At 36.2% G+C, this 54,421-nt stretch overlaps 2 non-coding genes across 2 annotated transcripts; one reads left to right on the top strand and one right to left on the bottom strand.

The window, feature by feature from the left end:
• Nucleotides 1–13,894: 13,894 nt before the first annotated feature.
• On the bottom strand, nt 13,895–14,001 carry LOC141710284 (small nucleolar RNA R71). The gene has a single exon (XR_012570812.1). It is a non-coding gene; the product is annotated as a small nucleolar RNA R71 (small nucleolar RNA).
• Nucleotides 14,002–20,995: 6,994 nt separating this feature from the next.
• On the top strand, nt 20,996–21,102 carry LOC141710306 (small nucleolar RNA R71). Its single transcript, XR_012570833.1, has one exon. It is a non-coding gene; the product is annotated as a small nucleolar RNA R71 (small nucleolar RNA).
• The last annotated feature ends 33,319 nt before the right edge of the window (nt 21,103–54,421 follow it).

Genomic DNA, 54,421 nt, shown 5'->3' with positions numbered 1-54,421 from the left:
TGTTATAGCAACTCTAGTCCAAGTATTTCACGTTTGCTGACTTCATCTCAATATACTGGTGATCGACATTTGCGTTCATAAAGTGCTTTGTAGAGAGGCATTACGATACCGGCATGATAACAGTTATTGTAAGCAAATTCCACTTAGGGCAAATGCTCGTCTTAATTTACTTTGAAATCAATGGCACAAACACGTAACATATCTTCAATTGTTTGGATCATTTTCTCGCTCTTGGCCGTCAGTCTGCGGACGATAAACTGTACTCATATTTGACTTGGTGCCTAACATTCTGGAAAACTTTTGCAAAATCCTGAATTGAATCGTGGATCCTGACTTTATACAATAGATGCAGGGACCCCATGACAAATTACTATTTCCTTCAAATACATGCGAACCAACTTATCCAGTGAATATCTTTCATTAATGGGCAAGAAATGAGCTGATTTAGCCAACTCGTTCACCATAACTCAATTAGCATCGCGGTTTGCTTTCGGTCTTGGTAATCGAACTATAAAATCTAGAGTAATATACTCCTATTTCCATTCTGTATTTCTAATGGTTGCAATAATCCACTAGGCCTCTGACACTTGCCTTACTTATTTAAGATGCCTATCACCTCCTGATCCGTTGTGAAATTTCCTTTTCGTATTCGGCTATCAATATTCTTCTTTAAACTTCTGTATATTTTGGTATTTCTTGAACGGATAAATACTTAGGATTGTAAATTCCCTTTAGGATCTCATTCCTTAATTCTGCCACTCGTAGCATCCAAGTTCTGAATGAAAATCTGAGGATACCGTGATCATTCTATTAAGTGCATAAATTTCCTCTCATATAACTGTTAATATCGTGATCCATTATCTCCTCTTGCTAACTGTTAACATCCTGATCCATCATCTTCTTTTGATATATTTTTGTCTTCTCTTAACAACTTCGACTGAAAGATCATACTATCCATCCTTGCTCCTTTTGGATTATGAATTCTGACTTCCAATTCCAACTTCTAAAATTCCATAGATAATTCTTCGGGTGCGGTCTCTATGTTCATTCTCTCCTTTTTGCTTATCTCTAGCCACTACATTTGCTCTTCCTCGTGAATACATACTTCAAACTCTTATGGTCCGTATAGATCCCACATCTTTCTCCATACATATAATGTTTTCCAATCCTTCAAAGTGGATATTATTACTGCTAGTTCCAGGTTATAGGTAGGATACTTCTGTTCATAAGGTTTCAGTTGTCCAGATGCATATACAATAACTTTATTGTGCTGCATCAACACACATCCTATTCTCTTATGATAAGTATCATTATAGACTACCAAAACTTCTTAATCCTCTCAAAGTGATAAAACAGGTATTGTGACCACTCTCTCCTTTAATTCCGTAAAACTTTCTTTACACTTTCCCATTTCATATAAACTTCTCGTTATTCCTAGTAAGCTTCATCAAAGGTGTTGTAATTTTCAAGAACTCTTGAACAAATTTCCGATAATAACCGGCCAATAAGAAAACTTCTTACTTTTGTTGATGCTTTTGGTCTTTCTTTATTCATAGTAACTTTAATCTCTGCTGGATCCCCTTTGGTCTCCTCCTCACTGACTATTTATGCTAAGAATTATACTTCCTACCATTAAAGCTTTCACCTTGAAAATTTTTCACACAACTTCTTTCTTCTTCGACTTCCCAGCTATCATTAAATACTTTGCATGGTTCTCCTTTGACTTTAAGTAACATAAATACAACTTATTCGGATCTTCCTTCAAGATTCTGGTCATCAAGTCTAAATATTACTAGTATATCGGTTAATCCAAATGACAATACTAGAATTTTATAACAACAGTACCTAGTTCTGAAAATTATCTTGATATGTCCATAGGTTAAATCTTCAATTGATAATACCCAAATCTTAAATCAGTCTTAGAAAATACTTTGCTTCTTTCATCTGATCAAACAAATCATTAGTTCGAGATAACGGATACTTGCTCTTGATCGTAAACTTGTTGAGCTTTCACTAGTCGACACATAATCTCCTACTTCCATCTTTCTTATTAACAAATAATACCGATATACCATATGGGGTACACTAGGTCTAATCGCTCATTCTTCTAACATCTCTTGCATTTTCTTTGCTAACTCCTTCATTTTAACTGGCGCCATTCAGTGCGGGGCCTTGGACACTTGTTTCATTTCAGTTACTAAGTCAATCACGAACTTAATGTCTCTATCTGGAGGAAATGTTGGTAACTCATCTGGAAACATATCTTGAAACTCATTAATTACTATAAAATCTTCAAATTCTGTTTACTCCTGACTTCTATTCATAATCACCGTAGTGCTTACCTCTTGGTCACCGTAACCTTTTAGATTAAATCATTGTTAACAAATTCTTTACCTCCCTTCATCTTCTAAACCTCATCATACTCTCATTTGGCATCTTCAGAACTATCTTTCACCCCGACGGTCTATATGAGCATCACGCTTGAATATTTAGTCCATTTTTTAGAATAATGTCAAATTCTCCTATCTTAAATGATATCAAATTCTCACAACTTATTGCCAGAAATCTTAATAACACCATTGGTATTGACTTATTTAACAATTACACGTTCTTGATTTGTTAGTCCTTTAGTCATAATCTTATCAATTCAACAGGGTAATTCATCTTATCAACAAAACCTTGAGAGATAAAAAATTAAGTTGCTCTCACATCTTTTAATACTTTAACGCGTAAGGTATTCACAATAATCATTCACGTCATCACGTCCGTATTCTGAATAACATATTTCACAGACAAATTGTAAACTCTCGTCCTTGGAGACGTATTTCTTATCGGAGTAGCTTCCCTTGACTCTTAGTACATCCCTGACCGGGGCTGGTGATTTTACAATCCTAGCCATGTGCCATTGTTTTCTTTCCATGCGTGAGAGGTAGATGGAACTTTTCCCCCTTGGTTCATGATACGTTGATTTTTGTTTGAAAAACTTCTGCAAAGAACGATAGTACAAAGAAACAACTAGAAGAATTCACAATTTAATAAACTTAGAGTTGAAAAGAAAGAAGAAGTAATGATTTAAATATGAATGAGACAACCACATTGGTACTTAAGATGGCCAGTCTTTCGTATCATATGGCATACATCACATGATTAAGTGGCGTCCCACCCGACTCTTCGTTGTCCCGACAAAGCGTCTTACCATAATACTGCTCGTCCCAATCAGAGAACAAAACTTGAGGGGAAGATTAAATTTGAAAGGAATGCAATATCCTCCTTTTCGATATCATCGTAAAAATGTATTAAGAAAAAAAGTTCATACATATTTAGGAATCAAAAAGGAATATACGCTATAATATTGGAGAAAATAATGATATCACTGGTCACCATCCACATTTCATATTTATTCATCTTTTCGAGCTTGTTCGATCACATCCCATTTGTATCATATAACAATTTCAGAAAGTCCGCTGAAATGTCTTCACAATTAAGCACTATGGTAGATTCTTGCTTGTTAAATCTTGCGTCTTTAGCATCGCACCTACACATATAATACTTTAACAATTCTTATCATAATTGTGTTCTTACTGGATAACTTCAAGTTTTATCTATGCCACTTAGAATGACGATTCTTTTGTTAATAATGTTCCTCCTTTAGAAAAATCTGGGAATTTGCTCACCCTCCTTCAATCATGCTCATGCTTCTTTTAAGTCAATGAATCCTTTAATCTTTAATGATCTTGGAATTTAAACAAATAGTTTCTCCGTACTCTGGTTCTGTTGTTCATCAAACAATATTCACACTCTTCTTGTTAGGACTAATCAAAACTTCTTCATAATAGCGGGTCCACTTGGGCCTCGAAATCAACCGTACTAATTCCTGGAACACGTATTTTCTAAATAATCTGGTCTTATAACAAACAAGAAACTCAAGTAGCAACTTGACAACCAATTTTTAAAACTTATTTTAATCAAAAAGGCTTTTAGAAATTTTGTAAGGGAAAATCTTTTTCGAAAACTTGTTTAAAAATTTTGAAAATCGTACATCTGGTCGTCATTACTATATGAGTTGGTTGTTGTCCTTTCTATCTATAACAAGGTACCAAGTTAAAGAAACGATCACTCAAAAGTCCATTCACTTCAATTTAACTCCTCTCCTTTATTAGGTCCATTTATCTTTCTTAATCGATAATAACTCTGGTTGTCACTGCACATTATCTTATTCGTAGCTTCATATCAAAGCTTCAATACTAGTAATACTCTTGTCATCATCTTTACAGTTGTTAAGTAGAACATGTTATCCAATAGTCAACAAGTCGGATGATGTCACCTCACATTGTTACTATAAATATCACATTCAGAACACCTTCATCTAATACCAAGAAAACTCAGATCTATATTCTTCTCTAATTCTTTCAAAATTGACCTAGTCCATCCCACAAACTAATCATGGGTGGCCTAGTCACTAATGGCTTCTTTTAACCTGTTAGCAGCTATCCTCCGAAATACTTAAATCTTCTTTATAAACTTCTTCTCACATTTATTTATATCTCAGATACTCACCATTTACTGTAGCTCTCGAATTCATCCTCGTAGGTATTGTTGCTTCATAGGACGAGTATTAAACTGGGGGTATAGAGCAGGGTGTAAAGTAAACTGAAAAGATACACTCCCAGCTGAATGTCCAGTAAAACAAGAATAATTAGATGGATATTCTTAAATAGATAGTCTCATATCAAGAGGTGGGAAAATAACGTAGAATAGCTTGAAGGGGTGCAGCTGTTATAACAGAAGGTTAATACCATTAATACTGATGGAAGAACAAGGTGCGAATCAAATCTGGGAGAAGATGACGATCCTCGAACGGAAGGCTCTGAATGATCAGATGATACAGGGAAAACAGGATCTGCTATTGCCGTTATCTGGAAATCACGTCGCAAGCTAAGAATCCCGAATCGCAACATGAACCGTGCCGGAGACCTACTATATAGTCGCACTCAACCTCACGACGTCTTATCTTTCTATTTCCTATTCCTAATCCTAACCCTCTACCCAATCCCGACAATCTAGGCTTGTTTCAGTGACTTATAACCTGTATCTCTGATACCAATCTGTGGCGCCCTTCAAACCCAGGTCAGAAGTTTGGGGTCCATAAAATATAGACAATATATAAACATGTATATGAAATATTATTTACAATGATCCTGCTTTACATAACCACGGATCGCAACAGGTTAAAGTATGAAAACAAGCCACAACCTTAACTTTTATTACAATGTACCAAATCCCAAATAATTTAACTTACAACTGATAATGAAATTATTCTTACAATCTTACTATCTCACTACCATAATAAGCTCCTGCTAGCTCGATCCAACTCAATCTGGAATCCTAGCTCGTACATTAAACTGGGAAACCTCGCTATCAACTGTATCCTTCTTAACTGTAGAATACATAAAAAGATTCACAAGAGTGAGCTAACTAGCTCAGCAAGTTATAATAACAATAACTGAGGTTAAATAATGATCAAGCGAGATGATTCAGAGGAATCAAGTTTCTTGTTAAATAATCATTAGAATTGGATATTCATTTTAAAATTTAAAACTAAGGTTAGGCTGCTGATCAGTCACGCACTAACCCCGAGCAAGGCACACAACTCTGCTCTATAAACTGGATCCAAGGCACACATTGGCCTAATTCGACCACGAATCTGGAGCTTGTGTTTTGGAAATAGGATACATAATGTCTTTCTAATGAGCATTCCAGAGATTATCAGAATAATCATTTTCTTTTGTAGCATCTAACTCTTTTAGTTTCTATTGTCTCATATGTATATGCATATCTTTAGGGAAGAAAAGACCATCCTTAGAATCTATAATATCATTGGAAACAGTAGCTTCTTCACCATCATTAGATTGATCAACAGTAAACGGATTTTGTGCAGTTTTTAATCCAGTTGCTTCAGAAGCTTCCACAACTTCAGAAGTTAACTCCGCGTCTTCAAGTATTGTAGATAAATGAATTGGATCTTCTATATTAATTTCCAGATTTCAGTTCCTGTAAGCTGTGGTGATCTAAAATGAATTAAACTTTATGAATGGACTGTTGTGCTACTACATCTTCAGCAACAATAGAGATTTCCTCCGATGATGGTAAAGTAGAATAAATGGATTGTTTTTCAATAAAAACAGGGATTGTACTATGTAGTGGAATAGTAGAATGTATGGACTGCAAGAAAGTATCAGTACTTAGACTTGCAGGGAGATTAATAGTCTTTGGTACATTAGAGTTTTCTTGATGTTTAACAGACTGTTATTTAGTCTGTGTGTTTAGGACTCTAAGCACCTGCAAACATATAGCATATAAACCTTAATCTCTCTATTCTTTTAAAGTAGTCTCACTACTCCTTACACCACACATCTCATGACTTTTAATAGTCAGAGCTTCCTCACAAGGATTACTGAATCCTATCTCTCATCTACCTCTCCTTTTTCAAGGAAGGATCCTGCCTCTCTTAAATTCTGTTTTCTCTCAATCTTTTCACACATCTCACAGAATTAGGCTCAGAAATATTGTACTACAAAAATAAGAGGTGGCTAAAGAAGGGTGATCTATGATCATACAACTAGAGGAAGTCCTTAAATAAGGTCTAGAAGTAATCATGTCAACATGATTTATATCATGAAAAAATATATAATAAATGCTGAAAGTACTAAATCAGTATTTAAAATAAATGTTGATAAAAGTAATAACAGTATTTATACCTTGTGAATTCACAATTTTGCTCACAGTAGATACTGTGGTTATGACAGTTGTTGTTCATTAGTAATGAGAACCTCCATTTGAATTGGAGAGGATTTGATCAGGTTACTGTCATGTACCATGATCTCAAACCTTGTTCTTCTTGCAAAGAACTAACACTTGAATGTGTTTATTGAAAGCTATAACAGAGTCTTCAGTAAAAACTGATGAAACCTCTACGTCTATGTTAGTATCATTAAGATCTACCTCAGCAAATAGTCTCTAACCAACTAAATATTGTTTATGAGTGGTGAACATAATTCAAGAATTATGCCACTTGATTTCTGGAAACATTTGAGAAAAGAATTCAAGTATTTCAGTTGTGAGTAGAAATTTAAGATGTAAGATATATAACTTTAAGAATTGAGTGTGAGCAACTTTCTTGAATAGAAAAAGAAAGTGTCAAAAGTATGATTTGAAAAGACATGTTTGGATAGTTAAGTACACTCAAAGATAATAATCCCCATTGACTAAGAATTAAATCTTCCATAAACTTATTCTTTAACAACAGTTATTTCCTGTAGTGCTTAATCTGTACTGAAGTGGTCACATGAAATTAAACAAAGATTAGTTTATTCACATGCACTATTAAGATTATATGAAGTTTAGCTTGCAGTACTGATTTGGATATAACATTTAAAAGCATTCAAGCACACACAGAAGAAAGTGAACAAGTAATCACTTAAGATATCAAAGAAGCTTAAAGATTTTCATTAATAATGAGGAAGATGAATACAAAACAGACTCATAAAATAGTCCTAACACAAGATAGAAACTATTCCTAGAAACTATCCCATCTTCAACTTCTTCAGAGCTTCTTTCTTCTTCATGGCTCGGCGATGATAAATTCCCGATATAGTCTTTGCGAGAGAGATAATGTTCTCCTGCAACTCAAGTCTCTGTTGCTCAGCCTCTTCGGCTAAGCGTTCATCCTCAAGAGTAATTTCTAACTGAAATAGTTGAAGATCGACTCGTTGATCACTTGACAACTCTTCGTAGATTGAGGATGGTACATCATGAGAACTAAAGATTTGATTTTAAATAATCGCAAAAGTCAAACTGCAACCGCAAACTGCTATATTTATATAATATAATATATGATATATATCATTAAACACAAAAACAGCCATCAATAAAAATTAAAAGATAAAGTGTTTGGGGCTTTGAGATATAATATATATCATCAAACGCAGAAACAACCATATATAATTTGCAGTAACCACTTGTACTCTTGTAGTATATTTTATTTTTACAGATTTCTAAAATTTGATAAGTATAATTGTAATAAACTATTTTTATTTATTATTTATCGTACAAGTCGATGGTTGAACCGCAAGTCGATCCGCACCAACCGCAACCACACGGTTTAAAAAGTCGCGATTAACCGCAACCGCAAATGTGACTAAGGTTGGATATTTAAGAAAACTGATATATGTGGTTTGATGCAATTTTGATCTCCCAACCGTACCAAACCTAACCGCGTACACCCCTAGCTAAGGGGGAGGGAAAACCATAACTGAAAGTTGACATCCTTGTCAGCCCGTAGCAAGAGTTTCTTTGAAGCCAAAGACCATATATGCAGCAAAATAATAAACTGGGGCGGAGTCGGTTTCCCAACCTCAAAGTTCCTTATGGAGAACGTTTTCACCTTTTTTCCCCTCAAAGCCTCGGAGAGAGCTTGGGTAATGAAAAGATGATGACGTTCCGCTTCAGATGAAGGAGGCTCTAATCCTGTGTTCTCAAGAGCAATAAAATTGAGAGCCTCCATCAATTTAGTTCTGCATAACCTAACCTCTTGTCTAGTCATGCCAGCGAGTTCCTCGAGGTCATGATAAGATGTACCTATATTCAGTTCCTCTACATCCTTACCAAGTGCTTTCAAATATTTTATCACCTTTTTAACTTGTTGTATTTCAGGTGGGCTACAATTAGCTTTCTTAAAAACCCTATAGACTCCATCATGGCATAAATATCCAACATAGTACAAATCAAACGGTATAATGAGTATACCACAATAAAGCTCTCCATCTCTATGAACGGGGAAAACCAATATAGCTGGGGTTTTCTTAGTCGGAGCTACATCCTCTTGAGTCCAGTTAAGAACATTATGAAAGGTTTCGAGCACATAAACGCAACGGAAATAGTAATTAAAAATGTGAACAACCAGAATTTTCAAAACCCACCGCAGGATCCATGCGAAAAACATATATTTAATTCATAGATCAGATTGTTTACCTTAAGAAGATTTACAAATTGGTTGAATAATGGAGATCCAAAGATTGTTCAATCACCACGCATCCCGCTCTCGCGATCTACGCTCTATCGGTATCCACCCGAATGCTTGAACTCAAGGATTGGATGTGTACTAGCACACACCCGTTTCTTGTTTCTCTCTCCATCTTCTCTCTTGGTGGCTAGGGTTTTAGTAAAAGTCTTGCCCACAAAATCAGCCACACAAGAGATATTACATAGAGAGTAGAAAAAGAATTATAACTCTTAACTAATTAGGAGTTATTATTAATTCGAAATTCCTATTTGTATAATAATTAAGTCATACTTAATTATTTAACAACTAAATTTCATAATTGATATTAGTAAATTCGAATATCATTATTTATCTAATTAATTAAGTCATACTTAATTAATATTATAAATAATTCAAACTACTTTAATTTAATTTAAATCCAATTTAAATTAAATAATCCTTCAAGCATTCTTTGTGTGTGACCCTATAGGTTATTATTAAGTTGGCTACGAATTTTAAATCTATTATAAAATCGTAAACAATGAGCGGCATCTAGTAATACATCATTGCTACCCAAAAAATAATTATTGAATCGGTTATCAATTAAACCTTTCATGAATAATGTACAATGTAATATAATCCCTTTAACCAAATATTATAGATTAAACTAGAGGCATGTAATATATCATCATCAACATAGTTTAATCCAAGTTTTCTTGATCAATGAGTAGACTATCATATCAAATCAACATTTGAGCGTGACCACACATTTCATAGTCTAGCTCACACAAGAGGCCAATAATATCACTCCCAAAATAGGAGGGTTAAATCCCATCTAGATCATTCATATTTCTTATACGATTCATAATATACCCAATGTCCACTTTTATCATTACCCGGTCAAGGATAACTTTTAATGGAATCAATGTATATTAATCCTTGCATAGAAATATAATGACTTCAGGTCTAAGGGCCATTACATCATTATCACTGTGACAATTACTTATGACACAACAGACATGTAGAATCTCACATCGGGTTTGTCCTGGCATTGAACTTGCAGTTGTAAAAATGCGACCCCTCATCACTGATTATGACTCTTGGAGTCCCAAACCTTGTGAATATCTGCTTGTGAAGAAAATTAAGCACCACTTTCGCATCGTTCGTTGGCAACGCCTTAACTTCAACCCATTTTGACACATAATCAACTGCCAACAGGATATATTGATTGTTGCAAGATGAGACAAATGGCCCCATGAAGTCAATTCCCCAAACATCGAAGACCTCAACCTCGAGAAGCACATTAAGAGGCATCTCATCCTTCTTAGACATATTACCCACCCGTTGACATCGATCATATTTCAAAACGAACTGAAGAGCATCTTTAAACCAGTTGGCCAAAAGAACCCTGCTTGAAGAACACGAACTGCTGTCTTTTCTCCACCATAATGTCCTCCATAAGCCGTTGAGTGACAATCTCGCAAGATCCCCCGCGTTTCGCTGTAAGGAATACATCTCTTGATAATTTGGTCAGCTCCTTGGCGAAAAAGAAACGGCTCATCCCACATATACCACATCACTTCATGAAGAAACTTCTTCCTTAAAGCATAAGATAAGTTGGGAGGCATGATGTTACTCACAAGGTAGTTCACAATGTCTGCAAAACGTGGCTCTTCTTCTTGCACTCCAAACAACTGCTCGTCGGGAAAAGACTCATTTATCAAGGTCTTATCCAATGAAGTAGCAGTAGAATTCTCTAAACATGAGAGATGATCAGCAACTTAATTTTCAGTTCCTTTTCTGTCCTTGATCTCTAGTTCAAATTCTTGGAGTAAAAGAACCCATCTAATCAATCTAGGCTTTGAGTCCTTCTTCGAGACGAGATATCGAATTACAGCGTGATCAGTGAAAACTGTCACCTTAGTCCCAAGTAGATAAGATCGAAATTTCTCAAAACCGTAGACAATAGCCAAAAGTTCTTTCTCCGTAGTAGTATAATTCAGTTGAGCATCGTTGAGTGTCTTACTAGCATAGTAGACCACATGAAATATGTTGTTCTTCCTCTTCCCAAGAACTGCTCCAACTGCTTAATCACTTGCATTACACATCATCTCAAAAGGCTTATTCCAATCATGTGCGGTTATGACGGGTACCGTGATTAAACTCTTCTTCAATGTCTCAAAAGCTACAAGGCACTCATCATCAAATTTAAAAGGAACATCTTTCTCTAACAGACTGCACAAAGGCTTTAAAATTTTTGAGAAGTCCTTGATGAAACGCCTGTAGAAACCCGCATGACCAAGAAAACTGCGAATTCCCTTAACAGAAATAGGTGGAGAAATATTCTCTATGACCCCCACCTTGGCCTCGTCCACCTCTAGACCCTTTTTAGAAACCTTGGTGCCCGAGAATAATGCCCTGACGCACCATAAAATGACATTTCTCCCAATTGAGAACCAGGTTGGTCTCAACACACCTCTTGAGAACATGTCCAAGATTTTACAAGCGTTCATCAAAAGAATCGCCAAAGACTGAGAAGTCATCCATGAACACCTACACATTTTGACCAATCATGTCAGAAAAGATGGCCATCATACATCTCTAAAATGTGGCTGGTGCACCACACAGACCAAAAGAAACTCGTCTGAAGGTGGAAGTACCAAATGGACAAGTGAAGGTAGTCTTCTCCTGATCTTCTGGGGCACTCCAAATATGATTGTAACCCGAATAGCCATCCAGAAGAAAATAATACTCATGACTAGCTAACCTATCAAGCATCTGATCGATAAAGGGAAATGGAAAGTGGTCCTTCCTAGTGGCTTTGTTCAGCTTCCGATAGTCCATGCAGACTCTCCACCCCATGACTGTCCGTGTAGGGATAAGCTCATTCTTCTCATTTTCCACTGATAAGTGGCATTTTCTACCACTTATAGCGTCTCATAATAGCTTGAATTGGTGTCTTTGACTCAAGTATTTTGTGTATTTGACGTGTTTTCTAGTGTTTTTACATTTCAGGGTATAACTTGCTTAGATAGGTGGTTTTCATCAAATAAAGCTTAAGGAGGTACTTGGAATCAGTCTAGGGGTGATGAGCAAAGAAATCAGCACAAATAGGAGCAAAATGAAGAATTTTCCAGAAGGGTAACACGCGACCGCGCGCTAGGAGCACGCGACCGCATGCCAGCAGGCGACCACGTGGAGGGAGCATGCGACCGCGTGCGTGCAGAATTTCAGATTCTGGTTTTATTTGTTTTCAATACTGTTTGGGCTTCTGTTGGCGCGGTGACTCCTGGACTCTTATATAAACCTTATGGGAAGACGTTTTCTTTAACAGGAGTGAAGTCAAGAAGATTGAGAAGACCGTTTTAGTACACAACAATGAAGAAGAGGGAGCATTAGTTTATCTCTTGATTCTTTTAATTCGTTGTAACAGTGGATGCTAGTTTTCTCTATGCTTTGAACCTTAATACTCTCCTGACGTACTTCACTATTTATTAAGTATTTTTTCAGCCTTATATAGTTGTGTTATTAACAAGTTTTCATATGAACCCATGGTGACGGTGAGTTCTATTACGGGCTAATCGTTATCATGGGGTTCTAACGGATTTACTTATGGATTTCTATAGTTAATTTGTTCCGATACCTTAGTGTGTGGTGATTGATTGATATCCTGGTATTGGTTGTGCTTATTCGTCTTATATGTGTAGCTAACATATAAGATAGCGTGTTAATCTCTATTGAAGCGACAGTGAATATAGAGGTTTAGAACTTTCCATGCTAGCATAGGTTCATGTATTTGTTATGCATGATTCGTAGGTAATTTTAACCATCTTACTTGCCCTATGTAATCACGATAGATAACGTGCAAATTAAACTATTATTTTTTCAATTCTTATAGACATATAAGGACTAAGCATAATTGGTGTGTATTCAACTTCTATCTCTTTTACGGATGCTTGGTAGTAGGGTATTCGTACAGTGAAAGTTGGCGTTTACTAGTTTCGTGTTATCTGATTAGTGTCATCACCATCACATGCTAAGGTTAAGAACAATGACTTGGAATGAAGTTAGAATTCCATGTTTGTCATATATAGTAATTCAACCTCAATTCTCTTAGTTAATGTTATTTAGTATAATCTCTTTCTTTAATAAAAACCCAATTTGTTATTTGTCTTGACATTGAGCGATAACCATACATTGTTGCATAGGTGCATAAATTGAACTTAACCTAAACCAGTCTCTGTGGGAATGAATCTGATTTATATCTTATACTACTTACGAACGCGTATACTTGCGTGAATTATTTAGCGCATGCTTTTTGCCTAACAAGTTTTTGGTGCCGCTGCCGGGGACTCGGTGTTAATTTTTAGTTTATGTGCTTGTCATCAGTGGTCGTTAAAGTTCACTGACTCAGACTCTTTTACTCTTACGGTTTATTTGTTTGTATTTCAGGTACTCAGTACAATGGGAGATCCAGCAGCACGAACGAAAGCCTTGATGGATTTTTCTCTACCCAAGATCAATGACATTCAATCTAGCATTGTCCGGCCAGCTATCACAGTTAATACCTTTGAGATCAAGCGTGGCATAATTCAATGGGTGCAGAATTTAATCCAGTTTGGGGGTTCTCCAACTGAAGATCCCAATATGCACATTAGGGATTTCATTGAGATCTGTGACACCTTGAAGTTTAACGGTGTTTCTGAAGATGCTGTAAAGCTGAGACTGTTCCCATTCTCTCTGAGGGTTAAAGCTAAGAGCTGGTTACACTCTCTACCAGCTGGTTTGATTACTACTTAGGAAGATCTTGCTCAGAAGTTTCTTACTAAATTCTTCCCTATGGCGAAGACAACTGCACTCAGGAATGCTATTACTCAATTTACGCAGCAAACGGGAGAATCGCTATGTGAAGCTTGGGAGCGCTACAAGGAGATGCTTAGGAAGTGTCCTCATCATGGAATACCTGATTGGATGATCATCAATTATTTTTACAATGGGTTGGGTGCACAGTCCAGACCCATGCTTGATGCAGCATCAGGCGGAACATTATGGGCAAATAGCTATGAGGAAGCTTATGATCTAATTGAACTGATGGCTGCTAATGAATATCAGTATCCAACCCAGAGATGTCCACAGGGCAAGGTAGCAGGAGTTCTTGAAGTGGATACAGCTACGACTATCACTGCTCAACTAAAGGCGTTGTCTATGAAGATCGATTTTCAGGCTAACTATGGTGTTAAACAGATAATTAGTGTTTATGAGCTGTGTGCAGGTCCACATGTGACGGAGCAATGCGTTATATCTAATGACTCAGCTCAGTTTGTGAGCAACTTTCAGAGATCGCAGCAACCAGTTCCAGACACTTATCATCCTGACAACTGGAATCATCCTAACTTCAGCTGGAGCAACAATCAGAATGCGATGCAACAGCTATTCCAGCAGTTTAGAAATAAGCTATTCAACCCTCCTGGTTTTCAGCAATAAATTACACCAAAACAACAAACTCATGGTGCATGTCTATCTTCGAATGAAAAATCTGAATTGGAGGAGTTGCGGCTTATGTGCTAAAACCAGGCTCTTATATGCCAAATTCAAGCTGTTTCTATCAAGACTCTGGAGAACCAAATAGGGCAAATTGATAATGCCTTATTAAATCGACCACCAGGATCGCTTCCTAGTGATACAAAAACAAATCCAGGCAAGAGGGAAGTTGAAGAACAGGTGAACGCCATCACCTTGAGGTCTGGAAAGGTCGTAAGCCCCCAAATTCAGCAAGATGAAGAGCCTGAAAATTCTCAAGTTTCAGAAAATGCAGTTGTGGCTGAAGAAAAAGTGCAGAAGGAAGCAGAGGTGGAATCAAGGAAGACTACTGTGGAACACACTCCTCCTAAGGGTAATACAGGGGATAAATAGATCTATCCTTCACCTCCTTTTTCTAAGAGGTTGCAGAAGAAAAAGCTGGATAAGCAGTTTGAGAAGTTTTTGGAGGTGTTCAAGAAACTTCATAGCAACATACCTTTCGCTGAAGCTCTTGAACAGATGCCTAGCTATGCGAGGTTTATGAAAGGTATTCTCTCTTGGAAAGTGAAGCTCGATAACTTAGAGACCGTTGCTCTAACGGAGGAATGCAGTGCTGTACTGTAATAGAAGTTGCCTCCGAAGCTTAAAGATCCCGGAAGCTTCACTATTCCTTGTACCATCGGAAACTTGTTATCCGACAAGTGTTTAAGTGATTTAGGAGCTAACATCAATATGATTCCCTTATCTATCTTCAAGAAGCTTGGTCTGCCTGATCCGAAACCAATATACATGTCATTACAACTAGCTGACCATTCCATCGCTTATCCACGAGGTATAGTGGAGGATGTCTTGGTCAAGGTAGATAAACTCATCTTTCCTGCTGACTTTATAATTCTTGATATCGAGGAAGATAAGAAGATTCCCATTATATTGGGAAAACCATTCTTAGCTACAGGCCGAACTATGATCGATGTGCAAAAAGGAGAGCTTTCGATGAAGGTTTACGATCAAAAGGTTACTTTTAATATGTACAAGGAAATAAAGTTACCCACAGTTAAAGAGGAGTGCTTTAAAGTAAAGTGGGTTGACTCAGTAGTAAATTCAGAGCCTGAGCAATTGCCAACGTTAGATACCTTAGAGAGATCCTTAATAGGGGAATCAGTTATTGAAGATAAAGAAGGAGCAGAGCAATTGCAGGATTTGAATGCACCTCCGTGGATGAGGAAGTTGGATATGCCATTCGATTCTCTTGGGTTAGCAGAGCTGAAAATTTCTCAGGAGCGTTTTGAACCATTTATTCAAGAAGCTCCCATACTTGAGCTCAATCGAATTCCAGATCACTTGAGTTATTCATTCTTAGGTGCACCCCATGATAAGGGGTTGTGATATATTTTTGATGATGTAGAGAGTGGCTGGACGGATATTCCCGTGCCTATAGAGGGTTCTTCTCATATGCAACATGTAGTTGATAGGACTGGTGTTGGTGATGCACAATATAGAAGATTGACTAGGCGTATGGAGGCCATGCATGTCATCCACCGATATTTTGCTGAAAATTTGACACACGCTTTCGGTACTGTTGTTCGAGACACTGGTGGCGAGGTTGATTGGCCACCTGATCCTCCACCCGACGAGGGTGATTTTCCCGCTAATTAGGTATGCCTGAAATCTTTATTATTACCTTCAATGAGGACATTGAAAATTTTAAATTTGGGGTGATAATGTAAGGATTAGTAGTTTGTGTGTGTCTATATAGATTTATATAGATTCATATTGCATGTTTAGTTGTAGTTCATTCATATTTTTGCATGATTGTTCATTTAGGACATATTTGTTTGCATTTTTGTTTGTTATATGAGTCCATGTAGTTGCATTTTCATGCATATGTCATAATCCCTTTGTGTTGCTATACCGATTAATATGTGATACTGATGTGAGTGTAGTGATAGCGTTAGAGTGATGTTGAATCTTGTTAGGTTGACATGCATGCTAGAAATACTTGTAATATTACTAAGTCTTAGAGTATGCTTAAGGACTAGATCGTTGTCATGGTTTGATGGTTTTTGAGGTTAATTTATTGCTTATACTTAGAATGCATGCTAGGCTCTTAATGATAAAAGACATGAAAAGGTAAAAATTAGAGATAAAAAATTGGAATTCATTGCTAGTTATGGCTAGGCATCAAATGGCTAGTAGCCGGCTCATGTTGTATACGAGTAGTCTAGGGTTGAGCAAGATGGAGCGAAACACACTTGCTCAGAAAGGGAAAAAATGTATATGTGTTAAAAGAAAAAAATGGAAAAAAAGAGAAAAAAATATGGTTTAATGCACAATTGATCACGAGTGGGCTCTTTGGTATTCGAGTTATTAAGTTCTTAGGGGACTTTGTGCCTAGTGACCTAAGGCTTTTATAGTCTGGGATCCGCTAACCTAACGCTCGCTAAATGGGTACCATTGCATAAATCTTTTGTGGACCTCACTCATTGCACGATCAAATAAGCATTTGTTTTATGTGTTGAATAAAAGCTTGAATCCGTAATAAACTCCAATAATCTTGTAGTGTTAGAAGTCATTTTATGTCTAGAATATATTCTTCGTATAAGCGTGTGATTGCCTTGAGGATAATTAAGTTATGATGATTGATCTAGTTTTGAAGCATATCTGTTAAGCATTCGCACACACCACATTTCTAGTTGTATGTTAGCTTGCGTAATTTGATTGATCTTTAGTCGCCTAATTGCATTTTCTGATATATCATGTGTTGGTTGGTTTAGTCATCGCGAGGGGATCGCCGCATTCATATAGTTGCATTCATGCATGATTTATTCTGAGTTTGAGTCTGTGATGCTTGAGGACAAGCATTGATTCAAGTTTGGGGGTGTGATAAGTGACATTTTATACCAATTAGAGCGTCTCATAAAAGCTTGAATTTGTGTCTTGGACTCAAGTATTTTGTGTATTTGACGCGTTTTCTAGTGGTTTTGCATTTCAGGGTATAACTTGCTTAGATAGGTGGTTTTTATCAAATTAATCTTAAAGAAGTACTTGGAATTAGTCTAGGGGTGATGAGCAAAGAAACCGCGTGCCAGCAGGCGACCGTGTGGAGGGAGCATGCGACCGCGTGCGTGCGGAATTTCAGATTCTGGTTTTATTTGTTTTTAATTTTGTTTGGGCTTTTGTTGGCACGGTGACTCCTGGACTCTTATATAAACCTTATGGGAAGACGTTTTCTTTAACAGGAGTGAAGTCAAGAAGATTGAGAAGACCGTTTTAGTACACAACAACGAAGAAGAGGGAGCATTAGTTTATCTCTTGATTTTTTTAATTCGTTATAACAGTGGATGCTAGTTTTCTCTATGCTTTGAAACTTAATACTCTCCTGACGTACTTCACTATTTATTAAGTATTTTTTCAGCCTTATATAGTTGTGATATTAACAAGTTTTCATATGAACCCATGGTGACGGTGAGTTCTATTATGGGTTAATCGTTATCATGGGGTTCTAACGGATTTACTTATGGATTTCTATAGTTAATTTGTTCCGATACCTTAGTGTGTGGTGATTGATTGATATCCTGGTATTGGTTGTGCTTATTCGTCTTATGTGCGTAGTTAACATATAAGATAGCGTGTTAATCTCTATTGAAGTGACAGTGAATATAGAGGTTTAGAACTTGCCATGCTAGCATAGGTTAATGTATTTGTTATGCATGATTCGTAGGTAATTTTAACCATCTTACTTGCCCTATGTAATCACGATAGATAACTTGCGCATTAAACCGTTATGTTTTTAATTCTTGTAGACATACAAGGACTAAGCATAATTGGTGTCTATTCAACTTTTATCTCTTTTGTGAATGCTTGGTAGTAGGGTATTCGTACAGCAAAAGTTGGCGTTTACTAGTTTCGTGTTATATGATTAGTGTCATCACCATCACATGCTAAGGTTAAGAACAATGACTTGGAATGAAGTTAGAATTCCATGTTTGTCATATATAGTAATTCAACCTCAATTCTCTTAGTTAATGTTATTTAGTATAATCTCTTAGTTTAATAAAAACCCAATTTGTTATTTGTCTTAGCATTGAGTGATAACCATACATTGTTGCATAGGTGCATAAATTGAACTTAACCCAAACCAGTCTCTGTGGGAACGAATCTGATTTATATCTTATACTACTTGCAAACGCGTATACTTGCATGAATTATTTAGCGCATGCTTTTTGCCTAGCAGCCACCACAGTAATTCCACCTTTCTTTGGCACACATTGAACCGGGCTTACCCATGAACTGTCAGATATAGGATAGATGATCCCTGCATCTAGCCACTTCAGAATTTCCTTCTTCACTACTTCCTTCATGATTGGATTAAGTCTTCTTTGCTGCTCGACTGTAGGCTTGCTACCTTCTTCTAGCATAATTTTATGCATGCAGTAAGAAGGGCTGATTCCCTTGATATCTGCTATAGTCCATCCAATTGTTGATTTGAACTCTCTCAGAATTCTCAAAAGCTTTTCCTCATCGCTACCTGAAAGGTCAGATGCAATAATAATAGGCAGAGTAGATGCATCACCTAAAAATGCATACCTCAAATGTTCAGGTAAAGGCTTAAGCTCAAGAGTAGGAGCTTCCTCAATGAAGGCTTGAGGCGTTTAGGAGCTTTGCTCAATTCTTCCATTCCAAGAGATTCAAAAGGCATATCAATCTTCCTCTTCCAGGGAGAAGCATTCAAATATTACAATTGCTCATCACCTTCGTCATCTTCACTGTCTGAATTTCCCAATTAGGCCGCGCTAGACCTTAGCATTTGATCAAGTTCTGATGTGACCACCGAATCGACCAACTCGACTTTTAAGCACTCCTCATTATCAGTAGAAAATGTCATAGCATTGAACACATTTAAAATCACATCCTGATCCAACATTCGCATTGTAAGATCACCCTTCTGCACATCGATCAAGGTTCAACCCGTTGCCAAGAAAGGTCTTCCCAAGATTATGGGAATCTTCTTATCCTCTTCGAAATCAAGAATTACAAAATCCGCAGGAAAGATGAGTTTATCAACCTTGACCAAGACATCCTCCACAATACCTCATGGATATGTAATAGAACGGTCGGCCAACTGCAAAGTCATATACGTCGGTTTAGGATCAGGTAGATCCAACTGCTTGAAGATTGACAAAGGCATCAGATTGATGCTAGCTCCCAAGTCACGTAAGCATCTATCAAAATACACTTTTTCAATAGTACATGGAATAGTAAAGCTTCATGGATCTTTAAGCTTCAGAGGAAACTTCTACTGTAACACAGCACTGCATTCCTCCGTGAGAGCGACAATCTCTAAATCATCTAGCTTCACTTTCCGAGAGAGAATACCTTTTATAAACTTTACATAACTAGGCATATGCTTGAGAGCCTCAGCAAAAGGTATGTTGATATAAAGTTTCTTGAACACCTCCAGAAACTTCTCGAACTGCTTGTCCATCTTTTTCTTCTGCATCCGTTTAGGAAAAGGCGGTGGAGGATAGATCTATTTCTCCCTTGTATTACCCTCATGCAGAGTGTGCTCAACAGTAGTCTTCCTTGGTTCCACTTCTTCATCCTGCTGCTTTGCTTCTTTCTCAGCCCCAGCTTCTTCAGTCAACTCTTGAGTTTGTACGGGATTTGCAACCTTCCCAGACCTCAAAGTGATTGCCTTTACCTGCTCCTTAGCTTCCCTCTTTCCTGGCACTTCAGTGTCACTAGGAAATGTACCAGGTTGACGATTTAGCAAGGCATTGGCAATTTACCCAATCTGATTTTCTAAGGTCTTGATAGATACAGCTTGACTCTTGCACATAAGTTTCAACTCCTCCAATTCAGATTTTTCATTAGCTTGTTGCAGCTGGAGCTGTTGTTTTTGGTCTATACTGCGGTTGCTGAAAACCAGGGGGGTTGTACTGCTTAGCTGGATATTGCTGATAAGGCTGTTGAACCGTATTCTGAGCATTTCTCCAACTGAAATTAGGATGATTGCGGTTTTTAGGATGATAGGTGGCTGGCACAGGTTGCTGCGATTGCTGGAAGTTGCTCACGAACTGAGCTGATTCACTAGAAATTGCGCACTAATCAGTCTCATGGGCACCAACACAAAGCTCACAGACACTAGTGATTTGATTAACTCCATAATTCTCCAAGGTGTCCACCTTCATCGTCAAAGCCTTAAGTTGGGCAGCTATAACAGTTGCTACATCCAACTCCAGAATTCCTGCTACTTTTCCCTGAGTCAGTCTCTAGGAAGGATTCTGGTACTCATTAACATCCATCGGTTCAATAAGTTCATAAGCTTCATCGTAGCTCTTAGCCCACAAGGCTCCTCCTGATGCTGCATCAAGCATGGGTCTAGAAGTAGCACCCAATCCATTATAGAAATAATTGATAATCATCCAATCAGGCATGCCATGGTGTGGACACTTCCTTAACATCTCCTTATATCGATCCCAAGCCTTACACAGAGATTCTCCAGTTTGCTGCGTGAATTGGGTAAGAGCATTCCTGATTGCTGCAGTTTTCTCCATGGGGAAGAATTTAGTGAGAAATTTTTGAGTAAGATCTTCCCAAGTGGTGACAGACCCTGCTGGTAGAGAATGTAACCAGCACTTAGCTTTGTCCCTCAGAGAGAATGGGAAGAGTCGTAGCTTGATAGCATCTTCAGTCACATCATTGAACTTGAAAGTGTCGCAGATCTCGATGAAATCCCTGATGTGCATGTTGGGGTCTTCGGTAGGAGAACCCCCAAAATGAACTGAGTTCTTTATCATCTGGATCGTGCTTGACTTGATCTCAAAAGTGTTAGCCCTGATGGCTGGTCTAATGATACTAGACTGAATGTCATTAATCTTAGGCTTAGAATATTCCATCAAAGCCTTCGGATTTTCTGCTTGATCACCCATAGCTACTACAATTGGCTCTTCAACTTTCTCTTCTTCTTCTACCTTCTTTTCTTCCTCAAAAACTTCCCTACGAACTACCACAAGTTCTTCCTCGACTTTATCCAGTGTTCTCTTACGAGTACGCGAACGCGTATGCATACACCCTCGCTAGATCATCTGAAATAAAACAAGGAAACAAATGAGTAACAATGTCCGAGTCAATGAACTTTAACGACCACTGATGGAAAGCACATAAACTAATAATTAACACTGCAGTCCCCGGCAGCGGCGCCAAAAACTTGTTAGTCGCTAAACACACGCTAATATTACACGCAAGTATACGAGTTCGTAAGTAGTATAGAATCTTTTCTAGTTCGTTCCCACAGAGACGGTAATGGTTAACTATTTAATTTACGCACCTAAGCAACAATGTATGGTTATTATCCAATGCTAAGACGATAACAATTTGAGGTTCTTTATAACTAAGAATTGCGTTAACTATTATAACTACGAGAATAAGATTGACTGATTAATATATATGACAGACATGGGATTCTAACTTCATTAAGTACTTCGTTCAATAGCCTTATTGTTCTTAACCTTAGCATGCAATGGTGATGACACTAATCAGACAACACGAAACTGATAAACGCCAACTTTCATTGCACGAGTACCATTCTACCAAACATCCACAAAAGAGATAGAAACTGAATAGGCACCAATTATATTGAGACCCTATATGTCTATATAATTTTGACAACATAACGATTTAAGCACAAGTTATCTATCTTGATTACATAGGGCAAGTAAGATGGTTAAAATTACCTATGAATCATGCATAAGAATCCATGAACCTATGCTAGCATGGCAAGTTCTAAATCCTTAAATTCACTTTCGCTTTATTAAGAATTAACACACTATATTATAAGTTCGTGACGCTCACAAGATGAATACGCACAACCATAACTAGGATATCATACAATCACCACACACTAAGGTATCGAAACAAATTAACTAAAGAAATCCATAAATAAATCTGCTAGAACCCCACGATAACGATTAGCTCATTACCGAACTCATCGCCAACGTGGGTTCCAATGAAAACATGATATAACAAACATAGTCTTTATACAAATAAATAAACCAAAGTACAAACAAGAGTAAAGGTTCAGCAAAATAAGAAACAAGAATCCAAATTACAATTTAAAACAAAGATTCACAAGAATAAACTAGTTCGTCTTCCCCTTTGTTGAATTGTGCGAAAAAGGTCTCTTGTCGTCTTCTCCTTGCTTGATGTCTCTGAAAAATGACCTAAGTTATGTTTATATAGCAGTGCATGCATCCCAGGAGTCCAGCAAATCAAATTGTAGTTGAATCAGGATTTTAATATCCCGACCCAGCGCGGCCGTGCGCTTCACTTACGCGGGCGCGCTGACTTCCTGTTCTCCCTGCGCGGCCGCGCGCAACACCAGCGCGGGCGCGCCTGCCTTCTGCCAAAAAATCTTTTTTTCTTCTTCTTTATTCCTTGCAGCTTCGAGCCAGTCTTTCAAGCTTGTATCCCAGCACATCCTAAACACCATGTTAGCATCAAAACAATGCTAATTCACCTGATTCACGAAGTAAAGCCTGAAATGCAAAAACATTTGAAAACACGTTAAAACACAAATAATTTGAGTACAAATACACCAACTCAAAGCTTATTAGAGCATAAATAAGTGACATAAATGCCACTTAACATCTGTGTGTGGAGCAAGTGTGTTATTTTCAGGAAATTTAAAGCATTTTTCAATAGCATCACAATTAACACAGTGTTCATTACCTTTGAGAGTGAAGGTAATAGTTTTATCCTTAGAGTTGAATACTGCCGCAGTCCAACTTTCCTCGACAACTTTACAGTAGATGGTTGGTGACGTAAGCATGGCATAACTCAATTTGCAGTTCAGTATAAAGTCCATTATCTTGTGATAATCTTCAGATGCCGGAATTTTCTTGTTCACCAGAGCCACAAAGTTGTTCTTTACATAGACGAACCCATTTGAGGGCATGATTTTGACTACGGGTGCCATTTCTGTGATTGAAATTAGTTGCAGAAAGAGAGTATTTGCTTTAGAGAAGAAGAGAGTTATAGAGAAGAAGAGAGTTAGAGAAATTGCTTTGAGAAAGATAAAAGAAAATAATAGAATTGAAATAAGCTTTTATACTATCTCAGAAATAAACTGTCAAAAACTAAAAAGTAAAATAAAGTAATAAATCAAATTAGCCCAAAATAGCCGTTTTAAAAATAGAGAAAACTGTCAAAATTCTAAGATTATTCGTTGAAATATACATACGGGCTGTAAGTAAATTCGACGGATAATGCTCAAATTAAATGACTAAGATTGAGTGCAATTCGATGGATAATGATAAAAGTATCCAAAGTAATAATTGATACTTCGACGGATGATATAATTCAACGGATATTCATTCTCAACGGATAATGAATATTCGTCGAGATACAAATTCTGACTTAGCCAAAATTTTATCTTAGGCAAGAAATATCAACTTTTACTCTAGTTGCATTTCAATTTGCTTAGACATCAGAATAGATTAAGAGTAATTAAACATACCTAACTCGCTTACCAACCTAGTGAAGATGGATTCATCAAGTAACTTGGTAAAGATGTCTGCAATTTGTTTTTTACTTGGAACAAAATGAAGTTCCTCAGTACCATTCATAACATGCTCTTTAATGAAGTGGTACTTGATGTCAATGTGCTTGGTCCTTGAATGCTGTACTGGATTTTCAGTGATTTCAATGGCACTTGTGTTATAACAGAAAATAGGAATCTTATTCACCTATAGACCGTAGTCCAACAGTTGATTTTTCATTCATAGAATATGTGCACAACAACTAACAACAACAATATATTCAGCTTCAGCTGTAGAAGTAGAAACTGAATTTTGCTTTCTACTGAACCAAGATACTAGCTTATTTCCTAGAAATTGACAGGTTTCTGTTGTACTTTTTCTATCAATTTTATAACATGTATAATCTGCATCTGAATAATCAGTTAGATTAAAACCAGAATCTCTAGGATACCAAATGCCAAGTTTTGGTGTTTCTTTGAGATATCTGAAAATTCTCTTAATAGCTATTAAATGAGATTATCTAGGATCAGCCTGAAATCTATCACTGTTAGATATATTTGATAATGTCATGGCTAATATGTTTTATGTTTAGATTTCAGATCTTATTTGAACAGAACAAATCAGTACTTAACTGATCAGTACTTAAGGTACTGGAAGTCAGAACTTAAGGGATATCAGTACTTATGTTATCAGGAGATAGATATCAGAACTTAAGTGCTGAAGGACGATCAGATAAGGACAGTAGCTGATTAAAGTTAAGAAGATCAAGATAAACATAAGAAGAGATATGCATGAAGAAGGAATTCCGTGAAGAATGGAATACTTGGAATAGAAGATATCTGATTGATATATTTTAGGAAGCAGAATTATATTCCATATCAATTAGCGAATATCTTGTAACTGTGTAGTATATAAACACAGAAATAGAGTTTACACTAGAGGTGTTATCATTATCGAGAATATTATTTATTATAACTCTAGAAGCTCTCGTGATATTTTGTTCATCACTGAGAGATAACAGTTCCAGATTGTAACAGAGTTTATTGTTTAAATAAAGTTTGTTTTCTGTTACATAAGTTCTTGAAGTTTGATTTGATTGTAATAAACACTGTATTCACCCCCTCTACAGTGAAAGTGTGACCTAACAAGTGGTATCAGAGCTATCTGTTAACACACATACAGTTAAAGATCCAAACACAATCATGTCTGACACAGAAACTCCAACTAAGCCTACCAAAACTGAGGAATCATCAAAGATATCAACTCAGAGTCGATATGAGACTATCAGAGTTCCCATATTGAGACCATCTGAATATCCCATATGGAAGGTAAGGATGACCATGTTTCTAGAAGCAACAGATCCAGAATACCTTGATAGAATCAGGGAAGGGCCTCACAAACCTACCAAGCTCGCTGTTGTAGTTGCAGGTGAAGCAGCAATGACCGTACCAAAGGAAAAGACTGATTACACTGCTGAAGATATAGCATCTATTGCTAAGGATGCCAAGGTACGTCACTTATTGCATAGTGCCATTGATAATGTAATGTCAAACAGGGTAATCAACTGCAAGACTGCTAAGGAGATATGGGATGCACTGGAGACAAGGTGTCAAGGAACTGAAACAGTTAAGAAGAACAGGAAGACAATACTCACTCAAGAGTATGAACACTTTGACTCTAGGACTAATGAGTCATTGACTGATGTATATGATAGATTTGTCAAACTCTTGAATGACTTGTCATTAGTAAATAAGGAGTATGATCTTGAAGATACAAACCTCAAATTCCTGTTAGCTCTTCCTGAATGTTGGGATTTGAAGGCAACAACAATAAGAGACAACTACAATCTTGATGAAACAACTCTTGATGAAATCTATGGAATGCTCAAGACCCATGAACTTGAGATGGAACAAAGAAGCAAGAGAAAAGGAGGAAAGTCAAGGACAGTTGCTCTCAAGGTTGAAGAGGAATCCCCCAAACCACCTTCCTCAAAGAAAGATAAGGGTAAAGCTCTTATCATAAAATCTGATACTGAGTCATCAAGTTCTGAGAGTGATGATGACTCAGATTCTGAAAGCTTGCCTGAAACTGATGCTGATGAGGAGATGATGAAGCTGTGTGCTCTTATGGTGAAAGGAATCACAAAGATTGCATACAGGAAGTTCAGGAAGGGAAAGATGTTTTCCAGGAAAGGCATAAGTTCTGATAAGAAGAATTTCAGAAGATCTGAAGGAAAAGGAGGAAAGTCTGACAGAGGAGATTACGCTAATGTTAAATGTTATAATTGTGGTGAGAAAGGCCACATATCTCCTGATTGCAAGAAGACCAAGAATGACAAAGGCAAAGCTCTTGTCACAAAGCAGAAAAGCTGGACAGACACCTCAGACTCTGAAAGTGAGGAGAACTATGCATTGATGGCAAATGCTGATAAATCAAGTTCTGAGAGCAGTTCTGAAGCTGCTGAAACAAAGGTACCTCAGACTACTTATGCTTTTCATACTGATGATATTGATGAGTTGAGAAGATATCTTAAAACCATGTTTGTTAGTTATAGAGATCAAACTTTAACATGTGAAAGATTAACTTCTGAAAATCTTGCTTTTAAGAAAAGAAATGATTTCTTAGAAAAAGAGTTAGTCATGTTTCATCAAACTCAGCAGGATAGAGATAATGCTTTTTATATTAGGGATGAAGTGCTAAAAATGAATGAATCTCTAAAAACTGAGTTAGAAAAGGAGAGAGAGATTATCAGAACTTGGACTAACTCTGGCAAAACAACTCAAAATTTGCTAAGCAGTGGAAACTGGAAAGAGGGTTTAGGCTATGGAGTAAATGAAAAAGGAACTGTAGAAATTAAGCCTGTTGATAAGCAAAAGCCGAAGTTAAAACCTGTTAAGTTTGTAACTGAAAAATCCGAAAATGAGAAATCAGAAGTTAAAAAGGAATTAGCTTCTGACAAACTAAAACAGGAAAAGACAGCTGAAGTTAACATAGGCTTAATGACGAAGAAGCAGCTTAAGCATAAGCTGAAAGATGTTAAGGATGCAAACAAGGTAAAATCACCTAGGAAAAACAGGAATGGAAAGGAAGGTGTGAATAAAAGCAATAACTATAAATCTGTTCCTGATGCTCCTAGGAAAGCATGTCATAACTGTGGAAGTTCTAACCATCTGGCTTCTTTTTGCAGGAAGAATAAGAATATTAACTCCTTATCTACAAAGTCAGGAGTTAAGAGTCAGTCTGTTAGATACAAACCACAAAATCCTTGTTTTCATTGTGGTAGTTTATGGCATTCCATTTATACTTGTAAGGAATATCATAGTTTGTACTATGATTATTATCAAATAAAACCTTCTTTAAAGAAAGTTTCTGTTGTTCCTTCTAGTATAAGGTCTGATAAGAAAACTGTTAACATAAAATCTGATGTTAAATCCGCTGCAAATGTTAACAAACCTAAAAAGGCCAAAGGATCCAAGCAAGTCTGGGTCCTTAAAACTAATAATTAGTGGTCTTTTTGATTGCAGGGCAACAGGAAAAATATTCTAGTTCTGGACAGTGGATGTTCAGGACATATGACTGGAAATAAGGCCCTGCTATCAGACTTTGTGGAGAAAGCTGGCCCAAGTGTTTCTTATGGAGATGGCAACATTGGAAAAACTTTGGGATATGGCAATATCAATCTTGGGAATGTCATTATTAAAGATGTAGCTCTGGTCTCAGGACTTAAACACAACTTACTGAGTATAAGTCAAATCTGTGACAGAGGTTATCATGTTGATTTCTTTGCAGAACATTGTGAAATAGTTAGTAAATCTAAAGGAAAAATTGTTCTGAAGGGATTCAGGCGTGGTAACATTTATGAAGCTAAGCTTTCAACAAGTTCTGATGGTTCTGCAATCTGTTTAGTGAGTAGAGCCTCAACTGAAGAAAGCTGGAATTGGCACAAGAAACTCTCTCATTTAAACTTCAACAAGATAAATGAACTGATCAAGAAAGATCTAGTGAGAGGACTGCCAAAATCAGTGTTTGTTCCTGATAGTCTTTGTGACTCATGTCAGAAGGCTAAACAAAGAAAATCTTCGTTCAAGAGCAAGACTGAATCATCAATTCTTGAGCCTTACTATCTACTTCATGTTGATCTATTTGGTCCAGTGAATGTCATGTCTATTGCAAAGAAGAAATATGCGTTGGTCATAGTAGATGAGTTCACCAGATACACATGGGTGTATTTCTTGCACACAAAAAGTGAAACTGCATCTATCCTGATTGATCATGTCAAACATCTGGATAAATTGATCAAAGATTCTGTGAAAATTTTGAGGAGTGATAATGGCACTGAATTCAAGAATTTGATAATGGAAGAGTTCTGCAAAAATCATGGAATAAAGCAGGAATTTTCTGCTCCTGGAACTCCACAGCAAAATGGAGTTGTTGAAAGGAAGAATAGAACTCTAATTGAAGCTGCACGAACAATGCTTGAAGAAGCAAAGCTTCCAACCTATTTCTGGGCTGAAGCTGTGCAGACTGCTTGTTTTACTCAAAATGCAACACTCATTAACAAGCATGGAAAAACACCATATGAGATGGTGAAGAACAAGAAGCCAAATCTCAAATACTTTCATATATTTGGATGTAAGTGTTTTGTTCTCAAGACTCATCCTGAACAGCTATCCAAGTTTGATCTAAAAGCTGATGAGGGAATCTTTGTAGGATATCCACTTTCTACAAAAGCCTTCAGAGTCTATAATTTGAGAACAAAAGTGGTCATGGAATCTATCAATGTCTCTTTTGATGACAAGAAGATCACTGGACTTGAAGATTGCATTGATCATAATAAGCTGAGATTTGAAAATGAAGATTCATATTCTGATACCTCAAGTCCTGACAGTCTAAGTCCTGATACTGTAAATTCTGATGGATTAAACTCTGATGTTATTGAAACTGTGGTGACTACGTCAAAGGAAGATGCACCATTGCAGGGGGAGCATACTCAAGATTTTATCACATCTCAAGAAGCATCAGAACATACATCTGGCTCGTCAAATTCTGATTCGTCAAGTTCTGATAAGCCAAGTACTGACAGTGCTGAAAATCTAAATACTGAAGGATCCAACTCAGAGAGCATAGTTTCAGGGGGAGCATCAGAAAATGAAATCGAAGATAGCATGAATTATGGGGGAGCATCCAGTTCTAGAGAAAATCTTCCATCTGCAAGGAAGTGGACAAAATCACATACACCTGATTTAATAATTGGAAATCCTGAGGCAGGTGTCAGAACTAGAACAGGTACTTCGAATGAATGTCTTTACAATTCTTTTCTCTCTCAGTCTGAGCCAAAGAAAGTGGAAGAAGCTCTTCAAGATGCTGATTGGGTGCAAGCAATGCAGGAAGAGTTGAATGAATTTGAAAGAAACAAAGTCTGGACCTTAGTGCCAAGACCCAAGAATAGATCGGTTGTTGGTACAAAGTGGGTATTCAGAAACAAAACTGACAGTGATGGCATAATTGTAAGGAACAAGGCAAGGCTGGTTGCAAAAGGATATTCTCAACAGGAGGGAATTGACTATGATGAAACATTTGCTCCAGTTGCTAGGTTAGAAGCCATAAGGATATTCATGGCTTATGCTGCTCACAAAAAGTTTACTGTCTTTCAAATGGATGTGAAAAGTGCTTTTCTCAATGGAGAATTGGAAGAGGAAGTATATGTTGAACAACCTCCAGGCTTTGTAGATTCCAAACATCCAGATTATGTCTACAGGCTTGATAAAGCACTTTATGGACTTAAGCAAGCTCCTAGAGCATGGTATGAGACTTTAGCTCAGTTTCTTCTGGAAAGTGGATTCAACAGAGGAACTATTGACAAAACATTGTTCTATCTCAACCATGGCAAGGACTTACTTTTGATCCAGATTTATGTTGATGATATCATTTTTGGGTCTCCAAATGACAAACTTTGCAAAAAGTTTGCCAATCTAATGCAGTCAAGATATCAGATGAGTATGATGGGAGAACTTAGTTATTTTCTGGGCCTTCAAGTCAAGCAGAGTGAAGAAGGAACTTTTATTTGTCAATCTAAGTACACCAGAAACTTGCTAAAAAAATTTGGAATGCAAGACTGTTCAAGTGCATCCACTCCCATGGCCACTGCAACAAAACTGGATAAGAATACTGGTAATTCAGTAGATATTACTGATTACAGAGGTATGATTGGCTCACTTCTCTATCTAACTGCTAGTAGACCAGATATCATGTTTGCTACCTGTCTTTGTGCAAGATTTCAAGCAGATCCAAGAGAACCTCACTTAACAGCTGTAAAAAGAATCTTTAAGTATCTTAAAGGAACAGCTGATCTAGGATTATGGTATCCTAGAGAATCAGATTTTAAATTAATAGGTTACTCAGATGCAGATTTTGCAGGTTGCAAAATTGACAGGAAAAGCACAAGTGGAAGCTGCCAATTTCTTGGAGGCAGATTGGTTTCTTGGTATAGCAAGAAACAAAAGTCAATTTCCACATCAACTGCAGAAGCAGAGAATATTGCTGCAGGAAGCTGCTGTGCACAGATTCTCTGGATGAAGAATCAGTTACTGGATTATGGGTTAACATATTTCAAAATCCCTATTTACTGTGATAATCAAAGTGCTATTGCTATGACAGGTAATCCAGTTCAACACTCTATGACAAAGCACATCAGCATAAGGTACCATTTCATCAGGGAACATGTGGATGAAGGTACAGTGGAATTGCATTTTGTTCCCACAGATCAACAAGTAGCAGATATCTTCACAAAACCACTGTGTGAAGCTACCTTTTCAAAATTGGTAAATGAACTTGGAATGATTTCAGGTTCTTTCTGTAAATCTGCTTAAACTTGTTCTATGTTATCAGACTTTATGATCAGTATTTACAGAATTAATCTCTTTGTATATTCTGTGCATTAATTGATAAATGTCTTCAAGTACTGACTGTTGTCTGATATATGTGTCTAAACTCTGATAAGTGATATGTCTGTTTCAGTAACTCTTCTATCCTATGAGGATAACTGTGCTAGATACTGACCTACTAGTCTTCAATAAACAAATGATCCCATGAAAGAAGTAGTTATTTCTGTGGAAATCTTATGACACAAGCAAATTCTGATAACTGAGCTTAGTTAAGTTTACTTTGTATATCTTATTACTAAGTCACAAATTAGAATAATGCTACTCATCTGTTTAAGTTCTGATTCTAGTAAAACTGCTGAATGTACTAAGTGCTGATAAACCTCACTTATCAAAAGAAGAAGAACAATAATCAAAGAATAATATCAGGTACTCCTTTGAGATCTAGAGTAAAAATGTGAAAGGGACGACCCAAGTGCATTGCTGGTATTAAGTAAATATGCATTAGAAAAGCAAAATATTTTCTTGGTGACTTTTCACACTCTATGATTACTGGAGAAATACTCTGATAATAGCATAAATTCTAATAAACAGTCGTGACTCACTTACACTGAGAAGCCTCTGTAAAATAGAATTTCAAAAGATGCATAAAATTAGCACAAAAACAGTAGAGGTGAACTCATGCATGAACTCATTTATCAGTAGGTTTCAGGATAATGACAGATCTTTAGCAAAATTTTAATTATGACTTATTTCTAAGATGTACTGAAGTAGATCAGACTTTACTCTTTGTCTGTTATTTAGCTTAATGCACACACACATCACTCCATATGAATGATGAAATTTCTGTGGTGGTCTATGTTATTTTAGATAAACAGTCATTGTGTCACTTCTGCACAAATTCTGAGGACAAGTTCTAGTTACACGTTCTGATGATTAATTTCTGACGTTCATAACTAAGAACTTGTATGAGTATTTACTAAGATAGATATTCCTTGTTCGAGTTAAGACATTATGTTCTGATGACTGTTAAGTTCTGGTATAGGTCTAAGTTCTGATTTTTCAGTCTAACCCTTTACTTGACTTATCTGTAAATAAAATTTGGTAACAGTCTCAGATTAATTTCGAAATGTTGAAGTGGAAGATTAATAGTCTATGGTTAAAACATAATGGCACTTGTCCTTGAACAATTCACTCTTGTTCCATGTGCACATTCCTTTTCCAATGACTGTTATTCTTTTTCAAAGTCTAGGGAGACGAGGTAGAATTAATTCTACCTGTCTGCATTCAATATCTTTGTGTCTCTTGGCATTCTCATGCCTATATATGCAACCACTTCACATTAGTCTTCTCACCCAACTTGTATCACAAATTCAGTCTTGTTTTTCATTTACTACCACAAATGGCTGAATTTGGCTGGTTCTACAATTACGGTGATGAGACTGTGCATGTCTTTTTGAATGGAATTCCAACTCCCTACCCTATCACCAACATCCCTCACAATCTCTGGATTCAATTTCCAGAGGTTATCAAACGTGATCTGGTGGCCGTTCGAAGAGACCTTCACCTTCGTCGTATCCGTCAGCAAGAGCGAATCATTCGACTCGCCATCTTGTTTGTCGAAGATAGGAAGAGGAAGATGACTTAATCTCGTCTTCTTCCTGTTCTTCTTCATCCTCAGCTTTGTCAGGCTTCTTAGCTAGGACTAAAGCTGTTGACGTTAGGATTAGAAGCTTAGGAAAAATCTTGTATTGATGTAATTTCTATTTCATCTATGTATTGACTTGATATATTAATGAAAACTGTTTTTACTTCAAGATTTTGTCTCTGAGTTATTTTATCTTGTGTTGATAAATCCTGCTTGATATTCTGATGACCATTTAAATTTTGTCTTAAGTTCTGATTTAAGTTCTGATTCTTTGTCAGCACTTATTCATCGAAATTATCTCGGTCATTTTTAACATGATTCATTTTCAGAATATTAATGTTGCAGTGCAAAATAATCCAATCAGTGATAACGGGTTAAAATTTGAATTGTTTCCCTTGATAAATGGAACAGTTTTTCCTTGAAACTCGGCATATGGGTAAGTCATGATTACTGTTTTCTCGAGCCCAGTAATTATCCGTTATTACTGCATGTCTGACAGGTGTCCAACGGTAATATTTTTTTGTATAAGTACAGCAGAGAGAAGATTTCTTTAATCTTTTTAATTTCTTCATCTTCTATCTCTCTTCTTACTTTTACTCTCCTTCACTTTACTATTTCCGTTGTTTTCATACAGATATTATCTCAAACACCTAACAGGCATACTTGAATTTCAATATTTTTCACATGGCACCAAAGGATTTAATCATTGATGGAGCAAAGTTTGTTCCAAACAACTATGCTGCAATTCTTGATCATGCTGACGCTCCATCTGAATTGCATTTTGTGCAAGATCTTCTTGCACATAGTGAGGTTGGGTACGCCTTAACTCAGCCTGAATTATTTTCAAGTCAACAAGTTCTGCGGTTCTGGAGGACTGGAATTTTTGATGATGGTGGTAAACGAGGAACTCCCAGTATTATCTTCCAAGTGGGTGATTCTTCCTATGTAGTCACTCCTGGTACAGTACGAAGAGCATTACATCTTCCAGAAGATTGTACCTTCTCTATACCAGAGGAATCAGAACTTCGGTGGTTAATGACTGATTTGGGATATGAACAGAGTCTGACGAAACTTGGACAGTTGAAACGGGCTCATATCAGAAGAGAATGGAGTTTCTTCTTCGATTGCATCACCAAGGCTTTTGGGAACAAATGTTCTAATTATGATGCTATCCCAATTCTGAGTCAGCACATCGGGTATGCTATTATCCATCAAACTCATTTTGATTTTGCAACTGGAATAATTGGTTCTATTGGGGATAGGATGACAGAGGATCGAGATGTTGTTTATTTTGCTAGATTCTGTCAACTTATTTATACGTATTGTACTGCTGAACCCCAGTTAGTCAGCACTCAAACCCCACCTTTTAAGGTTGCAAAAAGGTACTTTAACGACCTGATAAATGCTGACACAAAGAAATCAATGGTGAGACAATTACAGATTCCTCAGTCTGTGAAACAGATTCTGGTAAATGCTGATCCAGCTACTTACAAATCTGTTTACTCAAATGTTCAACCAACTCACCATAACCAAAATCCATCAACCTCAGTCCCTACCTCTCATTCTACTCAACCTACCCTCAGAACTTATCTCAAATCATATCTCTCCACTTCACAGACTGCTCAACCTTCTTCTTCAGCACCTACTGTGAAGCCTACATCCTCTAAGCCAAAGAAAACAAAGACTGTTCCTCAAACATCTCAGAAGAAGAGGAGGATTACTTTGAGAGATGAAACAGATTCTGAAGATCAGGTTCCTTCTTCAGAACCTATGATAGATGAAGCTGAGAAGGCAACTTCTCAGAAGGATTCTGCAATTGGGGGTTCTAGGTTTCTCAAGAGGCTTAGACGTATGACTGTTCCTGCAACTCCCAAGGAATCCAAATCAACAAGGAAGTACAAGAAACAGAGGGCACAGAGGCCAGTTTCAGATGATGAGGAGGAAGCAGCTAAGGAAGGGGATCAGGAATCTCTGATCTCACAAGACAAGGAATTTGCTCCAGTCACTTCTTCTCCATCAACTCCATTTCAGGAACCTGTATCTGACAAGGCTAATTTACCTTCTTTATCTCTTGTTGATCCAGGCACAAGTGCTGAAATTGATATTCAGAACTTGGTTGTGCCTGAAATACTTTTCTTAGAAGCTCCAACAGCAAATAATCCTTCCACAATACCTGTTACTGATGCTGTTCAAACTCCTGAGTTATCACTAACACCTTCTCTGCATCAAGATGATGATCAGATTTTAGGTGAGCATCAGGATATGGCTGTTGATCAGAACTTAGTATCAGATCAGCAATTAGAGGATGTTGAAGCCTCCATTGCTACTCATACAGTTGTCTTATCAGAAGATACTGATTCTTTAAGTTCTGATGCTGCAAATGTTGGAGATACTGGTGAAGCTGCTACAACTGTAGATGCTGATGCAGCAGGTCCTTCAGGACATACTCCTCCACTGACTCTTCCTAAGTCTGAACTGCTAAAGGAGTTTGTTATCAGGGATGAACCAGTACCTTGGAGTGAAACTCCTGCAGGACAGGAGTGGACTAAGGAATGGAACTCAGTTTCATGTGTTCCAAATGCTTTACATCTTGCTGAGCACTTGACTAAAGCTGATGAAATGTTAAATTCTGATGATTTTAAAACCCAGCTTAGAGTCACTGCATTGAGTACTAAACATCTACAAGGTCTTCATTCCAACACTCATGCAGAGCTACACAAGATTCAGGAGAACTTTATTAAACAGGAACAAGTTTGGAAACTTGATAAGAAAAAGTTCTTCCAACCTACCATTGACAGGGTTGCTTATATTGAGAAAACTCAAGAGAAGCAACAAGCTCAGATTGATCAAATTCTGACAAATCAAGCTTCTCAGCAATCGCAACTTACTGAAATCCAGACCTCAGTGGAACTACTTATCTCTCTTTTATTACCTGCTGATGCCAAAAAGGGGGAGAAGGTAATTAAGTCCAAATGCAAAACCAACAAGTCACTGCAAGGAAAGGATGATGGAAAAGATGACCAAGGAAACTCTGGAATGGGTAGTGGTCATAGTCAAGGTAGAAGATTTACATCAAGACAAGCTAGTCACAGAACAAGTTCTGATACTGGAAAAAGAATAAGTTCTGCTGCTGGTAAAAGGATAAGTTCTGATGAACTTCTAGATCTTGATGAGGAAATGTCAAGACAGTTATTTCTTCAAGAAAATCCAGGGATGGACTTGGAAAGTTTAAAGGAAGAAGAAGCCAGACTTAAATCAGAGAAAGTCACATCTAAATCTGAAGCTTCTGGTAAAAAGTTACTTCCAAAACCTAAAGGCATTGTGATCAAAGAGAGGATACATACTGAAGAAACTTTGGCTAGATCACAACCACAGATAGATCCAAGATCCAAGGGTAAAGAAAAGGTTGGTGAACCTATCAAGCCTTATGTACCTCCTGAGGAAGAAGAAATTACTGATGGAAAACATAATCTTGCTCTGACTTCAAGAAAAATTCTTAAAACAACCTCTGACATGGCTCAAGTTGTTCAGAGTCAAGAAATTGTAAGTTCTGATATTCAGAAGAAGCAAGTAACCTCTGACAGTGCTCAAGTTAACTTGATATCAGAAGATAAATCTAAAACACTCCTACCAGGATTCACTAAAGCAAAACAGACTCAATCTTTGAAGACTACTTTAAGTGGTTTTGAAGCAAGAGTAGTTACTGGAAAGGAAGCTAGAGATAAAACTGGATTGGGAAGTGCTGATGAAAGAAGAGTACACAACACTACTGATGATCCAACTTCCTTGAGTGAACCAGGTATTGGAGCAACTCCTGAGAGATTGAATCAACTAGAATCTGTACAGATGGTTTACCATACCTACTTGAAAGAATACATCATGTTGTATTTCATGACAGATGGTAGGGTTTATCATATAAGACAAAATGCCATTCCATTGAAGTATTTTGAAGAATTGGAGCATGTATTATTCTTACTTCAAGTGGATGACAGAATAACAGAGACTGCTGCAAACTACTTAAAGGAACAGATTCAGAGACAGAAAAGACTTTATTCTGTTAAGTCTGACAGCAGATATGTTCCAAAGTACAGAAATCACAATGGTGATATTGTTGATATGAAGCCTAATACTGCACAGATCAGAACATATCTTGGTATTAAGGGGCTTGAATTCAATCTAGAGTCTAACAAAGCTTATGTCATAAGACTAGATCGGGAGTTGAGAAAAGCAAAGATTAATGATCTCAGAGCTGCAATATTTCAAACTGGTGAAGATACTGCAGAGCTTAAAGATGTCAAACGGAGAATGATTGATGAACTCAGATATGCTGAGAAATGTTTGTTGAAGAATTATCTCAGAACAACTCCTGACATCAGAGAGATCAGAAAATGATGAAGCCAAGTCGAAGATCTACAACTACTTAAATTCTGATATTTATACAGGTTGAAGTTGTTATCAGAAGTTGAATTGGTAAAAACTTTAAGGACTGTAAGTTGTAGTTATCTTGTCTATTTCTCATGCATTTGTACTTAATGTTTTTGACATCATCAAATATCTGCTAAACTTGTATATTTTGTTAATTTACAAGTTGGGGGAGATTGTTAGATATATTTGATAATGTCATGGCTAATATGTTTTATGTTTAGATTTCAGATCTTATTTGAACAGAACAAATCAGTACTTAACTGATCAGTACTTAAGGTACTGGAAGTCAGAACTTAAGGGATATCAGTACTTATGTTATCAGGAGATAGATATCAGAACTTAAGTGCTGAAGGACGATCAGATAAGGACAGTAGCTGATTAAAGTTAAGAAGATCAAGATAAACATAAGAAGAGATATGCATGAAGAAGGAATTCCGTGAAGAATGGAATACTTGGAATAGAAGATATCTGATTGATATATTTTAGGAAGCAGAATTATATTCCATATCAATTAGCGAATATCTTGTAACTGTGTAGTATATAAACACAGAAATAGAGTTTACACTAGAGGTGTTATCATTATCGAGAATATTATTTATTATAACTCTAGAAGCTCTCGTGATATTTTGTTCATCACTGAGAGATAACAGTTCCAGATTGTAACAGAGTTTATTGTTTAAATAAAGTTTGTTTTCTGTTACATAAGTTCTTGAAGTTTGATTTGATTGTAATAAACACTGTATTCACCCCCTCTACAGTGAAAGTGTGACCTAACAATCACAAAGACAAGTAGCAAATATTATATCTGGCCTACTGGCTGTTAAATATAAAAGTGAACCAACTATGCCTCTATAGCTTGAAATATCCACAAACTTTTCAGTAGTGTTTAATTCAAGTTTAGTTGCAGTGGCCATGGGAGTTTTTGCAGATGTACAATCCATTAAATCAAACTTCTTCAAGAGATCATAAATATATTTGGTTTGACTAATGAATATTCCATCACTAACTTGTTTAACTTGTAAACAAAGAAAGTAAGTTAGTTCTCCCATCATGCTCATTTCATATTTACTTTGCATCAATTTGGCAAACTTTTTACAAAGTTTTTCATCTATAGAGACAAATATAATATCATCTACATAAATTTGAACAAGTATACTAGAGCCATTAACATTTCTATAGAATAAGGTTTTATCAACAATACCTCTTGTGAAATGATTTTCTAAGAGGAATTTTGACAAAGTGTCATACCAGGCTCTAGGTGCTTGCTTCAGTCCATAAAGTGCCTTCAAAAGATAGTAGACATATTCTGGAAAATTTGGATCTTCAAAACCAGGAGGCTGACTGACATAGACTTCCTCCTCCAAGTCTCCATTCAGAAAGGCACTTTTGACATCCATTTGATAGACCTTGAAATTGACATGGGCTGCATAGGCTAAGAAAATTCTGATGGCTTCAAGTCTTGCAACAGGAGCAAAAGTTTCATCAAAATAAATTCCTTCTTGTTGACAATAGCCCTTAGCAACCAATCTAGCTTTGTTCCTAACTACTATGCCATTATCATCCATCTTATTTCTGAATACCCACTTGGTGTCAATAGGATTCTTTCCTTTAGGCTTGGGTAGCTTCCATACTTTATTCCTTTCAAATTGGTTTAGCTCCTTCTGAATAGCTAAAACCCAATCAGGATCCAACATAGCTTCCTCTACCTTTTTAGGCTCTTTCTGAGATAGAAAGCTGCTATATAGACATTCCTCTTGAGTTATTTTTCTTGTTTGCACTCTTGAGGATGCATCACCAATGATTAATTCAAATGGATGATCTCTAGTCCATTTTCCTAGTTGTGGTAGATTAGCTCTAGATGAAGAGGCCTCATTGTTATCTTGATGTGTGACAGAGTTTTGATTAGAAGAAACTCCCCCTAAGTTTGTGGATCTTTGTCTTTTAGTTTGGGTCCTTTATGATTGTGATATGTATTAGCCCTCAATTCCTATTGATGGTTCAACGTATGTTGAGTTTTGTTTTTTGAGGGATGATGCAGATTGTCTTTCAACGTATGATGCACTTGGTCTTTCGACGGATGTTGAATTGTGTACTTCATTACTTGTAGATTTTTCTGCATTGTCCTTAGACATTGGTTCTTGATCACTTTCATCATCACTATCATCACAAATCATCTCAACATTATCAAATTTGAGGCTTTCATGGAAATTTTCATCTTACAGTCCTTCAATCTTTTTATCATCAAACACAACATGTACAGATTCCATAACAATGTTGGTTCTGATATTGTAGACTCTGTATGCTTTTCCGACTGCATATCCAATAAAAATTCCCTCATTGTCTTTGGCATCAAACCATGTTGATCAGTTTGATTCCTTAAGATATAGTATTTACAGCCAAAGACATGAAGAAAGTTCAATGTTGGCTTCCTGTTCTTGAACAATTGGTAGGGTGTCAAGCATTTTGCTTGATTAACCAAAGAAATATTTTGAGTGTAGCATGCAGTATTTACAGCTTCTGCCCAAAAATATGTTGGTAATTTTGATTCTTCCAGCATTATTCTTACAGCTTCAATAAGAGATCTATTTTTCCTTTCCACCACTCCATTTTGTTGTGGAGTTCTTGCTGCTGAAAACTCATGCATGATCACATTCTCTTCACAAAATAAGCTCATCACATAATTCTTGAACTCAGTTTCATTGTCACTCCTGATTCTTCTTACTTTAAAATCAGGATGATTGTTAACTTGTATTATGTGATTGATGATGATTTCACTAGCTTCATCTTTGGACTTTAGAAAATATGTCCAAGAGAACTTTGAGAGGTCATCTATAATTACTAGATAGTATCTTTTCCTTGAGATGGACAATACATTGACTGGTCCAATTAAGTTCATGTGCAGTAGTTGCAAAGGCTCTTCAATTTTTGAATCAAACTTCTTTCTGAATGATGCCTTAATCTGCTTTACTTTCTAACATGCATCACACAGTCCATCATTTGAGAATTCCACTTGAGGAATACCTCTTACCAAATCTTTTCTGACCAGTTCATTCATAGTCTTGAAGTTAAGGTAGGACAACTTATTGTGTCATAGCCAACTTTCATCTTGACTTGCCTTGCTAAATAGACAAATCACAGATTCTGCATTTGATGAGTTGAAGTCAACTAAGTACACATTTCCTTTTCTTACTCCAGTAAGTACCAATTTGTTGCTTTTCTTGTTAGTCACAACACAGGCTTCAGAATTGAATGTTACTGAGTTACCCTTATCACAAAGCTAGCTGATACTCAACAAACTGTGCTTGAGTCCATCCACTAGGGCAACTTCCTCAATGATGACATTATCCTTTGAAATCAAGCCATATTCCACAGTATAACCCTTGCTGTCATCTCCAAAAGTGATACTTAGGCCAACTCTCTCCTTGAACTCATTTGACTTAGACATTTGAAGTTCATCCTTAGTCAATTACGTAGAGCCCTTAAAACCATTCGTAATTACAGAATTATCATGCATAGGCTGGTTAGCATGGAAAGGCATTTTCTGTGCAAACATGTTATTCCAGTATGGCATGCTAAATGGTATTTGTGGCATACTAAATGCAGCATAGTAAGGGTTTTGTGTAAATGACATATTAGCAAACTGTGCATTCAAATTATGTGCAGGCATAACATTCACAGGCATTGTAGGCATACTGGGAAATGAAGGAGGTGCAGACATGGAAGCAGGTATAGCAAGTTTGCAATTAACAAACAAATGATTAACACTACCAGACTTAACACGGATTTTTCTTGGAGCATATTTATCAGGTGTGTAGTTGTTATATTCGTTAATTCCTACTTTCCCATTTCTATTATTTTTCCTTTTAGACTCTGCTTTCACTTCAATTCTCTCCAAACTGTCATTTAATTGCTTAATGGACAGATGCTGTACATTGACTCTTTTGTTTAGTTTCACTTGACTTGTTTCTCCTGAAATAAATTTCTTGGAAACTGATTCATATTTTCCATTTAATTTAGCTAGCTTGGCTTTGCTGACTGGTTTACTTTCACTCAACGGATGTGGCTCATTATCTTTCGACGGATAATCCTTTTGAATATTCGACGGATAATGTTCGTCATCCGTCGAATCCACATCCGTTGAAAGTCCTTCAACCAAAGTGGAATCAAGTTTCTCCTTGCTCTTTTTCCAGGCTACATCACAGAAGGATTCTATACCTTGAACTTTAGTAATTTGAGCATGGACATCTCTAGATGATTTCCATGCCTTATTTACTTCATGTTCTCGTTCAAGCTGCTTTCTTAAAATATCCTCTTTCTTTAAGGATTTAGTCAATTCATCTTTGGCAATCGTACACTCTATTTTCAGTTTTTCAAACTATCTCGTTTTTCAAATTGAGTTTCTAACACAATGTTTCTTTCACTTAAAAATAGAATGTTCTCTTTAAGTTTAGTGTTTTCTTTAGTGAGAGACTTGAGTGTAACACACAGATGATATAATTCAGTGGACATGTCATTTATGGCATCATTACACTCAACTTTAGATAAATATGCTAGATTAGTGGTGATTACCTGATTACTTGATGAACTGACCTCTGTTTCATCTGATTTGGCCATAAGTGTTAGATTGACATAGCTTGTATCTTCATCCTCTTCTAATCCATCTGCAGCCCATTCATTTTCATGTATGATGAAAGCCCTTTCCTTTTGTTTGAGCAACTCAAATATTTCTGTTTATAGTCAACAGGCTCAAACTTCTTTTTACCAGAATCAGACTTTCTGCATTCAATAGAAAAATGACCTGCCAAGCCACACTTGAAACATTTAAATTTAGACTCATCAACCATGTTAATGTTTGACTTGGCTGCTCCAAAATTCTTCTTGAATTTGAGCTTGGCAAATCTCCTGGATAGAAAAGCAAGATGCTCATCTATGTTATCCATGTCATCTTGACTAAGATTGTCTTTGAAAGGAATATGTCCTAAGTCCAATCATGTATTAGGATTTAGGAATAACTTCATGTGTAATCTGTTTTGATTTCATTGATATTAATAAAAGACTTGTTTTGTTTTTATTACGGGCTCTATCTATTTAAGTGTTTAAATAAGATATACCATAGTTTAAAGTAAAGCTTTTTATGGATTATGATGAGATCATAATAGTGAGACCTAAAAGATGATAACTCTAAACTTAAATAGTTCCTGATCATAGGATTACTAACTGGTAATTAATAATCCGCAAAGATCGGTACATACTATGCTTGCTTCATTATGAAGGATGTCTGTTCTCATAGACATTTGTGTGGTGACACTATAGCTAGTATGTAGGTGCTTATTATAGAATAAGTTCACTGAACATGACTCGCACAGCTGAACAACTGATGGAGTTCACTCACGTGTCAGCATTTGTTCACATAGTGATAGTTGTACAAGTATCCTTAGACTTGAGGTCATCATAGTCATCTTGTGTACACTGAACTATGCTTTGGTTTAGTTCTTAGTCTCCAGGGACAATTATTAGGGCTCTACTGGGTATAGGAATTTGTACACGAAGATAGTGTATGATCAATAAAGGATCTACCCCTTCCAGTGAAGGAAGCGAATGTTCAAGGCTGATCCACTTATGCTAGTTCAGGAATCTCTGGCCAGAGTGAATGAAATTAGAAAGGAGTTTCTAATTTGCATAGAACTAAGCATAGTAAATGGTAAGCAAGTGATTAGATTAGATAGGCTTGACACGAGATCCATGCCTTGTATTTAATCGGGACATTGTAGGGTAGAAGGAGTTTATTGTACGGTAACTATTCACTGAACAGGTTCTTGGTATTCTAAGCAGTGAATTCGTATTATCCGGATCGTCGCGATATGCTGAGAAGTATCCCTCACGATGTAGAATAAATGTGATTAATTAATTAATCATATTTAATAAATTAGAGAATTTATATAAATAATGATAAAATAGTTTTATTATTATTTATTTCTACTACCGGCTTAATATTGAACCTACAGGGTCACACCATAAAAAGAGAATGATTTAATGGTGGAGGAATTAATTAATAATGACTAATAATTATTTATTTGTGAAATAAATAATTAATTGGCAAATTTAATAATTGATTAAATGAGATTTAATTGATTATAAATTAATTAAGAAAAGTTCTTAATATTATTAATTAAGGATTTAATTTTTTGGAAATTAAATCAAGAGAGAGAATTATTTTTAAAGTGTTTAGAAAAAGAATTAATAATTAAAAGGTGTTTTAATTATTAATAAGAATAATAAATGGGATAATAATAATATTTATGGGAAAATTTCAGCTGAAAATTTTGCCTATAAATATACTATTATAAACCCTATTTTTATTCTAATCCAAAACCCCAAAATTTTATAAAACCTTATTCTCTCCACCTCCTCCTCCTCCTTAACGTCGTTTTCTTGGTGGATACCGGTGGAGTGCTTTACGTTTGAGGAGCAGCTGCTAAGGATCTCCGATCGTTGCTTTTGGATCGCATATTAAAGGTTAGTAATCGATCCCTACGTTTTACCATGATTTATATGCTTTTATTTGGATTTTGTATGTGTAAAAGCGTTTTACCATGCCTCCGCTGCGATTAAAATCCATCGATGGTATCAGAGCTTAGGTTGTATGCATATAGATCTGTGGTAAAATTTTCAGAATTTTATGTGCTTGTATGAATTAATTATGATTTTTATAAGTTATATCATGGATTAATTTTGTCTGATGAGAAATCGTTTCTCAGAATAATTTTGAATGTTGATCTGGGTTCTACAAGTGTTGTAGATCGTCTGGGTATTTTTTTCATAATTTTATGATGTATAGATTTTTTATTATGAATTTTTGAAGTTCTTACAATTAAATTCGTAATTTAATAAGTATAAATATATGTATATATAGTATATATATATATATATATGTTTGTATTGTCTGTGTCTCCGTGCATTCAACAGACAACAACACGGCGATCGAGAAAAGACTGTCAGGCGCGGCGGCTGCCGCAGGCGCGTGTGGCGCACGCTCGCGCGGGGGGTGTCGCGCATTTCGGGAATGCGTTACACCCTGTGGCGCATTCAAGGAATGTGTTACACCTTTTAATTGGTTAAAAGGGTTGTAACGCATCACCGGAATGCGTTACTGGGCTTGTAACGCGTTCCTGTAATGCGTTACAGCCCGACTGTCCACATTAAAATTTATTTTCTGGGATTTTCGTAACTCCGTTTTAGGTGTGCAATATACCGTTGGATTCGTTTTTCCGAGACGGATCTAATGGTGTGATTAAATTTTAGTTTATATAAAAGTTTTGAACTGTTTATATTTCCGAAAGTGTTTTAAAGCTGTTTTTAACTGTTATAACTGCTTTTAAATGCTTCATGTGATACATAGAGATGTATAATGCTTAGACTAATATGCTAGATGATGTAACATGTCTACCTTGATGTTTATTCATGTTTATATATGTGATATATGCTTAGTTTATCATGCGATGATAGATTTAGGTGAGCTTAAATGAACATAAGGCGTTTGTTAGACAACCTAGTATAGTGAAATTATTTCATAACCTTAATAATAGTATTATGAATACAATCATGAGATTCTTGTGTTTATGAAACACGTAATTGAATATGAATTTTCGATATGAGAGAAAGGATGATTCTGTCAACAACAGATTTCTATTTGTAAGAAAGGGTTATTAAGTGACGCCTCTTGACAATGCTCCACCCGATCTGGGAATCATCTGATTATTGATTATTGATTTGAAATATTTAATTTAAAAGGAATATCTCTTTATAATATGATTATGATTGTAATGTAATATAATCCCTCTAAAATTAAATAATATCAAGTAGTAATTGGCCAATGATACAACGGGCTTGTGTCGGTCATAGCCTTCCAACATGATAGAAAAGTAGTTCTTATTTTTGAATCATTGTCGGTTCGTGCTACAGCCGAGGGCTTTGATTTTGAAATAAGAAATACTTGTCTATTACATAGAGATGTGTACATTGAATAAGAATCTAAAGGTCGGTACGTGCCACAGCCGTGGGCCTTTGGGGACTGATTCAATTGTACGGAATGTTGGGTTAGACTTGACTTAGAATATTGAGTTTGTCGTGCCACAGCCGTGACTCAATTATTCAAGAGGCTAAAGTTTGATTAGGGAATAACATAAGATGTAATTGACAAGAGTTGTCTGCCTATTGAACATTACATGGCGGTTCGTGCCACAGCCGGGGTTGTGTAATGGAATGTAGGATCCCTATTCCCACTAGCATTATGAATGCTTAATTTTTCACGTAGGGGGTTGAATAAATTAGATAAACTAGTGGGAGCCACTTATGAATAAAGACCCAATTCATATAGTATTTTAAAATGAAATCGAATATTTGCTAAGTGTTGTTATGTGTTTATCATTTACAAACTTACTTTGTACATCATGTCTTCTGCACTATCACTCAGGAGCATACTAGATGCTCACAAGTTGACTGGTCCTAATTATGCTGACTGGCTTCGAAACTTGAGAATTGTTCTCAGGATTGAGAAGCTGGAATACGTGATTGACTCACCTAAGCCTACTGAACCTGCTAGCGATGCGCATAATGATGAACATGTTGTGTATCGTAAGTGGATAGATGATGCAAATGTTGCTCAATGCATCATGCTAGCTTCCATGAACATTGAGCTACAGAAGCAACATGAGCATATGGATGCACACACTATCCTCATGCATCTACAAGAGTTGTATGATGTGGCGGGAAGGACAGCTCGATATGAGATATCGAAGGAGTTGTTCGGTTGTAGGATGTCTGAGGGAACATCTGTGAATGACCATGTACTTAAGATGATCAATTTGATTGAACGCCTTGGACAACTTGGTTTTGCCATGGATGGGGAGCTGAGCCAAGACTTGGTCTTGCAATCGCTTCCGAGTTCGTTCTCGCAGTTTGTTGTGAACTTTCACATGAATAAGTTGGATGTCAGCCTGCCTGAACTCCACAACATGTTGAAGACTGCGGAATCGAATTTCCCCCCTAAGAAGAGTTCTGTTCTTCTAATTGGTGAAGGTTCCAATCCTAAGAAAAGGAAGAGGAACCCTTCCAAGAAGAAGAAAATAGGTGAGAAAACGCCGGTTCCACCAAAAGCTGAAGACCCCAAGAGCAAAGTTATTTGCTTTCACTGTAACAAGGTGGGGCACTGGAAGAGGAACTGTAAGGTTTACCTTGCAGAATTGAAGAAGAAGAAGGGTAGTGAGACTGCCGCTTCTGATTCAGGTATGTTCATGATAGAAGTGAATATGTCATTAAGCCAAATTTCTACTTGGGTATTAGATACCGCCTATGGTTCTCACATCTGCAATTCGTTGCAGGGACTAAGGAGAAGTAGGACTCTTGAGAAAGAGGAGGTGATTCTACTGATGGGAAATGGAGCAAGAGTTGCTGCTGAAAATGTAGAATCGTTTCATTTACATATGCCTACGGGCAAGACTATTGTTTGAAATAATTGTTATTTTGATCCCTCGATTGTGAGGAATATTATTTCTATTCCCATGTTAGACTTGGCTGGATTTTCATTTATTATTGAGAATAATGAATGTTCTATTCTTAGAGATAATATTCTTTATGGACGTGGTGCTTTAAATAATGGTCTGAATATATGTGACATAATTTACTTCAGATTGAACAAACTAATAAAAGAAAACGAGATGATGAAAATCTGACCTATTTATGGCACTGTAGGCTAGGTCATATTAGTGAAAATAGACTTCGGACATTGCATAAGGAAGGGTTACTAGACCCCTTTGATTTTGAATCATATCCTACATGCGAGTCTTGTCTATTGGGTAAAATGACCAAATCTCCATTTAGTGGACATCGAGAGAGGGCTGCAGATTTGCTAGGATTGGTACACACAGATGTATGTGGACCAATGTCTACGCAATCCATGGGAGGATTTTCGTACTTCATTGCTTTCATAGATGATAGATCTGGATTCGGATATGTGTTTGATGAAACACAAGTCTGAGGCCTTTGAAAAGTTCAAGGAATATAAACATGAAGTGGAGAAACAAACCAAACACAGTATTATAACTCTTCGATTAGATCGAGGTGGTGAATACTTGAATGGAGAGTTTCTGGATTATCTCAAAGTAAATGGTATAGTCTCCCAGTGGACGCCTCCAGATTGGTATCTGAAAGGAGAAATCGAACTTTGTTAGACATAGTTCGGTCCATGATGAGCTATGCAAATTTTCCAGTATTCCTATGGGGTTATGCATTGGAAACCTCAGCATATTTACTGAATAAGGTGCCTTCCGAAATCTGTTCCTCAAACTTCGTATGAGATATGGAAAGAGAGGAAACCGAGTCTTAAACACGTTAAGATTTGGGGATGTCCAGCTTATGTCAAATAAGTTGACCCAGATAAGCTGGAATATCGATCCGTAAAATGTAGTTTTGTGGGATATCCTAAAGAGACTTTAGGGTATTACTTTTACACCGATCATCGGGTGTTTGTCTCCAGACATGATACTTTCTTGGAAAAGGAGTTTATCCTTGAAGGAAACAGTGGGAGCAAAATTGAACTTGATGAAGTTCAAGAAGCACAAACTACTACGGATCGAGTGGAAACACCTGTTCTGACTGAACAACCTTTTGTGGAACAGCCCATTCATAGGTCAGGGAGAGTGTCTCGCCAACCTGAGAGGTAATATGGCCTTGTCATTGAGAATGACAATGAGTTGTCGATCATTGATGATGACGACCCTGTGACCTATAATGAGGCTATGAGTAGTGTTGACTCAGAGAAATGGCATAGTGCCATGAAATCCAGAATGAAATTTATGTATACGGTATACAAAAGATAGATTATAGCAGATGGCCAGGTGGAGACCTATAAGGCCAGGCTTGTGGCAAAAGGATTCAAACAAAGGCAATGGATTGACTTTGATGAAACCTTTTACCTGTAGCCCTGCTAAAATCAGTTCGGATTTTGCTTGCGATTGCCGCTTACTACGACTATGAGATCTGGCAAATAGCCAGATGGTTTTCTTTCCAAGAGAAAAGAAAACCTAGTGTGTAAGCTGCTGCGAACCATATGTGGTTTAAAGCAAGCTTCTCGAAAGATGGAACATTCGTTTTGATGAGACAATCAAAGAGTTTGATTTTATCAAAAAACGTAGATGAACCATGCGTCTACAAAAGGGTTAGTGGGAGCGCGGTAACATTTCTTATATTGTATTGAATTAGAGTTGACACACATAACAACATAGCAGACCCACTCATAAAGCTACTTTATGAAAGTCACTTTGATCGTCATAAAGACAAGATGGGTATTAGATACCAGAGTGATTGGCTTTAGTACAAGTGGGAGATTGAAAGGAATATGTCCTAAGTCCAATCATGTATTAGGATTTAGGAATAACTTCCTGTGTAATATGTTTTGATTTCATTGATATTAATAAAAGACTTGTTTTGTTTTTATTACGGGCTCTATCTATTTAAGTGTTTAAATAAGATATACCATAGTTTAGAGTAAAACTTTTTATGGATTATGATGAGATCATAATAGTGAGACCTAAAAGATGATAACTCGAAACTTAAATAGTTCCTGATCATAGGATTACTAACTGGTAATTAATAATCCGCAAAGATCGGTACAGACTATGCTTGCTTCATTATGAAGGATGTCTGTTCTCATAGACATTTGTGTGGTGACACTATAGCTAGTATGTAGGTGCTTATTATAGAATAAGTTCACTGTACATGACTCACACAGCTGAACAACTGATGGAGTTCACTCATGTATCAGCAGTTGTTCACATAGTGATAGTTGTACAAGTATCCTTAGACTTGAGGTCATCATAGTCATCTTGTGTACACTGAACTATGCTTTGGTTTAGTTCTTAGTCTCCAGGGACAATTACTAGGGCTCTACTGGGTATAGGAATTTGTACACGAAGATAGTGTATGATCAATAAAGGATCTACCCCTTCCAGTGAAGGAAGCGAATATTCAAGGCTGATCCACTTATGCTAGTTCAGGAATCTCTGGCCAGAGTGAATGAAATTAGAAAGGAGTTTCTAATTTGCATAGAACTAAGCATAGTAAATGGTAAGCAAGTGATTAGATTAGATAGGCTTGACACGAGATCCATGCCTTGTATTTAATCGGGACATTGTAGGGTAGAAGGAGTTTATTGTACGGTAACTATTCACTGAATAGGTTCTTGGTATTCTAAGCAGTGAATTCGTATTATCAGGATAGTCGCGATATGCTGAGAAGTATCCCTCACGATGTAGAATAAATGTGATTAATTAATTAATCATATTTAATAAATTAGAGAATTTATATAAATAATGATAAAATAGTTTTATTATTATTTATTTCTACTACCGGCTTAATATTGAACCTACAGGGTCACACCATAAAAAGAGAATGATTTAATGGTGGAGGAATTAATTAATAATGGCTAATAATTATTTATTTGTGAAATAAATAATTAATTGGCAAATTTAATAATTGATTAAATGAGATTTAATTTATTATAAATTAATTAAGAAAAGTTCTTAATATTATGGAAATGCTCATATTGCTGAATCAAGAGTTGCATTTTTTTTTCCATTACCTGCTCAGTTCCATCACAAATAACTTGTATTGTGTCCCATACCTCCTTGGCCGTTTTACAGTTAATGATGTTATCAAACATGTCACCATCAACACCATTAAAAAAAATTTTTGTGGCCTTCTTATCCTTATGAGCTTGTTCAATATCTGGATCAGACCATTCTGCTCTCGGCTTTGGGACAGATGCTTCATTTCCTGAAGCAGCTTTCATAGGGACATGTGGACCTTTCTCAATACAGTCCACGTATGCTTCATCTTTGAGATAGGAGATGCAGGTGCATCTTCACCTTCCAATGGTGATAGTTGTCTTTTTCCAGAAATGGAATATTTACTCCAACATCTTTTATGCTCATCTTGTTAGTTGTTGTGATCTTTAAACTCTTTGTTCTTCAAGAGCTTGCTCTTATACCAATTGTTATTCCCAAACAATCTAAACAAGAATTACAGAAGGGGGGTTGAATGTAATTCTGTCTTCTTTTCAATTTTAAGGACAATTCTTCATTAAATATATAACTGTATTTGATTTAGCAGTGGTGCGAAATGAGAGGAGTGTAGAAATTAAAACACAAAGTATTTAAATACAAGTACTTAAAAACTTTCTGGTGGATTGAACTTTTCCACCAGAGATATATATTAATATGAGAACTCTGTGATGCAATATTTGCACACAGCTGCTTACAAGTTGAATACTCAAAGAACAGAGAAATTCATTACAGATGTAGCTTTATCTATATCTCTGGTAATTACTTACTAACTTGGATAATTTTCAACTTGCTACTCTTGGTTTATATATCACCAAGTTTATTCTGCTAAGTATATATCACCAAGTTACATGATAAGAAGATAAATAAATAAGACAAAATGTTTCTAGTATAACTTCATGCTTCTTCACTTCTCTTTCCAGCATCTATGAATATCTTCAGTTTAGCATGGAAATGGAAATGCTTCTTTGTTCTCTAAAACCTGAATTAGGCTACCACATTCCTTTTGCATACAACCAACGCATGTGACTGTCAAGTCACTATCAACTGCTCTTTTGAATTTGATCATCCGTTGAAATTCAGGTTGATCATCCGTTGAAACTCTATTTGATCATCCGTCGAGACTTAAGTTGATCATCCGTTGAAGCTTTGTGAATCATCTGTTGAGACTGTCTTCTTGGCAGTTAACTCCATATTATTTATACAAGATTACAAGGCATCAAATATTTATAATTAACCAAACTATCTTGCATATCAATCTAGTAATCAATATGACTTAAACATTCTACAACATCTAGATCACTAAGCTATTTAAGTATGCAGAAATGTGCTACTAATCTTATTGTTACATAAGCTACTCTTTCAACGGATGTTGAAATGATAATCTGTTGAAAGTTGCAAAATTCACTTTAATAAAATCTACTAAGTATTTTGTTCAAGTTATCATCAAGTACACAACATATTCCTAACAGATAACATTGTCAAACATGTCACCATCAAGACCATTGAACATAATGTTCATAGACTTTTTATCATTATGCATTTGCTCAATGTCTTCATCTATCCATTCTGATTGTGGCTTTGGAATGCTTTGCTCATTACTTACAGCTCCTTCAACATCTGTAGCAGCTCTTCGAGGAACATGAGGGCCTTTCTCAATGCAATAAACATACCTTTCATCTTGAGAGAGAAGATGCAGGTTCATTTTCACCTTCCAATGGTGATGGTTGTCTTTATCCAGAAAAGGGATCTTTACTCCAATATCCTTCCTGCTCATGTTGTTAGTTGTTTTGATCTTTAAACTCTTAGTGTGTCAAGAGCTTGCTCGGATACCAATTGTTATTCCCAAACAATCTAACAATAGAATTACAAAAGGGGGGGTTGAATGTAATTTTAGGTTTTTTTTCGAAATTAAGGAAACTGTTTTATCAAAGTATATCAGTGTTTGAATATGCAATTGTGCGGAATGAAATATTAATGTATTCAAAACACAAAGATTCAAAAACTTTATGATGGATTGATTCTCAGGTTACATTTTATTAATTGGATGATATGGTATATTTTAATATTGTTAGTGTCTGGCTAGTTTTGTTAATTATTATTTATTAGTTATGTGTGTGAGTTGTTCACAATAATTATCATATTATATTGTGCTAGTTTGTTAATATGTAAAAATATTTGTAAAATAAAATCTATTTTCCCAAGATTTAGATTATTGAGGTTTATTAAAATTGACAAAATATGTATTTGTGGGACTAATGATATATATAGTATTTTATTTTACTAGACATATGTAGTCAAAGTATTTTGTTATTATTTAAGTTAAGTAATTAATAATTGGTTGTTTGTTTATCTAAAATTATAAATTGTTTACATTTGTTAATCATATTATGTTATTAAATTTTCCTCATGCATAACATATTTGTTACTTTTTCTTATTATTTTTTTATAACCAATATGTTATTAATTATAGTATTTAATGCTGGGCTATAATAATTTAAATTTGGTAACTACTGTTGTAGTATTAAGCTCCGTTTGGGAGTGCCGTTGAAAACTGTTGTGTTGAGAGAAAAAATGTCGTTGAAAAAAGTGTTGTCAAGAAAATTAGATGATTGTTTGGTATTTTTTTAATTTATGCATATTTTGAGATATAATATATAAAAATAATGTTTTTGATAAAGTTTGATGGTGAAACTGATATCTACTTCCTGCAAAAGTTGGAAACAGCTTTTTTCAAAAGCATGCGGGATATACTTTTGCTAATAGCGGCTTTTAGACCAAAAGCGCTTTGCTAGACAGCAGCTTTTAGAATTTACCAAACACCTTTCTGACAGCTTTTCAGCAAAAAGCTGTTGTAGCTGTCTGTAACAGTAATACCAAACAAAGTCTTAATGTGTCAGAGGTGGATTTGATATATCTGTCTTGATAAACAGAGAGCATGCATGCTATATTTTTTTTATCATTTTCTTAAATTATTGTTACAATTTAAATTGTTAAGTTAATGTATAATTTATATTTATCTACTTTTGTAAAGTTATATATTTAAAGATTTCTACATTATTTTTATAAGTTAATAAAATATCTTTTATATTTTATAAACCAGCTTGTATATCATTCAGATTATTTGTTAGTTATATATGTTAGGTGTGGCAACTGTATAAAATATTATAATTTTGTTAGCTTATTTTTGTGGTTTTAGGGTTTTAGAGTTTGGTATTTATAAGTTATATTTCTGTCAATATTATAGATTGATTTGAAGATTGATTTGGAGTTGTGTGAGCATTAATGAATATTTTAGACTCATTCCAGGTACGAGTATCTTCCATTCTCTCTTCATTTAAAATATATTTTATTCCTCTGTACCTATTATCTTATCATATTTTGTTTTGTTAAGTTGTACATCTTATATATGTACACTTTTAAATTTTTGCTTAGCCATATTTGATCCCTGTTGTTGCTTAACCACTTTTGATCCATGTTGCCTATACTTGATTTGTTACATATAGCTTTTAATTTCAAAATACTTGCAACACTTTGTAACCATTCGTTATGGGCTATTAAACTTATCTTTGTGGGTAAATCATAGACGAGACACATGGAGTTTTTGTAGTCTTTGGTGCTCTCGGCACCAACTCGTATCAGTGTTGTGAGTAGAGGTGGCCAGACGATCGGGTCGGGCGTGCCGTGCCGAATTTCCGGCGGTCCGATTCAATGCTCAGATAACTCGTGAACGGCCCGTGGTAGTGAACGAGCCGTGCCGAGTCGGGCCGGTTTGACGAAACAATGACCCGTATTCGGCTCGTGAATTAGACGATTTTCCCGAGCTAGGCGAGTTCCACGAATTAGGTGGTTCACTCTGGCGAATCCAGACGAATTCACGGTTTGTTCTGTAATTCTTCTGTCTGGCAACTGGCAAGTTGGCAAGTGGCAAGGCAATTGGCAAATGGCAAGTGGTCCACTGAGTTTCTTTTTGTTTTTTTTATTATGAATGGTGGTGTCTTGGTGAATTTTGACTTTGTGAGTGAGTGACTCAAAAATAATTATATATTTATATTTTTAGCAGTGCATTCTAACATTTCAATTTTTAACATTTTCAAATTTTTAACACATTTTAACATTTCAACATTTTTATTTATTCAAATAATAAAAACAAATTTGTTATTTTTAAAAACAAAGTTTGTTTTGCAAATAAGTGACTATATAGTACTGAAGGTGCAGAAAGAAACTATTTTTTTTGTAACTTCAATTTTTCTTTTCAAAATTGTGTTTTTTTTTAATTTATAAAACTAACATGTTTATAAGGAAAAGAGGACGGTACCTATATAAATTTTATTAATTAAAAAAATGTTACAATTGATTTGAGAGGACTCCTCTCTAGAAAAATAAAACAAACCGTGTTTACATTTTAAATAAGATACAAAATATAACAAATTTTAAAAATATAAGGCAAACAAATATTATCAACTATTCAATTTCTTCTTCTTGTGGATCGTTCGCTGACATACCCGATTCCGATGAAGTGTCCATCGTCATCCAAGTATCCTCTTCGCCGTCCGAATCATCTTTTTCCATCCCTTGTTGTTTCTTTGCCGCTTGATCCCAATCTTTTTTGCAAACACATATCTTGACCACATCCGGTGCAAGACTTGATCTTTTCTCGTCCAATACTCTTCTACCGGCACTAAAAGCAGACTCGGAAGCAATGGTAGAGGCGGGAACTACTAAAATGTCCCATGCAATTTTAGCTAATA

This window comes from Apium graveolens, chromosome 2, assembly GCF_009905375.1.
Source record: "Apium graveolens cultivar Ventura chromosome 2, ASM990537v1, whole genome shotgun sequence".
Lineage (NCBI taxonomy): Eukaryota > Viridiplantae > Streptophyta > Magnoliopsida > Apiales > Apiaceae > Apium > Apium graveolens.
The sequence above is the reverse complement of the archived record's forward strand: the minus strand, read 5'-3'. Positions and strand labels throughout refer to the sequence as shown.